General features: G+C 31.0%; 1 protein-coding gene across 4 annotated transcripts; it reads left to right on the forward strand.

The window, feature by feature from the left end:
- Positions 1–8,871: 8,871 nt before the first annotated feature.
- On the forward strand, positions 8,872–24,123 carry LOC119613003 (kinesin-like protein KIF20B). 4 transcript variants are annotated; one of them, XM_037968925.1, is made up of 3 exons: positions 8,872–8,981; positions 9,367–10,514; positions 23,614–24,123. In XM_037968925.1, exons 2-3 carry the CDS (start codon positions 9,540–9,542, stop codon positions 23,833–23,835), a joined length of 1,197 nt encoding a protein of 398 aa, XP_037824853.1. In that variant the 5' UTR covers positions 8,872–8,981; positions 9,367–9,539; the 3' UTR covers positions 23,836–24,123. The 4 variants fall into 4 exon arrangements, 3 of the variants coding, with proteins under 3 accessions (XP_037824853.1, XP_037824851.1, XP_037824854.1); XR_005232196.1 differs by lacking the exon at positions 23,614–24,123 and adding exons at positions 13,051–13,402; positions 13,476–13,903 and having other exon boundaries at positions 8,894–10,514; XM_037968923.1 differs by having other exon boundaries at positions 8,881–10,514.
- Positions 24,124–72,089: the final 47,966 nt, after the last annotated feature.

Here is a 72,089-nt window from a genome sequence, read left to right on the forward strand (position 1 = left end):
GAACAAAAAAAGACACAAAGTCTAAAAATGCTTAAAGACAAAAAATACGCAGAAGAAAATAAAGACTTTTTTCGTTTTTATGTTTTTAATAAACCTTTTAAATTTAATAAGAATCTTATGGCACTTTGGCTATAAAGAGTCTCTTAATGTAAGAAAATTGGCTAATAACACTCAGGACGCATTATACGGGCCATTTACATATAGACTAGACTATAGACTAGACTATAGACTAGACTATAGACTAGACTATAGACTAGACTATAGACTAGACTATAGACTAGACTATAGACTAGACTATAGACTAGACTAGACTAGACTATAGACTATAGACTAGACTATAGACTAGACTATAGACTAGACTATAGACTAGACTATAGACTAGACTATAGACTAGACTATAGACTAGACTATAGACTAGACTATAGACTAGACTATAGACTAGACTATAGACTAGACTATAGACTAGACTATAGACTAGACTATAGACTAGACTATAGACTAGACTATAGACTAGACTATAGACTAGACTATAGACTAGACTATAGACTAGACTATAGACTAGACTATAGACTAGACTATAGACTAGACTATAGACTAGACTATAGACTAGACTATAGACTAGACTATAGACTAGACTATAGACTAGACTATAGACTAGACTAGCACTATAGACTAGACTATAGACTAGACTATAGACTAGACTATAGACTAGACTATAGACTAGACTATAGACTAGACTATAGACTAGACTATAGACTAGACTATAGACTAGACTATAGACTAGACTATAGACTAGACTATAGACTAGACTATAGACTAGACTATAGACTAGACTATAGACTAGACTATAGACTAGACTATAGACTAGACTATAGACTAGACTATAGACTAGACTATAGACTAGACTATAGACTAGACTATAGACTAGACTATAGACTAGACTATAGACTAGACTATAGACTAGGACTATAGACTAGACTATAGACTAGACTATAGACTAGACTATAGACTAGACTATAGACTAGACTATAGACTAGACTATAGACTAGACTATAGACTAGACTATAGACTAGACTATAGACTAGACTATAGACTAGACTATAGACTAGACTATAGACTAGACTATAGACTAGACTATACTAGACTATAGACCGAGACTATCGGACTAGACTTAGACTAGACATAGACTAGACTATAGGACTAGACTATAGACTAGACTATAGCTAGACTATGACTAGACTATAGACGAGACTATAGACTAGACTATAGACTAGACCTATAGACTAGACTTGACAGACTATAAGACTAGACTATAGACTAGACTATAGACTAGACTATAAGACTCCCATGAGACTAGACTATAGACTAGACTATAGACTAGCCTATAGACTAGAACTATGACTAGACCTATAGATATACCTAAGACTGGACTATAGACTAGAACTAATATACTGAACATAGACTAGACTATCCACTAAGACTTAAGACAGACATAGACTGGACTATAGACTAGACTATAGACTATACTATAGACTAGACTATAGACTAGACTTATAGACTAACTATAGACTGGACTAATAGACTAGACTATAGACTAGACCTATAGACTAGACTATACACTAGACTATAGACTAGACTATAGACTGGACTATAGACTAGACAATAGACTAAACATATTTAATTAATTTTAAACTAAACTAACCGTTAAACGAATCACACATTTAAGTTCGATTTTTCACACCAACTTTTGTCTTCACCTCCTCCACCAGGAAAAAATAAGAATGTATTTTACAGTAAACTGCATAAAAATTTGTACATCATTAAATTACGTCGCAAAAAATCGTAAAAATTGCAAAAAGTGAGCGAAACGTATAAAAAATCATCAACAAATACCAAAGAGACAGCAAAAGAACAAAAAGACAAAAATCACTTTGTTCTCTGACGTCTATTGTATATAAATCTTAAAAAAAGGAAAAGAAAAAAATTAAGTGTTAATACTACTTAAAAATGGCATTGGGGAATATTAGAAACTCTATAGCAGAGCTATCTAGCCACGCCCCATTTAAGGGGTTGGCTTTAAAGGCAACTTCATACGTAGTTCAAACATTATATTAAGAAACCCGAATAATCCGATTATTTCTTAAAAGATTGGACTCACAAGTAAATAAAATGCTTAAATAGGAAAAGAAACAATTAATAAGTAGTCATTAGATTTTATAATTAATTTGTGATGCGTAGCCAACCCAATGTTTAACTTAATATATTTACCTTCCATTTTATTCAATCGCTGATGATGGGTTTTAATAAAACTGAAAGAAAGAAATAAATGAATGAATGAAAATGTGCAAATTGTTGATGCTTCATAATGTTTATTTTTGTGCTGGTGTAAAGAAAGAATTCATAAAGAAGTAAAGAAGCTGATGAACACAAATGTTAAGTGCAGCACAACTGCAGTAAAAACAGGAGAAAAAAAAACTGCTTAAAAATGTTTTATAAACTAAAAACATCTTATTTTCTCGTGTTTTTTGTTGCTCGTGCAACATTATTAAAAATTTAACCCATTGAGTACATATCAATATAAGGAATTTTTAGTTTTTCACATCGCATAGTCTAGTTTATAGTCTAGTTTATAGTCTAGTTTATAGTCTAGTTTATAGTCTAGTTTATAGTCTAGTTTATAGTCTAGTTTATAGTCTAGTTTATAGTCTAGTTTATAGTCTAGTTTATAGTCTAGTTTACAGTCTAGTTTATAGTCTAGTTTATAGTCTAGTTTATAGTCTAGTTTATAGTCTAGTTTATAGCCTAGTTTATAGTCTAGTTTATAGTCTAGTTTATAGTCTAGTTTATAGTCTAGTTTATGGCCTAGTTTATAGTCTAGTTTATAGCCTAGTTTATAGTCTAGTTAATAGTCTAGTTTATGGTCTAGTTTATAGCCTAGTTTATAGTCTAGTTAATAGTCTAGTTTATAGTCTAGTTTATAGTCTAGTTTATAGTCTAGTTTATAGTCTAGTTTATAGTCTAGTTTATAGTCTAGTTTATAGTCTAGTTTATAGTCTAGTCTATAGTCTAGTGTATAGTCTAGTTTATAGTCTAGTTTATAGTCTAGTCTATAGTATAGTCTATAGTCTAGTCTATAGTCTAGTTTATAGTCTAGTTTATAGTCTAGTCTATAGTCTAGTCTATAGTCTAGTCTATAGTCTAGTTTATAGTCTAGTCTATAGTCTAGTCTATAGTCTAGTCTATAGTCTAGTCTATAGTCTAGTCTATAGTCTAGTCTATAGTCTAGTCTATAGTCTAGTCTATAGTCTAGTCTATAGTCTAGTCTATAGTCTAGTCTATAGTCTAGTCTATAGTCTAGTCTATAGCCTAGTCTATAGTCTAGTCTATAGTCTAGTCTATAGTCTAGTCTATAGTCTAGTCTATAGTCTAGTCTATAGTCTAGTCTATAGTCTAGTCTATAGTCTAGTCTATAGTCTAGTCTATAGTCTAGTCTATAGTCTAGTCTATAGTCTAGTCTATAGTCTAGTCTATAGTCTAGTCTATAGTCTAGTCTATAGTCTAGTCTATAGTCTAGTCTATAGTCTAGTCTATAGTCTAGTCTATAGTCTAGTCTATAGTCTAGTTTATAGTCTAGTCTATAGTCTAGTCTATAGTCTAGTCTATAGTCTAGTCCATAGTCTAGTCTATAGTCTAGTCTATAGTCTAGTCTATAGTCTAGTCCATAGTCTAGTCTATAGTCTAGTCTATAGTCTAGTCTATAGTCTAGTCTATAGTCTAGTCTATAGTCTAGTCTATAGTCTAGTCTATAGTTTAGTCTATAGTCTAGTCTGGTCTATAGTGTAGTCTATAGTCTAGTCTATAGTCTAGTCTATAGTCTAGTCTGGTCTATAGTGTAGTCTATAGTCTAGTCTATAGTCTAGTCTATAGTCTAGTCTATAGTCTAGTCTATAGTCTAGTCTATAGTCTATAGTCTAGTCTATAGTCTAGTCTATAGTCTAGTCTATAGTCTAGTCTATAGTCTAGTCTATAGTCTAGTCTATAGTCTAGTCTATAGTCTAGTCTAGTCTAGTCTATAGTCTAGTCTATAGTCTAGTCTATAGTCTAGTCTATAGTCTAGTCTATAGTCTAGTCTATAGTCTAGTCTATAGTCTAGTCTATAGTCTAGTCTATAGTCTAGTCTATAGTCTAGTCTATAGTCTAGTCTATAGTCTAGTCTATAGTCTAGTCTATAGTCTAGTCTATAGTCTAGTCTATAGTCTAGTCTATAGTCTAGTCTATAGTCTAGTCTATAGTCTAGTCTATAGTCTAGTCTAGAGTCTAGTCTATAGTCTAGTCTATAGTCTAGTCTATAGTCTAGTCTAGTCTAGTCTATAGTCTAGTCTATAGTCTAATTCATATTATAGATTATAGTCTAGTCTTTAGATTAGTCTATAGTCTAATTCATATTATAGATTATAGTCTAGTCTTTAGATGAGTCTATTGTTTAGTCTATAGTCTGGTCAATCGTACATTTTCACACTAGTAATGATACTTGTGGAATTGCCTTGATTTCTTCAGAGGGTACCTTGTTGTATCCTTCTGGTTCTGGCGGGTTAAACGCATAAGTATATAAGAACATAAAAAATAGCTTTATTTTATTTACTTTGTTAAATACAGAGAAAAAATAATTTTATTGCAATTTTTTATTTAACTTTTGCCGTTAGTTTGTTAAATTTATAGAAAAGAGAATTACAATAAGATTCGTAATCGCACTTATTTCTTGACCAATGCGTCATATTTAAATAAAGAAAAAACATAGAGAAATATAAAATAAAGATTTTTCTAAAAAAAAATTTCGTAATTATTTACATCAGGTGAATTTAAAAAAATACACAAAATTGTTTATTTTATTTATTTCTTTATTTAATTGCCAAAAACGTGACTTTATTGCTTATTAAATTTTTACAGCTCTCATCTCAATTTTTATAAAAAATTGGTGCTCAATTTTTCTTTCTCGAATAGATTCGAAATTATTTTATACAATTTTCAAAATTTTCGAATAACTCTCTCACACTCACTATCTCTCAATGTCTTCATGTTTTATTAAATGGGAAGTGTGTGTATATTTTATGTTTTTTTTCAGGGAGGTCGGGAAGGTGTTTTATTAATTATTTGGAATTTTTTCAGGTTAATATTTTAATACTGAAAATAAAACTGAAAAAATAATATTGCTAGTATGGGTCTGTTTTTGTGGAATTGAAATTAAAAATAGACTTAGTTGTTATTAAATTTGTATTATTCTTAATGATAGACATGTTTAAAAATATCTACAAACGAATTTTCATTTAAATTTTACTTTATGCGTTACAAATGTGAATATAGAAGGAGTGAAAATGAAGATTTCCTTTCCTTCATTCCAAAATTCAATTTTTGAGTGAAAACATAAAAGTCCATTTTCTGGCTAAACTAGAGGCCCCAGGGCTAAAAGGATTGAAATCTGTGATCACTTTTATTTTCAACCAAAATTCGATTTTTTGAGTGAAAACATTAAAGTCCATTTTCTGGCTAAACTGGAGGCCCCAGGGCAAAAAGCATTAAAAACTGTGATTGCTTTAAGTTCCCACCAAAATTCGATTTTTTGAGTGAAAACATAAAAGTTCATTTTCTGGCTAAACTAGAGGACCCAGGGCAAAAAGCATTGAAATCTGTGATCACTTTTATTTCATTCCAAAATTAAATTTTTGAGTGAAAACATAAAAGTTAATTTTCTGGCTAAATTAGAGGCCCCAGAGCAAAAACCATTAAAATCTGTGATCACTTTTATTTTCAACTAAAATTCAACTTTTGAGTGAAAACATAAAAGTCCATTATTGTCTGGCTAAACTAGAGGCCCCAGGGCAAAAAGGATTAAAATCTGTGATCACTTCTATATCCCACCAAAATTAAATTTTTGAGTGAAAACATAAAAGTCCATTTTCTGGCTAAAGTAGAGGCCCCAGGTCAAAAAGCATTAAAAACTGTGGTCACTTTAATTTCCCACCAAAATTCGATTTTTTCAGTGAAATCATAAAAGTCCATTTTCTGGCTAAACTAGAGGCCCCAAGGCAAAAAGCATTAAAAACTATAGTTACATTAATTTCCCACCAAAATTCGATTTTTTGAGTGAAAACATAAAAGTTCATTTTCTGGCTAAACTAAAGGCCCCAGGGCAAAAAGCATTAAAATCTGTGATCAGTTTTAATTCCCATCAAAATTCAATTTTTTGAGTGAAAACATAAAAGTTCATTTTCTGGGTAAACTAGAGGCCCCAGGGCAAAAAGCATTAAAATCTGTGATCATTTTTATCCCCACCAAAATTCGATTTTTGAGTGAAAACATAAAAGTCCCTTTTCTGGGTAAATTAGAGGCCCCAGGGCAAAAAGCATTAAAATCTGTGATCACTTTTATTTCCCACAAAAATTCGATTTTTTGAGTGAAAACATAAAAGTCCATTTTCTGGCTAAACTAGCGGCCCCAAGGCAAAAAGCATTAAAATCTGTGATAACTTTTATTTCTTATCAAAATTCAACTTTTGAGTGAAAACATAAAAGTCCATTTTCTGGCTAAATTAGAGGCCACAGGGCAAAAAGCATTAAAATCTGTGATCACTTTTATTTTCCACCAAAATTCGGTTTTTTGAGTGAAAACATAAAAGTTCATTTTCTGGCTAAACTAAAGGCCCCAGGGCAAAAAGCATTAAAATCTGTGATCAGTTTTAATTCCCATCAAAATTCAATTTTTTGAGTGAAAACATAAAAGTTCATTTTCTGGGTAAACTAGAGGCCCCAGGGCAAAAAGCATTAAAATCTGTGATCATTTTTATCCCCACCAAAATTCGATTTTTGAGTGAAAACATAAAAGTCCCTTTTCTGGGTAAATTAGAGGCCCCAGGGCAAAAAGCATTAAAATCTGTGATCACTTTTATCAACACCAAAATTCGGTTTTTTGAGTGAAAACATAAAAGTCCATTTTCTGGCTAAACTAGAGGACCCAGGGCAAAAAGCATTAAAATCTGTGATCACTTTTATTTCCCACCAAATCTGTGATCACTTTTATTTTCAACCAAAATCCGATTTTTTGGGTGAAAACATAAAAGTCCATTTTCTGGCTAAACTAGAGGACCCAGGGCAAAAAGGATTGAAATCTGTGATCACTTTAATTTCCCACCAAAATTCGATTTTTTGAGTGAAAACATTTTCTGGGTAAACTGGAGGCCCCAGGGCAAAAAGCATTAAAATCTGTGATCACTTTTATTTCCCACCAAATCTGTGATCACTTTAATTTTCCACCAAAATTCGATTTTTTTAGTGAAAACATAAAAGTCCATTTTCTGGCTAAACTAGAGGCCCCAGGGCAAAAGGATTAAAATCTGTGATCACTTTAATTTCCCACCAAAATTGGATTTTTTGAGTGAAAACATTTTCTGGGTAAACTAGAGGCCCCAGGGCAAAAAGCATTAAAATCTGTGATCACTTTTATTTCCCACCAAAATTCAATATTTTAAGTGAAAACATAAAAGTCCATTGAGGCCCCAGGTCAGAAAGCATTTAAGTCTGTGATCACTTTTATTTCCCACCAAGATTCGATGTTTTGAGTGAAAACATAAAAGTCCATTTTCTGGCTAAACTAGAAGCCCCAGGGCAAAAAGGATTGAAATCTGTGATCACTTTTATTTCCCACCAAAATTTGATTTTTTGAGTGAAAACATAAAAGTCCATTTTCTGGCTAAACTAGAAGCCCGAGGTCAAAAAGCATTAAAATCTGTGATCACTTTTATTTCTGACCGAAATTCAACTTTTGAGTGAAAACATAAAAGTCCATTTTCTGGGTAAACTAGAAGCCCCAGGGCAAAAAGGATTGAAATGTGTGATCACTTTTATTTCTTATCAAAATTCAACTTTTGAGTGAAAACATAAAAGTCCAATTTCTGGCTAAACTAGAGGCCCCAGGGCAAAAGGCATTAAAATCTGTGATCACTTCTATTTCTCACAAAAATTCAATGTTTGAGTGAAAATATAAAAGTCCATTTTCTGTCTAAACTAGAAGCCCCAGGGCAAAAAGGAAATTAAACTTTTGAGTGAAAACATAAAATGTCCATTTTCTGTCTAAACTAGAGGCCCGAGGACTAAAAGGTTTGAAATCTTTGATCACTTTTATTTTCAACCAAAATTCGATTTTTTGAGTGAAAACATAAAAGTCCAATTTCTGGCTAAACTAGAGGCCCCAGGGCAAAAAGCATTAAAATCTGTAATCACTTTTATTTTCCACCTAAATTAAATTTTTTGAGTGAAAACATAAAAGTCCATTTTCTGACTAAACTAGAGGCCCCAGGGCAAAAAGCATTAAAATCTGTGATCACTTTTATTTCCCACCAAAATTCAACTTTTAAGTGAAAACATGAAAATCCATTTTCTGGCTAAACTAGAGGCCCCAGGGCAAAAAGCATTAACATTTTGGAAAATTTTAAAATTTAAAAAAATATTTATATATTTTGATTACTTAGTGAGAAAGTTAATAGATATCTGCAGGTATTTAGTATTTATTTGGTTTTTCAAATCATATGTTATAGAATCATGTTTTTTTTTATTGAAATTCCCATACACACACTTGGTATACAAAACAACGAAAAATACAATGTTTTTTTTTCAAAACTTTTTTTTCTAAATACAAAATTTCAGCTGATGCCAAGTATGAAAAAAAGTGTGTGTATTCGATTAACGAAAACATTTGTCTATATAGTATATACAAACCAGATAAAAGATAAAATGAAAAACCGAAAGAAAAATTTAAAGAAAACAACAAAAACAAATTTTGAAATAAAATTTTTCGAAAATACTATTTTTAAAAATAGACTTTACCGTCAGTTTTTCACGAGTAGTGCTGGCGATAAGATGGGAATTTGTTAAAGAGATATTATATTTTTTTTGGTTAAAAGTGATTTTTGTTAAAGAAAAAAAAACGAGGTAGAAATAAAAAACAAAGAGTTTTGAATAAAAAAATTTTATTAAAAAAAAAAAGATTTGAAAAATTTCAAAATTAAATAGAAAAGTGGAAAAATTGTATATTTAACCTTTAACTGGTGTTTTGGGTTAAAGCAAATTCAAATTCATTTATCTATACTAGAATTGTGTTGAAATTGAAAATTTTCAAGAAAAAAATCGTGACGGTGATGAGATAGAGGCGAAAATTTAAAAAAAATACAAAGATACAGAAATACAGATAATTAAAGCGAATAAACCCTAAAAGCGATTTTGAAACGCAATTTACCATAAGAAATCCTTTGTTGTTTTTTTTTTCTTTCTTGTGCATATATATCTACTATTTTGTTGTTGTTTTTATTTGTTTAAGCGAAAAGAAAATAAAAATTATTTAGAACAATTGTTGTTGTTTTCTCAATAATAATAAAATAAAAATATAAGAAAAAAAAGAAAATTTCAATTCAATTGTTCAATAAGACTTTGCCGAAAGGGGTAGTGAAAGAGTAAAATTTTTACATAAATAACAAAGTCATTGTGGATGCAATGGCCAGTAGTGAATCAAATACCTTTGAAGAAGAATCAATCCCTGAGACGATAACGACTACGACTACAGCAAATATGCCTATAGAATCAACACCAACACAAATTCACAACGAATTAGAAATGGAAACGGAAAAGGTAGAGAATTTAAACCAAGCTGCAGCCACAACAAGATCAGCCTCTTATAGGGGTGTACGTTTATCGGAATCCGACTTAAATGATGAACAAGAAAACGATCAAGATTCCTGGTGGTCTGAAGTGGAAAATAATGATCTGTTATTGGATCAAGTGCCCAATGTTACTTCGGTTTTTACCCCTTCACCGGAAGCTATACTGGAGAAAAGCATTTCATTGGCCGAAAGTGAAAGTCTTCTGAAGGGAGAGGAAAATTTTGAACGTTTGCATAGAATAGCGGATAAAATTAAAATGACATTGAGTGAACATGCCAAAAATAAAGAAATAGAAGAAAAAGCCGAAAGAGAACGTAAATTAAGTGAAACTAGTGATAAAGAACATAAAACCGGTTCTTTTGAAGAGGCTGGTAAAGAACAAACTTTAGAAGAATTCAAAGAAGAATTGCGCACTAAACGTTTGCTAAGACAAAACGCAGTACAAGATTTGCGTGATGAAATTGCCTCACTACGACGTCAATTGGATTTAGAGCGTGAGGTCAATAAACGTCTGCGACGTGGTGAACATATAGAAGAAAGTTCTCTAAACACTAACACTGATTCTGTGGACTTAGCTGGTGCCTGTGCTGCCACTTCTAGTCTCTCTGATGATGAAGATCCTTTAAGTCGCAGCCGTCATGCCAATATAGAATTGGCTAATGCTCAACTAGCCTTACAAATGGCCAATTCGGAGAATATTTCTTTGCGTGGTGAATTGGCAGTGGTGCAGAAACAAGTCATTACTTTGAAAGAGGTTATTGCTTGTTGCAAACAAATGTTGGCCGTTAAGGAGGAGCAATGCAATGAGGTAAGTTGTAAGGGTGACTATAGTGTAAACAATTTTAGTTAACATAAACAAATTTTTTCTGATCTTAAAAAAATTTATAAACAATCATAAACTATTCTTTGTTAGAGGAACATATATTTTCTTTGGTATTTTTGTATTAATCATTTAGATGGTGAAATTATTAAACAAAGAATATATAGGATATAGATTTTTTGAAGATGAGTTATATAGATATAGGAAATGTTTTTCTTAAAGAAATATTTACTTTCATCTGCATAAAATAAAATTTTTATTTTATAAAAGGTTTATAAAACAAAATTTATTTTATAAACTTGTTATACAATTTAACTTTTTTTATAGAAATTTAGTTTTTTAAAGGTTTTATTATTTTTTGAAAGGTTTATTAATCAAATTTTTTTTTATGAAAATTTTGTTTTATAAACCATTTATAATCATTTTATTTAAGTTTCGCAAATAGTCCTAGAATGTATGATTATAGCCTCATTATATTTTGATGTTGATATCAATCAGCCAAGGGGTGTAATGATTACACAAAGTAATGTATTACTTTGTCAATTACAATTACTTGTAATGTGTAATTGTGGAATAACAAATTACTACTACTTGTAATGTGTAATTGAACTATAACCAATTACAATTAGTTGCACAAAGTTATTCATTACATAGTCAATTACAATTACTTGTAATGGGTAATTGAGCATTAATCAATTACAATTACTTGTAATTGTAATTGAAGTTTTGCTTGTAATTAGGGTATCACTAATTACAAATAACATGTAATTATAGGGAAGAAAATTCACAATTGTAAGTAATTTATTTTCAATTACAATTATAAGTAATTGTAATTCGCAAAACTTCAATTACAACTAAAAGTAATTGCAATTGATAAAGCTTCAATTACAATTAGTTCAAATGTAATTTTAATTGATTTACATAATCACTACTCCCTAAGACTGATATAACTGATGTTTGATCGCAAATTGGAAATCAATTTTGTGAAATCGTTTGAGAAGTAGTTATCTAGTCTGTTAGACTATGGGCTCGATTGCCACCAGAGACACTGGTAAAGGAGCGCACAACATTCCCGGTTGAGGCCTAGGTATATTTTTTTCAGATTTGATGTAAAAAATTGATTATGACATCGGCACTCGTTCTATTAAATGGGTTTTGAATCAGTTCTTTAATCACTTCTAGTTCTAAATCACTCTAGGCAAACCTTGGAGAACATATTCACCTTTTGTAAATAAATTATTTATTGTCTCAGTTATCTATATATGCATATGAATGAATTATACTTTATACTAAACGGCCGGGCCTATTTTTCTGAATCACAGTGTCTTCCTATATGTCTGAAAGGAACTATATACTACTTTTTACTTCATGATTTCAAGAGGGCGTAGTGCCATGCCCACTTACAAAATAAGTATTAAAAATCGCTTATCTGAGAAACGGCAAGAGCTAGAGAATTGAATACATGGGAATGAATCCAGTGGGCGGGGCACCTCCCATATAAAGAAAATCTTAAATAAGTATATCTGAGTCCTCATTTTTTCCGAAGAAGTTTAGTATCAACTTAAATGTTTAGGACCAAAAATTGGAGGAAGTAGAAATTGGGGGCGTGGCACCTCGCATTTAAATTAAATATGAAACTGGGAATCTTAAAATTTAGCACAAAGACCTTTTACATCCATATCAATAATTATGAGAAAAATGGGCGGACTTTCATAAGGGGGTCTTGGTACCTCCCATACGGGGCACCTCCCATATAAAGAAAATCTTAAATTAGTATATCTGAGTCCTCTCTTCTTTCCGAGGAACTTTAGTACCAACATGAATGCAAGTTGGGGTCGTGGCACCTCGCATATGAATTAAATAGTAAAATTCGTTTAACTGGGAATCTTAAAATTTTGCACAAAGACCTTTTACATCCATATCAATAATTTTGAGAAAAATGGGCGGACTTTCATAAGGGGGTCTTGGTATCTCACATACGGATTGAATATAAAAATTGTTATATCTGAGACACTATTAAAGCAGAAATTTTAAAATTTTGCACGAAATACTTTGAAATCCAAGTGAGCATTTGGGTAATAAATGGGGTATTAGATTTTAGGGGCGTGGTACCGCCCATTTAAATTAGAAAATTCTTTTATCTATATAACTATTGGAGCTAGAATCTTCAAATTTTGTACGAAGAACTTCAACATACATTTGAACATTGGGAAGAAAAATGGACGGACTTTTATTAGGCGAGACTCCCATATGAATTAAGTACAAAAATTCGTGTATCCATGTGAACGTTTGAGTAATAAATTGGCGGAATTTCGATAGGGGCTTGGTACCTTCCATATGAAGTAAATACAAAAATTCGTTTATCTGGGAAACTGTTAGAGATTCTTCAAAAACTTAAGGGTGTTTTTCATTTATATTGACTTTAGGGTAGCAAAGCACACTGGGTATAGCTAGTAACTGTATAAAACTTACTCATATCATCTTTATTTTGAATTTTTTTTCGCCGCCATTAATCTACTAAAAGATTTTTCATGAAGGATATATGAATCGAGCTGAAAATGGGACTGCGAGATGCGATTTTTTATAATGTGGACCATACAGTTGAAGCAAAGAGTCGACTTTTTCTAATTCTTGCTATAATGTATATGAAAAGCCTACTTTCCGACTTTCAACAATTAAGGATTTACATATCTATATCCACCATAGATAATTTTGTTATTTATTACCACAATTTACTAATTCCGTAGATTTATTCAAAATTTTAGTAAATAACTTAACTAAGATATTTAAACCTAAACAAAAAATTTCCGTTGGCTTTCTGACAATATACAAACAAAATTTTCCATAGGTATAAAATAATTCGTCATAAATGTAATGTAAATATTCTCCCAAGAAAAACACAAACTTTTATTAATTGTATTTTTATATGTATTTTCATAATTCAAATAGATTTTTCGATAAAGGAAACTCGAAAAAGTCGATATCGTATGGAGAGATAACAAAAATAAAATTTCCAAAATAAAATATTTTGTCTATGAATTTCTCACTTTATTCGATGGCACATTTTGAAGGCATAACTACACAAACAAATTAAAATACACAGCCACAGGAAACAAATTGTAACGGTGAGGAAGGAAACGAAACAAGTGAAAATTCGTAGAACGTTGTAAATCGTTGACGTAAATTGTGAAATGGAATCAACGTAAATTTGATTACACGAAAATCGAATGTTGAAATATTGTACTATTGCAAAATATTTGTAAATCTAACAAGCTATCTAATTTTATAACTATTTTTATTATATATATAACTTTTTACTATTGTAAAGAATTTTTGTTAACATTTTTAATTATTAATAAATAAAATAAGAAAAGTATATTAATTTAAATTTGAATATAAACAAAATAATTTCTGATGTTTCTTCGAAGTTGCGCCATTAGGTTAACAATTTAATATGCGCATAACGTACAAATGCGCAATTAATGTTGGTAAACAAGGCAACTTTAAAATTTTGTCTAATTTATTTGACTAGATTGTAGACTAGACTATAGACTAGACTATAGACTAGACTATAGACTAGACTATAGACTAGACTATAGACTAGACTATACTACTATAGACTAGACTATAGACTAGACTATAGACTAGACTATAGACTAGACTATAGACTAGACTATAGACTAGACTATAGACTAGCTAGACTATAGACTAGACTATAGACTAGACTATAGACTAGACTATAGACTAGACTATAGACTAGACTATAGACTAGACTATGACTAGACTATAGACTAGACTATAGACTAGACTATAGACTAGACTATAGACTAGACTATAGACTAGACTATAGACTAGACTATAGACTAGACTATAGACTAGACTATAGACTAGACTATAGACTAGACTATAGACTAGACTATAGACTAGACTATAGACTAGACTATAGACTAGACTATAGACTAGACTATAGACTAGACTATAGACTAGACTATAGACTAGACTATAGACTAGACTATAGACTAGACTATAGACTAGACTATAGACTAGACTATAGACTAGACTATAGACTAGACTATAGACTAGACTATAGACTAGACTATAGACTAGACTATAGACTAGACTATAGACTAGACTATAGACTAGACTAGACTAGACTATAGACTAGACTATAGACTAGACTATAGACTAGACTATAGACTAGACTATAGACTAGACTATAGACTAGACTATAGACTAGACTATAGACTAGACTATAGACTAGACTATAGACTAGACTATAGACTAGACTATAGACTAGACTATAGACTAGACTATAGACTAGACTATAGACTAGACTATAGACTAGACTATAGCTAGACTATAGACTAGACTATAGACTAGACTATAGACTAGACTATAGACTAGACTATAGACTAGACTATAGACTAGACTATAGACTAGACTATAGACTAGACTATAGACTAGACTATAGACTAGACTATAGACTAGACTATAGACTAGACTATAGACTAGACTATAGAAGACGACTATAGACTAGACTATAGACTAGACTATAGACTAGACCATAGGCTAGACTATAGACTAGACCATAGACTAGACTATAGACTAGACTATAGACTAGACTATAGACTAGACCATAGACTAGACTATAGACTAGACTATAGACTAGACCATAGACTAGACATAGACTAGACTATAGACTAGACTATAGACTAGACCATAGACTAGACTATAGACTAGACTATAGACTAGACTATAGACTAGACTAGGCTAGACTATAGACTAGACTATTAGACTAGACTATAGACTAGACTATAGACTAGACTATAGACTAGACTATAGACTAGATTATAGACTAGACTATAGACTAGACTATAGACTAGACTATAGACTAGACTATAGACTAGACTATAGACTAGACTATAGACTAGACTATAGACTAGACTATAGACTAGACTAGACTAGACTATAGACTAGACTATAGACTAGACTATAGACTAGACTTAGACTAGACTATAGACTAGACTAAAGACTAGACTATAGACTAGACTATAGACTAGACTATAGACTAGACTAGACTATAGACTAGACTATAGACTAGACTATAGACTAGACTATAGACTAGACTAAAGACTAGACTATAGACTAGACTATAGACTAGACTATAGACTAGACTATAGACTAGACTATAGACTAGACTATAGACTAGACTATAGACTAGACTATAGACAAGACTATAGACTAGACTATAGAACTATAGACTAGACTATAGACTAGACTATAGACTAGACTATAGACTAGACTATAGACTAGACTATAGACTAGACTATAGACTAGACTATAGACTAGACTATAGACTAGATATAGACTAGACTATAGACTAGACTATAGACTAGACTATAGACTAGACTATAGACTAGACTATAGACTAGACTATAGACTAGACTATAGACTAGACTATAGACTAGACTATAGACTAGACTAGACTAGACTAGACTATAGACTATGTTGTCCAAATCGGTGAACTTTCTTCTAATTTTAAGACGGAATTAATCTATAGCTATATAATTAAAACTTTTTAAAGAATTATACTCTTTAAACAAGTAAGAAAGTATAGTCGGGCGTGGCCGACCTTATGATACCCTACACCAGTTATGAATATTAAATGTGATTTACATATTTTTCATAATAAAGCATTTATCTTGAATATTTAATTTATTGACGAAAAACTAATTTTCTAAAAGAGGCTTTATATAGGGGATAGGAGCAAAAGTAGCCCGATCCTGATAAAACGGGCTGGATCGATTTTTATTTATATAATATTTGTCTGTGCTAAATTTCATTGCAATAACAGTGTTAATAAATGAATTGCGGATATTCAAGTCACTTTCTGAGGGGGGCTTAGTATGGGGGCTGGGGTCAAATGAAGTCCAATCATTTCGAGATTTGGCAAGATCATTAAGGCTTGTAGTAAACTTACTTGTGCGAACTTTCATCGAGATACATTTATATTATACATAATTATGAGCTCAAAAACCTTTTTCGGGAGGTTCAGTTGTATGGGGACTAGGTAAAATAATGGACCGATTTCAACTATTTTCAATAGTCCTTGGATCAAAACAATCGTGTATTCCAAATTTCATCAAATTATCTTGAAAATTGCGACCTGTACTTTGATAACAACGTTTACATGGACACACGGACGGACATCGTTAAATCTACTCAGAAAGTGATTCTGAGTCGATCGGTATACTTTAAGGTGGGTATAGTACTAATATTTTAATGCGTTACAAACATCAGCACAAACGCATAATAACCTTCCCACTATAGTGGTGTAGGGTATATAAATGTATAAATGATGGCATGATGCATACGTAACTAAATACTTTAAAATACATATAATACTGTGGACCAACTAGCTTTAAATTTAAATAATTTCTAAAAACTATACTCTGAAAATTCTCTCTCTAAAAACTAAAAATAACGAATTTAAATTTTTGTGTGAAACAAAATAGATTTATGGATGTGTTTTTAATTATTCACCTACAAAAAATTCGCACACACTCACTTAAATAAGTGACTGACCTAATTGTCATATATAGACCTCATTACCGACACATTTTTAAATACAAAATGTTTTTGCAGCAATTACCAGTAATACTCAAAAGCAAAAAAACTATAATTTTCAAATAAAATAACCATAAATCCGTATAAATTTAAGGCATAAATATACAACAGATTTATGAAACAATTATTAAACAAATATGTATGTGTGTATTTTTTTAATAAATTTATTATGATATTGCATTTATTAAAAAATAACTAAAAATTGAGGCGAAAAAGGACTTCAACAAACCAAACAGTTTTCAGTTCAACCGCAAAAAGCAATAAGTAATTGAAGAAAAATTGTTGTGGTCAAAAATGTTGCAAAAAAGTAAAAATTTAAAAAAATATATTTTTGCGGGTATAAATTAAATATTTAAAACAAAATTGTGTCCCCATATTTACAACGCATGAACAAATATATTTATGTGATGTTATGGATATAACAATAAATTTTGTTGAAAGTGGGAATTTTTTTTTCAAAAGACATACATATATACATATGTATTTCTTTAACATTAATATATGCATATTTTTGTGAATAAAATTATGTAATTGCTTTTAAATATTATGACAATTTTTTTTTTTTTTTGCAACAAACTATTAATAAATTTTTTCAATAAAAATTAGTCAAGCATGACTAAAAATAGCATATATTGTCTTGAAAGAACTAATACTCATTTATCATGTTCATGAATGTCTGGTAAAGCCACACGTATGTATTGTGTATCTCGGATTAACATGACATTATGATGTAATAATAACAATTATGATGGAGGATGCACTTGTGCAATGAAATAATAAGAAATTTGTGTATGATAGTGTAATTTTTGACTTATTAAACTTTAAGCAGAATAAAAAATATTTTAATTTAAACATAGTCAAGAAATATAGACAACTGTCTAGACAAAAGTCTAGATATAGACTAGACTATAGACTAGGAACTATAGATAGGACTATAGACTTAGACTATAGACTAGATATAGACTAGACTATAGACTAGACTATGACTAGACTAAGACTAGACTATAGACTAGACTATAGACTAGACTATTAGCACTAGACTATAGACTAGACTATCGACTAGACTATAGGACTAGGACTATAGACTAGACTACGACTAGGGACTATAGACTAGACTATAGACTAGGACTATAGAATAGACTATCGCTAGAACTATAGACTAGACTTAGACTATAGACTATAGACTAGACTATAGACTAGACTATAGACTAGACTATAGACTAGACTATAGACTAGACTATAGACTAGACTATAGACTAGACTATAGACTAGACTATAGACTAGACTATAGACTAAGACTAGACTAGATATAGACTAGACTATGACTAGACTTAGACTAGACTATAGACTAGACTATAGACTAGACTATAGACTAGACTATAGACTAGACTATAGACTAGACTATAGACTAGACTATAGACTAGACTATAGACTAGATTATAGACTAGACTATAGACTAGACTATAGACTAGACTATAGACTCGACTATAGACTAGACTATAGACTAGACTATAGACTAGACTATAGACTAGACTATAGACTAGACTATAGACTAGACTATAGACTAGACTATAGACTAGACTATAGACTAGACTATAGACTAGACTATAGACTAGACTATAGACTAGACTATAGACTAGACTATAGACTAGACTATAGACTAGACTATAGACTAGACTATAGACTAGACTATAGACTAGACTATAGACTAGACTATAGACTAGACTATAGACTAGACTATAGACTAGACTATAGACTAGACTATAGACTAGACTATAGACTAGACTATAGACTAGACTATAGACTAGACTATAGACTAGACTATAGACTAGACTATAGACCAGACTATAGACTAGACTATAGACTAGACTATAGACTAGACTATGGACTAGACCACAGACTAGACTATAGACTAGACTATAGACTAGACTATAGACTAGACTATAGACTAGACTATAGACTAGACTATAGACTAGACTATAGACTAGACTATAGACTAGACTATAGACTAGACTATAGACTAGACTATAGACTAGACTATAGACTAGACTATAGACTAGACTATAGACTAGACTATAGACTAGAATAGACTAGACTATAGACTAGACTATAGACTAGACTATAGACTAGACTATGGACTAGACTATAGACTAGACTATAGACTAGACTATAGACTAGACTATAGACTAGACTATAGACTAGACTATAGACTAGACTATAGACTAGACTATAGACTAGACTATAGACTAGACTATAGACTAGACTATAGACAGACTATAGACTAGACTATAGACTAGACTATAGACTAGACTATAGACTAGACTATAGACTAGGACTATAGACTAGACTATACTGACTTAGACTAGACTATAGACTAGACTATAGACTAGACTATAGACTAGACTATAGACTAGACTATAGACTAGACTATAGACTAGACTATAGACTAGACTATAGACTAGACTTATAGACTAGACTATAGACTAGACTATAGACTAGACTATAGACTAGACTATAGACTAGACTATAGACTAGACTATAGACTAGACTATAGACTAGACTATAGACTAGGACTATAGACTAGACTATAGACTAGACTATAGGACTAGACTATAGACTAGACTATAGACTAGACTATAGACTAGACTATAGACTAGACTATAGACTAGACTATAGACTAGACTATAGACTAGACTATAGACTAGGACTATAGACTAGACTATAGACAGACTATAGACTAGGACTATAGACTATATGACTAGACTATAGACTAGACTTACTAGACTAGACGATAGACTAGACTAATAGACTAGACTTATACTAGTAGACAAGACTAACTATAGAACTAGACTATAGACTAGAACTAATATACTAGACTATATACTAACTATATAGACTCATACTATAGACTAGACTATAGACTAGACTATAGACCTAGGACTATAGACTAGACTATAGACAGACTATAGACTAGACTATAGACCTAGACTATAGACTAGACTACTAGACTATACTAGACTAGACTATAGACTATACTATAGACTAGCTATAGACTATACTAGATAGACTAGACTATAGACTAGACTATAGACTAGACTATAGACTAGACCTATAGTACTTAGACTATAGACTAGACTATAGACTAGACTATAGACTTAGACTATAGACTAGACTATAGACTAGACTATAGACTAGACTATAGACTAGACTATAGACTAGGACTATAGACCTAGACTATAGACTACTATGACTAGATAGACTATGACTATAGACTAGACTATAGACTAGACTATAGACCTTAGACTATAGACTAGACTACTAGACTAGACTATAGACTAGACTATAGACTAGACTATAGACTAGACTATAGACTAGACTAAGACTATAGACTAGACTATAGACTAGACTATAGACTAGACTATAGACTAGACTATAGACTAGACTATAGACTAGACTATAGACTAGACTATAGACTAGACTATAGACTAGACTATAGACTAGACTATAGACTAGACTATACTAGAGACTATAGACTAGACTATAGACTAGACTATAGACTAGACTATAGACTAGACTATAGACTAGACTATAGACTATACTATAGACTAGACTATAGACTAGACTATAGACTAGACTATAGACTAGACTATAGACTAGACTATAGACTAGACTATAGACTAGACTATAGACTAGACTATAGACTAGACTATAGACTAGACTATAGACTAGACTATAGACTAGACTATAGACTAGACTATAGACTAGACTATAGACTAGACTATAGACTAGACTATAGACTAGACTATAGACTAGACTATAGACTAGACTATAGACTAGACTATAGACTAGACTATAGACTAGACTATAGACTAGACTATAGACTAGACTATAGACTAGACTATAGACTAGACTATAGACTAGACTATAGACTAGACTATAGACTAGACTATAGACTAGACTATAGACTAGACTATAGACTAGACTATAGACTAGACTATAGACTAGACTATAGACTAGACTATAGACTAGACTATAAAATAGACTATAAACTAGACTATAGACTAGACTATAAAATAGACTATAAACTAGACTATAGACTAACTATAAACTAGACTATAAACTAGACTATAAACTAGACTATAAACTAGACTATAACTAGACCATAAACTAGACTATAAACTAGACTATATAACTAGACTATAAACTATAAACTAGACTAAACTCGACTAAACTAGACTATTAACTAGATTATAAACTACATTGTAAACTAATTTATACACTGGACTAAACTATGGACTTGACTGTGGACTAAACTAGAGACTATATTTATGTTAGACTGTAAACTACACTATATACTAGACCATAAACTAGACTTCAGACTACACTTTAGACTAGGCTACACTTAACTATAGACTATAAACTTGACTATAGTATATAGTGTGGACTATAAAATATACTATCGGCTAAGCTACGGACCAAAGTATAGACTGGACTATAAACTTTACTATTGATTAAGCTACAGAGCTAGAATCTCTAGAATATATTTTATACTAAGTAGACTGTAAATATAACATTATACTAGGCTTTTTTGGTTTTAATAAAACTATTAATATTTTAAAGTTGATTGAAAGTCTCTTTGTAGTTATATATTAACTCTAAGGAAAGCTTATGTCTAGTAATATTTAAGATTTAATTGTTTTTCGTTTGATAGTTATAGTTTAGTATAAATGAAAGAAGCTCTTTCTGTAGTTATCATTAAGCATTAAATTTTTCTGTTTCCAAGAGACATAGTTTTGAGCTTTATTCAAAGCTCTGTCGGTGGTTATATTTTAATATCTCTTCTGTATACATATGTATTTAGATTTTGTTTGTTTATCTTTATAAACTTCAATTAAAGCTCTTTCCGTAGTTCATTTTGCTGTCATACTTTAACTTTAAGTAAAGCTATTTATAAAGTACTACATATTTAAGTTTTTTTTTGAGCTTAAAGCTTTTTTTTATAAAAAGTTTTAAATTATATGGCTATAAGTGGAAAAATAGAACTTTTATGTCTCTCTCACACAGCTTAGGATTAAGTATTTTGGCAACTGCCAAAAAAGCACTTTTTCGACATTTCTTTAACGAATTAATTATAAATTTTAAAATTAGCATACAAACAAACATCGCTCATCGTATTCTTTATAATTTAAAAAGATTAAAAACAAATGTGTAAACGAAATAAAAAAAACTTGACAATGACACTGTTAAAGAAAAAAAAAACTGAGATAACGCCAAAAAGAACAAAATTCATATATTTTATGAAAATTGCAAATTGAAATGAAATTATTAAATAATTTTTGTTGTTGTATTCAAAGAACAAAAAAATGCATTATTATTCATTTGAAAAAGAACAGCTGTGTGCATATGTGTGGTGGGGTGCGCCAATTTTATGCACGTTTTTCATTTCACATCATAATTTGTTTTATTTTTTCTCAATATGCCCAATTAATTTCGATTTCCTAGTTGTACGTTATCTCGCTGTAAATTTTTATACCCACCATCAAAAAAGATGGGGGGTATATTGATTTTGTCATTCCGTTTGTAACACATAGAAATATTGGTCATAGACCCACAAAAGTATATATATTCTGGGTCCTCATTAAATTCTAAGACGATCTAGCCATGTCTGTCCGTCTGTCCGTCTGTCCGTCTGTCCGTCCGTCTGTCTGTCTGTCTGTCTGTCTGTCTGTCTGTCTGTCTGTCTGTTGAAAGCACGATAGAGTCCGAGTGGAAAGAGCTAGAGGGTTGAAATTTCGCATAAATATTTCTTATAGGTAAGGTTTGTTTGGTATTGAAAATGGGCAATATCGGTCCACGTTTTCGGATAGCCCCCATACAAGTGGCCCCTCGAAAAGCAGCTTTAACAGCCATAACTTGTTTAAAAATACGAATATAGCGATGAAATTCGACATAAGTAAGTTTCTTATGATCCAAAATCAATATGCGAAATTTTATCAGGATCGGTCCATAATTGACCCTACCCCCCATATAAGGTCCCCATCAGAAAATGACTGCAACGCTTATTAATGGTTTAAAAATACGAGTGTAGCGATGAAATTCGACACAAATAAATTTAATACGAACCAAATTCTATCTACCAAATTTTATGAGGATCGACCCATAATTGACCCTACCCCCCTATATATGGTCCCCTTTAGAAAATTACTTTAACGCTTATAACTGGCCTAAATATACGAGTATATAGATGAAATTCGACATAAGTAAGTTTCATTCGAGTCAAACGAGGTTTGATGGTGGGTATATAAGATTCGGCATAGCCGAATATAACACTCTTACTTGTTATTTTTATTTATTATCATTATTGTTATTATTATTTACATTTATTTTTAATATATATTTTTCATATTATTTACTTACTTTTAACTTTATTTCTTATTTACTTGCATTTGTTTTCCTGCAGTTAAAACAAAGACTTACTGAAATTGAAAAATCATTTGCTGAGCATGAAATGAAAATCATGTCTGATAATTTACGCCAGGAATATGAAAGACAATTGGTTAATATCCGTCAATTGAGGCAATTGTATGAGGAAAGACAACGTGTGGCAGCAGCGGAATATGAAAATTTACAACGTTTAATATCGATTAAACGGGATGAACTGGCACAGGAACAGGAAAAGTAAGTGAACACAGTTGCAAAATGAAATAAAATTTTACCGAAAATATGTTAAGGAATAAATATGAAATAAGGGAAATGAACTGCGGGTGATGTTTTTTAAAAAAAAGATTATGGAATTTTTGTTTAAAAAGTGGCCTATAGGGGAAGATTTTGTCTTAAATGTGGTGCTTTTTGGTAGAATTATATTTTCCTGTTAATTTTAACTTTGTATATGTATAAGTGTCATATTCGAGCTTTAATTGTGGTTCTTTAAACTTAAAAAAAAAGACTATTTTTGTAGTGATATTTAAAACTTTTTGGTAACCAAATTATTTAGCATTAATTAAAGCTTGTTGTGTAGTCTAAATTAAGTTTTAATCGAAGCTTTTTCTAAAGTTATATTTTACATTTAAAGGAAGTATTTAAGCCCTTTCTTAAAAATTCATTTCGGATTTGTTCTAGTCATACTTTACTTTACTTTAAAGCAAAGCTTTTTTCTAAAGTTATATTTTAGCTTTAATGGAAGTATTTAAACTTTAATAAAAGCTCTTTGTTAAAAAATTATTTCGGATTTTTGTAGTCATAATTTATACTAAACAAAAGCTTTTTCAGAAGTTATTTTTAAGCTTTAATCAAAGCTTTATCTGAATACAAATTTGAGTATTAGTGTCATTTTAGCTTTTAAAACTTTTCCAAAATTATATTTAAGATAAAAATCTACGCTTTAATCGACGCTGTTTAGTTTTAATCGAAGCTTTTTTGTTGCTACATTACAGCTTTTTTGAAAGTCATAATTAAGCTATTTCTGATGCCATAAGTTTACCTTCATTGAAGCTTTTTCTGTAGTTATATTTAAGGTCTAATTCAAGCTTCATCTAAAATTAAAGCTTTAGTCGAAGCTTTATTGGAAATCACATTTAAGCTTTGATTTAAGCTTTTTCTTTAGCTTTAATCGAAGCTTTTTCTGAAGACTTTTTTACGTATTATTGAAACTTTTTCTTAAGATATATTTTAGTTTGAGGCATTTTTGTCGACTCACTTCAGCTTTCAGAGAAGCTTTTTTGGATCTCACACTTAAACAAAGCTGTTTTTAAAGTTATATTTAAGCTTAAATATAAGCATAATATAAAGTCAAATTTGGTCTTTAGTCAAAACTATTCTGCAAGTAGAATTAAAGCTTTAATTTGAGTATTTTTGAAGTCACAATTTTTACCTCCATCGAAGCTTTCTCTGAAGTCATATTTTAGTTCTAATCTAAGAAAGATTTTTTTGAAGTCTTAAACTTTATTGTAGATTTATCAAAGCTTTTACTAAAGTCATGTTTTAGTTTTAGTCAAAGTTTTATTAGCAGTAATTTTGCAGCTTTATTAAAGCTGTTTATAAAGTAAGGAAAACACAATTAAGCTTTAATCAAAGTCATATTTTAACTTTAATCGTGGCAGCTTTTAATTCAGTTATATTTTTGTTGTCACATTTTAGCTTTCATTGAAGCTTTTTCGGAATTTATGCTTTAGTTTTAATCCAAACTTTTTTGAAGTTATATTTAAGCTTTGTTGGAAGTAGCATTTTAGCTTTAACTTAAGTATATCTGAAATCATGTTTTTTACTTTCTTCAAAGCTTTCTTGGAAAACATATTTTAGCTCTAAAAGAAAGACAGATTTTTTTGAAATCAAATTTTATTATGAGTCTAAACTTTATTGTAGCTGTTTCTAAAGTCAAGTTTTAGCTTTAGTGAAAGCTTTATTAAGAGTTATATTGCAGCTTTATTAAAGCTGTTTCTAAAGTAAATTTTTAGCTTTAGTCAAAGCTTTATATTAAGTTATATTGGAGCTTTAATTCAATCATTTTCTAATGTAAAGATTAAGCTTTAGTGGAAGCTTTATTAGAAGTTATATGACAGATTTAAGTTTTAAGTTTTTCTTAGCTTTAATTAAAGCTTTTTATGATGTCGTATTTCAGATTCAATCGAAGCTCGCTCTGAAATCACATTTTAGTTGTAGACGATGTTTTTTCTGCAGCTTTTTAAAGACATATTATAGAATTAATCAAAGCTTTTTCTAAAATCATATTTTAGCTTTTTGCCGAAGGCTTTTCTTCAGTATAATTTGAGTTTTAATTGAATCTCGGTCACATTAAAGTATTAATTGAGCTTTTAAATTCAGTAAAAGCCAAAACTAGGAACTTAAAAGTATTCTATACTCTTCCTCCAATAAAGTTTCTTTTGGGTCTCTTAGTTTGGTTTCCTTTATGGTTTTCTTTAACATTTTTTCATTTAAAATTAATATTTCAGTTTCATTGAGATTAGAAAATGCTCTAATTACAAAATGTCATGTTCTTCAAAAAGTAATTAAAAATTTTTCCTAAGATCTTTTTTTCAACTTTTCTATTTTTATAACAATATGTATACAAAAAATCATGCCTCACGCGACTTTAGCTACAAAAACTATAAAATATAATTTCTTTCAAAATTTTATAACAAAATTCCTTCCATATTCTCTTCTATTTTTTAAGCAGAAAATTGTTTTATTTTTTATGTTTTTCTTAAAAATAATGTATAAAATATTTTGATGTTTTTTTCTTTATTTTAAAAAAAAAAAATATGTTAAATTAAACATGCACATGCTGGGTGGTTTATTGTTTATGTAAATACCCGAAACATAGAATGGCCTAAACGATGTTTTGGTAAAAAATATACAACAAACAAGTTAGAGTGCTATATTCGGCTGAGCCGAATCTTAAATACCCTCCACCAGCAACTTTTGTATTAATTAATAAAATATTTGTAGAAATAAGTTTTCTCATGTCTTAAATAGAAAAATCCCAAGATTTAAACAGCTTAAATCTACTAGAATTCCAAGATTTATTGAACATTAGAAACGCCACTTTCTTTTAAATTTTTATAGCGCCCTAAGATATGCCTTAGCGATATTTAGTATTTTCATGTATGCATGTGTGTGAAAGATTTAAGGATTTTCAAAATACATACATATATATAATTTTGTTCTACACAAATTGATAATGCAAATAGTTAAATACGGTTAAAGCGCTTTTAGGGACAGGACCTAGTATGAGAGATATGACTAAATATAGACCGATCGTAAAAAATTCTTTAAGCAAAATTTCTGTACATAAAAACTATATTTCAGTAAAATTTTGTATCTATATCGTAATTTAGTAATAAGTAATGTGCGTTTTAGTCATTTTCTGAAGGGAACCTTGTATGGGACCCACCGCACCCATGTTATGAACCTATCGAGAAAAAATCTTGAAATATAATTTTTGTATACAAAACTATTATTTATGCCAAATGTTGTATCAATGGCTTTATTTGGTAATGAGAAATGTGCCTTTAGGAGATTTTCGTAAAAGGACCTTGTATGGGAGCTATGACCAATTATGTATATAAAGACAAAATTTCAAAATTTTGTATTTATATCATGAATATTGTGCATTTAAGCGATTTTCTGGAGGGGATCTAGTATGAGAGTTATGACCAAATATGGACCGATCGTAAAACAATTTTATAGTTTAATTTATGTATATAAGAGCAATATTTTTGCTAAATGTATGGATATCAAGATTTGGTAATGAGTTATGTGCGTTTAAGTCATTTTCGGGAAGGAACCTTGTATGGGAGCTATGACCAAGGATGAACCGATTGTGAAAAAATTTTGAAATGACATTAAGGGTTTTTGCATTGCAAAATAGTATTTATGAACAAAAATAGTATTTATTAATATCATTTTTTGGTAATGAGTTATGTGCCTTTAAGTGTTTTTCTGAAAGGGACCTTGTATGGGAGCTATGATCAATTATTGATCGATAGGAAAACAACTTCACAGTAATATTTCTCTGTATATGAGCAATATTTCTGCCAAACTTTATATGGATATCTTAATTTAGTAATTAGTTATACGCGTTTAAGTGATTTTCGGGAGGGGACCTTGTATGGGAGCTATGACCAGTTATGGACCGATCGGAAAAAAATTTTATCTGTAATATTTCTGTGCATATCAGTAATATTTGAACCAAATTTTATATGGGTATCTTAATTAAGTAATGAGTTATACGCGTTTAAGTGATTTTTGGGAGGGGACCTTATATGGGAGCTATGACCAATTATGGACCGATCGGAAAAAACTTTCACAGTAATATTTCTATGCATATGGGCAATACTTATACCAAATTTTGTATGGATATCTTAATTTAGTAATGAATTATGCGCGTTTAAGTGATTTTAGGGAGGGGACCTTGTATGGGAGCTATGACCAATTATGGACCGATCGAAAAAAAATGTCACAGTAATATTTCTGTGAATATGAGTAATACTTGTACCAAACTTTATATGGATATCTTAATTTAGTAATGAGTTATGCGCGTTTAAGTGATTTTCGGGAAGGGACCTTGTATGGGAGCTATGACCAATTATGGACCGATCGAAAAAAATAATATTTCTGTGAATATGAGTAATACTTGTGCCAAATTTTATATTGATATCTTAATTTAGTAATGAGTTATGCGCGTTTAAGTGATTTTCGGGAGGGGACCTTGTATGGGAGCTATGATCAATTATGGACCGATGGGAAAAAAAAATACCACAGTAATATTTCTATGCATATGGGCAATACTTATACCAAATTTTATATGGATATCTTCATTTAGTAATGAGTTATGCGCGTTTAAGTGATTTTTGGGAGGGGACCTTGTATGGGAGCTATGACCAATTATGGACCGATCGGAAAAAAATTTCACAGTAATATTTCTATGCATATAGGCAATACTTATACCAAATTTTATATGGATATCTTAATTCAGTAATGAGTTTTGTGCGTTTAAGTGATTTTCGGGAGGGGTCCTTGTATGGGAGCTATGACCAATTATGGACCGATCGAAAAAAAATTTCACAGTAAAATTTCTGTGCATACGAGTAATACTTGTACCAAATTTTATATGGATATCTTAATTTAGAAATGAGTTATGCGCGTTTAAGTGATTTTCGGGAGGGGACCTTGTATGGGAGCTGTGACCAATTTTGGACCGATCGGAAAAAAAATTTCACAGTAATATTTCTATGCATATGGGCAATACTTATACCAAATTTTATTTGGATATATTAATTTAGTAATGAGTTATGCGCGTTTAAGTGATTTTCGGGAGAGGACCTTGTATGGGAGCTATGTCCAATTATGGACCGATCCATAAAATTTTTCCTCTGAAAGAATTCTATTGATATAAGATTTTAATTTGTAAAATTTTGTGAAGATATCGGCATTGTGGCGGAAGTTATTAACAAAAAACCAATTTTCCGGGAATATGTACTTTTGTATGGGAGGTATATGAAATTGTGGACCGATTCTGGTAATTTTCAGCAAGGATCAAGATCTTGTGCAGAAACGAATGTATGGTGATTTCCATGGAATTATCTTGCATAGTTTTCGAGAAAACTACATCAGAATGTGTAAAAAATGCTTATTTTTTTCCGAGGTTGTTTTAAATTTTGATTCATAACTTTTCCCGGTGTGAACCGATTTTGCCCATTTGCAATACCAAACAACTTAGGAAAATGAAGAACATTTTGGGTGAATTTGGTTAAGCTCTATTGCTTCGTTTTATCGTGAGCGTGTTTTACACAGACAGACGGACAGACGGACAGACGGACATAGCTAAATCGACTCAGAATTTGATAAGGACCCAGAATATATATACTTTGTTGGGTCTTAGATGAATATTTCTTGGTGTTACACACGGAATGACAAAGTTATATATACCCTCTATCACCACTGATGGTGGTGGAGGGTATAAAAAGAAAAACATCAAATCAGTTTAGAATAAAATGGAATAGAATACAAAATGAATATCAAATATTGTAGACAAATACCAGAGAAAATTGTTTAAAATTAAAAATGAAAAAGAACATATATTTTTTTTTTGGATTCCAACAGTATGTCAAGCATAAAAGCGGGAAATCGTGGGCAGGAGGAGTTTATTTTTATGAAATATTTTTTTCATGTTTATTTTTTTTTTCGCGTAAATAAAATTTTTTCTCATGTTTTGTAAAGTACAAAACACACATGCGGAAATTTTTTTTTTGCTGTTTGTTTGTTTTTCGTAAAAAACTTTCACTTATTGCAGCCTGGTGTAAATTTTTGTTTTGTTATCGTTGGAAATTGTTGTGCGATTTTTTTTTCTTTGAATGTGGAAGTGGGGAAAGGGAAATATAAACATTAACAATACTAAGCAAACAAAACATGTGGTGTTTTCGAAACTAAAAGTTTTAATTTTTGTTATTTTTTTCTTGTTCACCCCATTGTTTTATATATTGTTTATGAGAATATAGGGGTTTCGGTACAAACATTATTAACAAATTTTTTATGCGGGAATAATCTATAGTCTAGCCTTTTTACCAGTCTATAGTCTAGTCTATATTATAATCTATACTCTATTTTATAGTAAAGTCTACAGTCTAGTCTATAGTCTAGTCTATAGTCTAGTCTATAGTCTAGTCTATAGTCTAGTCTATAGTCTAGTCTATAGTCTAGTTTATAGTTTAGTCTATAGTCTAGTCTATAGTCTAGTCTATAGTCTAGTCTATAGTCTAGTCTACAGTCTAGTCTATAGTCTAGTCTACAGTCTAGTCAATAGTCTTAGTGTAGTCTATAGTCTAGTCTATAGTCTAGTCTAGTCTAGTCTACAGTCTAGTCTACTAGTCTACAGTCTAGTCTACAGTCTAGTCTAGTCTACAGTCTAGTCTAGTCTACAGTCTAGTCTAGTCTACAGTCTAGTCTACAGTCTAGTCTACAGTCTAGTCTACAGTCTAGTCTACAGTCTAGTCTACAGTCTAGTCTACAGTCTAGTCTACAGTCTAGTCTACAGTCTAGTCTACAGTCTAGTCTACTACAGTCTAGTCTACAGTCTAGTCTACAGTCTAGTCTAGTCTATAGTCTAGTCCATAGTCTAGTCCATAGTCTATCTATAGTCTAGTCTATAGTCTAGTCTATAGTCTAGTCTATAGTCTAGTCTATAGTCTAGTCTATAGTCTAGTCTATAGTCTAGTCTATAGTCTAGTCTATAGTCTAGTCTATAGTCTAGTCTATAGTCTAGTCTATAGTCTAGTCTATAGTCTAGTCTATAGTCTAGTCTATAGTCTAGTCTATAGTCTAGTCTATAGTCTAGTCTATAGTCTAGTCTATAGTCTAGTCTATAGTCTAGTCTATAGTCTAGTCTATAGTCTAGTCTATAGTCTAGTCTATAGTCTAGTCTAGTCTAGTCTAGTCTAGTCTATAGTCTAGTCTATAGTCTAGTCTATAGTCTAGTCTATAGTCTAGTCTATAGTCTAGTCTATAGTCTAGTCTATAGTCTAGTCTATAGTCTAGTCTATAGTCTAGTCTATAGTCTAGTCTATAGTCTAGTCTATAGTCTAGTCTATAGTCTAGTCTATAGTCTAGTCTATAGTCTAGTCTATAGTCTAGTCTATAGTCTAGTCTATAGTCTAGTCTATAGTCTAGTCTATAGTCTAGTCTATAGTCTAGTCTATAGTCTAGTCTATAGTCTAGTCTATAGTCTAGTCTATAGTCTAGTCTATAGTCTAGTCTATAGTCTAGTCTATAGTCTAGTCTATAGTCTAGTCTATAGTCTAGTCTATAGTCTAGTCTATAGTCTAGTCTATAGTCTAGTCTATAGTCTAGTCTATAGTCTAGTCTATAGTCTAGTCTATAGTCTAGTCTATAGTCTAGTCTATAGTCTAGTCTATAGTCTAGTCTATAGTCTAGTCTATAGTCTAGTCTATAGTCTAGTCTATAGTCTAGTCTATAGTCTAGTCTATAGTCTAGTCTATAGTCTAGTCCTATAGTCTAGTCTATAGTCCTAGTCTATAGTCTAGTCTTAGTCTAGTCTATAGTCTAGTCTATAGTCTAGTCTATAGTCTAGTCTATAGTCTAGTCTATGTCTAGTCTATAGTCTAGTCTATAGTCTAGTCTATAGTCTAGTCTATAGTCTATTCTAAGTCTAGTCTATGTCTAGTCTATAGTCTAGTCTATAGTCTAGTCTATAGTCTAGTCTAAGTCCTAGTCTATAGTCTAGTCTATAGTCTAGTCTATAGTCTAGTCTATAGTCTAGGTCTATAGTACTAGTCTATATGCTAGTATATAGTCTATCTATAGTCTAGTCTATAGTCTAGTCTATAGTCTAGTCTATAGTCTAGTCTTATCTAGTCATAGTCTTCTATAGTCTAGTCTATAGTCTAGTCTATAGTCTAGTCTATAGTCGTAGTCTATAGTCTAGTCTATTGTCTAGTCTATAGTCTAGTCTATAGTCTAGTCTATAGTCTAGTCTATAGTCTAGTCTATAGTCTAGTCTATAATCTAGTCTGTAGTCTAGTTTGTAGTCAGGTTTACAATCTAGTCTATACTCTGTAGGATATTGTAGTCTATAGTCAGTGATGCCAGGAGATTTTTTTCAGAAATCCCTACGCTTATGAGAAAAAATCCCTTTTTTCCCTACACCCACTTTTTATTTTCCCTACATTTTTCCCTACACTACTTTTTTCCATTTTTTTCCAAGTTTATCTTAAAACAAGTTAGAGTGCTATATTCGGCTGAGCCGAATCTTAAATACCCTCCACCAGCAACTTTTGTATTAATACATTTCTAATTAATAAAATATTTATAGAAATAAGTTTTCTCATGTCTTAAATAGAAAAATCACAAGATTTAAACAGCTTAAATCTACTACAATTCCAAGATTTATTGAACATTAGAAACGCCATTTTCATTTAAATTTTTATAGCGCCCTAAGATATGCTTTAGCGATATCTCGTATTTGCATGTATGCATGTGTGTGAAAGATTTAAGGATTTTAAAAATACATACATATATATAATATTGTTCTACACAAATTGATAATGCAAATAGTTAAATACGGTTAAAGCGCTTTTAGGGGCAGGACCTAGTATGAGAGATATGACCAAATATAGACCGATCGTGAAAAATTTTTGAAATAGCATTAAGTGCTTTTTGCATTACAAAATAGTATTTATGAACAAAAATAGTATTTATTTATATCATTATTTGGTAATGAGTTATGTGCCTTTAAGTGTTTTTCTGAAAGGGACCTTGTATGGGAGCTACGATCAATTATGGATCGATAGGAAAACAATTTCACAGTAATATTTCTCTGTATATGAGCAATATTTCTGCCAAACTTTATATGGATATCTTAATTTAGTAATGAGTTATGTGCGTTTAAGTGATTTTCGGGAGGGGACCTTGTATGGGAGCTATGACCAGTTATGGACCGATCGGAAAAAAAATTATCTGTAATATTTCTGTGCATATGAGTAATATTTGTACCATATGGGTATCTTAATTTAGTAATGAGTTATGCGCGTTTAAGTGATTTTTGGGAGGGGACCTTGTATGGGAGCTATGACCAATTATGGACCGATCGAAAAAGTTTTCACAGTAATATTTCTGTGCATATGAGTAATACTTGTGCCAAATTTTATATTGATATCCTAATTTAGTAATGAGTTATGCGCGTTTAAGTGATTTTCGGGAGGGGACCTTGTATGGGAGCTATGACCAATTATGGACCGATCGGAAAAAAATTTCACAGTAACATTTCTATGCATATGGGCAATACTTATACCAAATTTTATAAGGATATCTTAATTTAGTAATGAGTTATGCGCGTTTAAGTGATTTTCGGGAGGGGACCTTGTATGGGAGCTATGATCAATTATGGACCGATTGGAAAAAAATTTCACAACAATATTTCTGTGCATATGAGTAATCTTTGTACCAAATTTTATATGGATATCTTAATTTAGTTATGAGTTAAGCGCGTTTAAGTGATTTTCGGCAGGGGACCTTGTATGGGAGCTATGACCAATTATGGACCGATCGGAAAAAAATTTCACAGTAATATTTCTATGCATATGGGCAATACTTGTACCAAATTTTATATGGATATCTTAATTAAGTACTGAGTTATGCGCGTTTAAGTGATTTTCGGGAGGGGACCTTGTATGGGAGCTATGACCAATTATGGACCGATCGGAAAAAAATTTCACAGGAATATTTCTATGCATATGGGCAATACTTATACCAAATTTTATATGGATATCTTAATTTAGTAATGAGTTATGCGCGTTTAAGTGATTTTCGGGAGGGGACCTTGTATGGGAGCTATGATCAATTATGGACCGATCGGAAAAAAATTTCACAACAATATTTCTGTGCATATGAGTAATATTTGTACCAAATTGTATACAGATATCTTAATTTAGTTATGAGTGAAGCGCGTTTAAGTGATTTTCGGGAGGGGACCTTGTATGGGAGCTATGACCAATTATGGACCGATCGGAAAAAAATTTCACAGCAATATATCTATGCATATGAACAATACTTGTACCAAATTTTATTTGGATATCTTAATTTAGTAATAAGTTATGCGCGTTTAAGTGATTTTCGGGAGGGGACCTTGTATGGGAGCTATGTCCAATTATGGACCGATCCATTAAATTTTCCTCTGAAAGAATTCTATTGACATAAGATTTTAACTTGTAAAATTTTGTGAAGATATCGACATTGTGGCGGAAGTTATTAACAAAAAACCCATTTTCCGGGAATATGTACTTTTGTATGGGAGGTATATCAAATTGTGGACCGATTCTGGCAATTTTCAGCAGGGATCAAGATCTTATGCAGAAACGAATGTATGGTGATTTCCATGGATTTACCTTGCATAGTTTTCGAGAAAACTACATCAGAATGTGTAAAAAATGCTTATTTTTTTCCGAGGTTGTTTTAAATTTTGATTCATAACTTTTCCCGGTGTGAACCGATTTTGCCCATTTGCAATACCAAACAACTTAGGAAAATGAAGAACATTTTGGGTGAATTTGGTTAAGCTCTATTGCTTCGTTTTATCGTGAGCGTGTTTTACACAGACAGACGGACAGACGGACAGACGGACAGACGGACAGACGGACAGACGGACAGACGGACAGACGGACAGACGGACATAGCTAAATCGACTCAGAATTTGATAAGGACCCAGAATATATATACTTTGTTGGGTCTCAGATGAATATTTCTTGGTGTTACACACGGAATGACAAAGTTATATATACCCTCTATCACCACTGATGGTGGTGGAGGGTATAAAAATACATAAATAACATAAAAAACTAAAATATTAGCTCTGTTTTATAATATACATTTATTAATTGAGAGATTTATGGCAGTATCACGATTCGATGTTAAAAATTTATTATATGTGCCCCCAACAAAAAAAATTAATAAAATTTAATATAATTATTTTAAATAAGGTTTACTTTTTGCGGTTTACTTTTATAAATTTTCAGAACATTAAATTATTTTTTTCAATCCTGAGTTACTGCATTAAGTCCCCGACTACTCTATCTATAAGGAGTCAGAATATATCGCCCTACAGGAATGGCATAATCCAAAAAAGTCGTTTCAAGAAAAATGGATATGAATATTTAATGACATTTAACTATTTTCTTTGATAACTTTTAAACAAATCAAGGGATTTTAAAAATCCAAATTCAGATAGTTGAGGTTAATATGTTTCTCATCTAAATTGAAATTAAATTTTTAGTTGTCTAATATTCACGAAAACGTGGGTTTTAGTTTTTACGTTTACAAAAAGTCGATTTCACATCGAAAATAATAGACATATTAGAAATTTGATAATCTATGAAAGATTTTCGTATGTCGCATGTTTTGTAGACCTCAGTTCAAGAATCCCGAATTTTGGATTATACCAGGCTTGTAGCGATATATAGGTACACATATTGTAGAAATTACAAGCGGAATTTTTACTAACGATACACTAATGGCAAATCTTTAGGTGAAAGATTAGCGATTAAATTAAAATTAATCCTCGAAAGATGTTTTTGAGTACTCAATTAGTTAATTTTGTTTGCAAGTTTAAGCGCCCAATGGAGGTGGTTTAATCTTAAGCACGAAATGTAAAAGTGTAAACAGCTGATGCAAACAAATTAATAAAATTTTTATAAAATATAAACATTAAAATGTTCTATTTATTGATTAGTATAAATTATGGACACTTCAAAATACATTTTTTTGTTTTTAATTTAAGTTTTTATTAATTTTCATATTAAATTTACAATTGTTTTCTTCTTTTTTATAAAATATGCATTGTTTTGATAACAAACAGTGACATTTTCTGTTGTTTTGTATGGCAACACTGCGAAGTTTAATCTTGTACTCAAAAACATCAAAGGGGATTAACATAAGATTAAATTTATTTTTAGATTAAATAATCTAATTATTAATTGGCATTTGATTACCATCTCAAAAACCCGCTCTTAAAAATTATTTCATTTTTAATTTTAAAGTTTAATACATGAAAGAGTATATTTTTAGTTGATAAAAACTATGAAATTGGAAAAATCCCTACAACTTGACAATAGTAAGAAATCTTTCCCTTTTTCCCTACACGTGAAATTTTTGAAAAAAATCCCTACAAAAAGGGAAAAATCCCTACACTTGGCATCACTGAGTCAAATACATATCTTCATGGTTTTTCAGATTTGAGCTGCATTTGAAAAATGGCAGCCGAATTTATATCAAGATAATTTTTTGATGGCATATGTACCTGATCATAGATTTTTATTGTTATCTCGATTAATAATAAATTTAAATTTTTTATTTTTGATATAAAACTCGATTTGTATGGAAAATATGAGTGATTACGGATCTTTATTGTTTTCTCAAATTGAAAGTTATTTAAAGTAATTTTTTAAAGAGTTATATAAATAGAAATTTTAAGGGTAGATATGAATGATTTTCTAGATTTAGGTGTTAAACGAAGGAACCACAGCCGATTTAAAATTGGAATTTAAGTGAAAATGTAATATGAATATATTATTTTCCCTATTTTAGAAGCGGTTTTTGTTCAGTAGTTTTTTTCTGCATACAAATGTGGCATCGTAGACATTCATTTAAGATCTAATAAAGATTCTGTTTTAAAATAGTTATTTTCTGAGAATATTCAGCAGATTTAATTAAATAATAATTCTCATATTATATATCATGATCTTTAGCATTATAAATGTAACAAAAAGTGGACGGAAAAATGTCATTGCATTTCATTAAGATCACAACAGGCCCGAAATTAGTCCTATAGTTGTATTTATTCGGATTTGGTGTATTAAACATTCTCTTCCTCAAACATTGTATGTTGCCAAATTTCTTGAAAATCGGTTCATGTTTTTTTTTTTTTATATTTAGCCTAGAAATTTGGTGTTGTAGTAGTTATTCAAAAAGTGAACATAAAAATGTGCGTATCATCCACTCAATATCATATAAAGTTTTTTATAGCCTCCACCATCATCAGTGGTGATAGATGGTATATATAACTTTGTAACACCAAGAAATATTCATCTGAAACCCAACAAAGTATATATATTCTTGATCATGAAATTCTGAGTCGATTTAGCTATGTCTGTCTGTCTGTCTGTTTGTCTGTGTAAAGCACGCTCACGTTAAAACGAAGCAATAAATATTCAAGAAACTCACCCAAAACATTCCTTATTATCCGGTCCAGTTTGGTATTGAAAATCAGTAAAACCGGTTTACGACGTAAAAAGTTATGATTAAAAATTTCAGACTATCTCGAAAAAAATAACGTTTTTTTCCCAATTCTTAAGTAGTTTTCTCAGAAACTACCAAAGATATTTCGATGAATTTTGTCAAACAACATTTTTTGGTGCCAGAGATCAAGTATGTTCAAACTCATAACAATTGATCCAATATTTCCTATAACCCCCATACAAAGGTGTATATTCCCGGATATAAGTTTATCGTTAATAACTCCCTCAAATATATCGGTATCAACACAAAATTATGTACATACAAATATAATATGAATAGAAATCACCAACGTTTCAGTCGGTCTACAATTGGTCATAGCTTCCATGTAAGGTCCACTTCCAAAAATCAGCTAAACACACGTGTTTCATTGACAAATAAAAATAAAGCTTTTGTGATAAAATTCCAGCTAAATATGTTTTATGTACATACGAATCATTCTACCAAATTTTTTTTCAGATCGGTCCATTATTGGTCATAGCTCCCATATAATGCTCCTTTCCGAAAATCATTTAAACTCACATATTTAATTGTCAAATAAATTTATCTTGATAAAATTCGACAAATATATGTTTTGCGTACATACAAATCATTCTACAAAATCTTTTACGGATCGGACCATTATTGGTCATAGCTCTCATATAAGGCCCACTTCCGAACGCATATGTTTCATTGATAAATAAAGCTATCGGTATAAAATTCAACTTGTATGTTTTGTATACGTATAAATCATTCTAACAAATTTTCCCCCGATCGGTCCATTATTGGTCATAGCTCCCATATAAGGCTCTCTTTCGAAAATCATTTAAACTCACATATTCATTGTTAAATAAAGCTATCTTGATAAAATTCGATACAAATATGTTTTGCGTACAATACATATGAATCACTCTACGAATTTTTTCTGGAGAGGCCTGTAATTGGTCGTAGCTCCTATGTGAAGTCAAGTTATCTAAAAATAAGATAGTTAAATGGTTTTTAATAAAAAGTAGCTTGCTGGTGGAGGGTATTTAAGATTCGGCATAGCCAAATATAGCACTCTAACTAACTTGTTAACTTCTGAGGTTAAACCTATTAAACGCCAAATTTTATGTAAATAAGTTTATTAGGTATGTAGTGAAAGAGTAAAAAAAGAGTTTCAAATATATTTGTTATTATATATTATAGGTTTCGAAGATGTAATGTGTCGTACTGTTCATACCACAACATTCATTATAATAGATTTCATGAAAATCAGATCAGTAGTTTTTTGTATGCCTGAACGTAAATTTGGTTTAATAATTGTTTTACAAAAAGTTGGTGTAAAAAGGGGCGTGGCGTCCGATCCTGAGTCTCCTAAGACCTATCGGTTCAGTAGTTTTCTGTAAGTCTCGAATGAAAATTTTGTATAACAATTATATAGAAAAAGTGAGCCTAAGAAGAATCGTGACGTCAAATCATTATTTTATATAGGCTCTTCTTCTACTTTAGAATATATAGTTCTTTCTAAGCTTATACCTCTCGGTATGCAAAATTTCAGGTTAATCGGTTTAGAAGTTTTTGGATATTGTGATTGTAAAATTGGTGTAATAATAGTTTTACAAAAAGTGGGCGTAAAAAGGGGCGTGGCATCCGATCAAGATCTTATATGGTTCCTTTTGGGGTTAGACCTATTAGCTGTACAAATTTCATGTAAATCGGTTCAGTAGTTTTGCCGTGAAAGCGTAACAAACAAACATTCTGTTTTATATATATATAGGATAAAACATAATTGTGCCAATTTTTAGAGAGATAATAGTATATTTGACGTAATTATGGCTTCGTCCCTGCACGCAAAGAAAAAACATGGTTGTACATTTTCATTGCGATCAAAATATTTGCCTAAATGTCTCATATGACTATTACAATAAAACCTTAATTTATATAACCATTTAACATATCATATTATAAAATTACATGATCCTCAATTATGAAATTTATTTTATTTTTCTACCAAACATTTGAAATTATTCCTATAGAAATTAATTTATTTTTAAAATTTGTAAACATATTTTAATTAAAATTTACTCTTTTAAAGAGTAAACAGTGTGTGTGTTCTCAAATTAATTTAATATTAAAAATAAAAATTAAATAAAAACAAAATATATGTTATTAAAGGTAAGTATAAATGTGAATTTAGAATAGCAATTGCGTTTCCTATTCCTTTCATTTGTTTAGTTAAATATACTTAAAAGGGCACCTTTTCTTATTTGATGAAAGAAAATTAGATGTATATTTGAGTTTAATTGACATTTTTACTGTGACGTCATTGTTAAAACAAAAAAAGTTGAAGTTCAAACATGTATTGCTTACTGTTTCTATGTATTTTCAATATTAAACTTTCAATATTTATACGAATCGTTTAATTTTTGAAGGTACAACATCATTGTTGAATATGCCATTTTTCTCTCTAAAACGCCACAGAGCGTCATTTTATAATAAGAACTTGAATATTAAAGAAGTGTAAGAAACAAGTAATTGAAATTAAAATAAAAAAACTAATTGAATTAAAATAAAATACATTTTCTTATAAAACTATGTGAGTGTAAAATATAAAAAGTGATTATTTAATTCATAAAGTATAAGAAATTTTCTATTTTTACATATTTTATAATTTTTCTTTTTAATTGTTGTAAACATATCTTTTTTGTGAAATGTCACAAAATTATTTTTTTTAATATCCATAGTCAACGAGTAATTCTAATTTGGATGTATTTTTCGTGTCCACAGAACAAAAGAATCGTATACCAGACTCTACACCGTTTGATTACCTTTAATCAGTTTTTAGCAGAAGTACCACTTATAGGAATAGGTATATCGACATTACAAATGTTAGCAGATCTTCCATCAATATATGTAAGTAATAATGTACGTATAAATTACGTAATTAAAATCATATTGATTTTTCTAGGATATTCTTCAATTTATACTGGCTGATGGAAAATTGTAATTTTGATTTATTGTTATTTTAATTAAAATTATTTTTTGTTGGTAATAAAATGATTCCCTTAAATATTTGATGTTATTAATGGGGATAATATAATGGTAAATTAAAGAACAAATTATGGTATTGTAGGAATCATATTATAATTGTTATAGGAAAAATAATATGTTAACTTATGACAACCTACAAGAATCATATTATGATCTCCAAAGGGAAGTATTTTATATGGTTGTCCTAATTATAATTCCAAACATTAATGATAGTTTCAGTTTATGGTAGCCCTAACCATATTTCTTCTTTGCGTGTGTGCAAAAAAAAACATGTTTGGTCCAAATTTCATCAAATTATCTTGAAAATTGCGGCCTGTACCTTGCGCAAAAGGCTTACATGGACAGCCAGCCGGATAATCGACTCAAAAAGTGATTCTGAATCGATCGGTATACTTTAAGGTGGGTGTAGGACCAATATTTTTGTGTGTTACAAACATTAGCACAAACGTATAATACCCTCCCCACTATAGTGGTGTAGGTATAAAAATGTATATGGGGGTGCACGCCCGCTATTGCTGGTCCACCCACCTTTGTTTCAGTTATTTACATTGTTGTTTTTCAAACAAAATTTAAAGATTCTAGTTTATATAGTCTCCTAGATAATCAAATTTGTATCAGAGATGACACTCCCATAAATATTAGTATACCAAACATAGGTATTCCTACAAGGTTTCATGATTCCAGCTATTATATTTTGCAAATTTCAATATAATCTCTGTGTGGGAAGTGCCACGCCTACTATAATTAAAAAGCCTATTTTTGACATAGAAATAAATACATGCAAAGTTTCAAGAATATAGATATTGTAGGTTACCAGAAATTTGAGATTAATTATTTACCTTATATTTAAGGGGCGTGGCAATTTTCTTAGGCAGCCCATTTTTGTCTCAAATATTCATTTGAATGTAAAATTCGCTACTGCAAAATTTGAGGACTGTTACTATGCTACATTCTCAGATATTCCATTTTTATTGGGCGTGGCATCTCACCCACTTGAAATTTCAAATAAGTATCCGGAATAACATGACTTCCAAGATACTTGGATCTAACTTCGACGAATGCCTGATAGTGGCATAGAGAATGCTTCAGAGTTTCACTGTCCTCTCCACATGCTCTACATTCGTCTGAATCCGCACTTTCAATTTTGAATAGATGTGCTCGTAACTCTGTGCGTCCACTCGGAATACGTACAATCATACTAACCTCGGACTTGCTTATTTTGAGGAGATTTCTCGTATTTCTCACAACAGGGTCACTCGATAGGATCTTTGTGGTTCTACCCAACGTTTCATTATTCTCTCATCCATATTTATACCCTACACCACTTTAGTGGGGAGGGTATATTGGGTTTGTGCTGATGTTTGTAACGCACAATAATATTGGTCCTATACCCACCTTAAAGTATACCAATCGGCTCAGACTCATTTTCTGAGTCGATTTAGCTATGTCCGTCCGTCTCTCCGTCCGTCCATGTAAACCTTGTAATCAAACTACAGGTCGCAATTTTGAAGATAATTCAATGAAATTTGGCACATGATCTTTTATGGTACCGTAGATGAAGCCTGTTGAAAATGGTTTACATCGGTCCATTATTTCACCTAGCCCCCATACAACTGAACCCGCCGAATAGGGCTTTTAAGTTCATAATTACACTATCGGACAAAATAAAGTGTAAAAGAGTATGATCACTAATTTTCTCTTAAAATCAAGTGTAAAAGAGAAAGTAGATAATTGTTTTTTGATATCCCGTTATAGATAATTATATTATTTATATTTTACAAGCAAAATTATTTAGGTCAGTCTTTCTTTTTATGTGCATAGGACAAAATATTAAAGGCAAGTAAAATATAAGTGCGACAAAATAAAGTGTAATTTTTTTTTGGTGCAAAATTTTTTAACTTTTTTCCAAAAATTTTTTAAAAATAAAAAGGTAAGTTAATTTATGATATCTCTTTTTTCAAAATACATTAAAGTTTTTTTATATTAGAAACTGATCAAATGGTTAAAATTAACATTTAATTAATCAATTTTACCAGACGGCCAAAATGAAGCCTTTGTCCACAGAAATTAAAGATTCTAGCGAAAAAAAATCCTTTTATATCAGCTAGAATGGTTAAAGAAGAATTAAAATTAAATATTTCACGCCGTACGATTCAAAGGAGACTCAACCAAACTCGCTTAAGAAATTTCTATTCAAAGAAAAAGCCCCTGTTGCGTGCTGCTAATATAAGAAAGAGACTAGAATTTGCAAAAAAGTACGTAAATATGCCCGAATCGTTTTGGAATCGAATTATTTGGTCAGATGAATCTAAGTTTGAATTAAAAAATACAAAACGTCGACAACGTGTATGGTGCGAGCCTTCCCAAAGACTGAAGTCGAAAAATATTACCCACACGGTTAAACATGGTGGTGGAAGTCTTATGGTATGGGGCTGTTTCTCAGCCGGGGGAGCGGGTAGACTTGTAAAAATCGATTCAAAAATGACTGGGGAGCATTACGTAGGCATTTTGAAAGATAATTTAAGGAGTAGTGCAGAAGATATGGGCTTGGGGGAGTTCATCTTTCAACAAGATAATGACCCCAAGCATACGAGCAAGGTGGCAAAAAACTTTTTTTAAAGAAAATAATATCGAGCAATTGGAATGGCCTGCTCAGAGCCCCGACCTGAATCCAATAGAACATTTGTGGACTGTTCTAGATGACAAAATTCCGTTAGAATCCCGGAAAAACATGGAATGCGATTCCAAATAATGTCTTAAACAATTTGGCTCTAAGTATGCCAAAACGTCTTAAGGAGGTAATACTTAATAAAGGAGGAGCAACAAAATATTAAATTTTTTTTATATGTCATATATAAAATAATATAACTTAAAATTTACACTTTATTCTGTCCAACAAAATAATGATGTTAGTTTAATTTTTTAAGTCAAATAGAAAAATGTGAAGTAAAATAATTTTTTTTATTATTATTTTTATAGTATTTTGTACTACCTAAATGAATTAAAAGTTAATTTTTATATAACATAATCATTTCACAAGTTTTTTAATGAAAAAATACTGCATAGGCACTTTTGCACTTTATTTTGTCCGATAGTGTATGTTTAATATACTCATATCTCGACAAAAAGCTGCAAAAACCAAGTTGTATACAAGACTTGATGACCCTCACGAATTCCATAATAGTAGGTTCTCATATGACCCTAGCCCCTATGAAAAGCCCCCATCAAAATTTCACTTAAATGTCCACAATTTTATTCAACAATAAACGCCTTAAGTATGTATACATATCTAAGGCAAGGTACAATTCAATTTAAATGCTTTATTATGGCAACTAAATCACATTATACTTTTGTCAAAGATGTAGTGTATTATATGGTCGGCCTCGCCCGACTATAATTTCTTACTTGTTTTAATTCAGTTTTGTTGCCGCGAACGGTTTTGCGTTTGTCAGGTTAACTACCTCGAGCTCCCTTCCCTTTAAAGCTATTACATTCGCCCTTTCGTCAAATCTGGCAACAGTGCATATAATGGCTATTTATAACAACATAACATACAATGGTTATATAACATAACATATAATGGTTATAAATATTTGTAAATAACACAATATGCTTTCATTTTTATCATTATTTAGTTGTTGTAAAAATAATTATATTCCAGTAAATCATACTCAAATGTTTACAGTAACTAAAATATTGTTAAAATCTAGTTAAAATGACTATTACATGTTTTTGAAAACAATATATTGTTACAGTAAATATCGTGTAGTTATATTAACCATGTCGAACCATGTTTTTTCTGTGCGTGTATATGAAAAAACATTTTACTTCTTTCTATTAACATATTTGATTTAAATCTAAAAATTTTTCAATAAAGATTTTTGCAGATTCTAGCAAAAAATTAGTTTGATAATTTATTTTAAATTTAACAAAATTGTTTGTTTTGGTAAAAAAATTTTTTGAAATTGTAGTGAATTTTTAATAATTTTTTAGATAATAGCATTTAAAAACAAGTAAGAAATTATAGTCGGGCGTGGCCGACCATATGATACCCTACACCAGTTATGAATATTAAATGTGATTTATTTTTCATAATAAAGCATTTACCTTCAATATTCCCTTGTTCCGATACATTTAAGCAATTAATGGATGAAAAACTCATTTTCTGAAAGAGGCTTTATATGGGGGCTAGGGGCAAATATGGACCAAGCCCGATAAAATTTTGTGAATATATTTATATTGACATAATATTTTATTGTGCTGAATTTCATCGCGATATTTGTGTTTATAAGCTGATTTGGGACATTCAAGTAATTTTCTGAAGGGGACTTTGTATGGGAGCTAGGGTCAAATGTGGCCCGATCTTTATGAAATTTGGTAGGGTCATCAAAACTTCTATAAAACTTAGTTGTGCCGTATTTTATCGATATATCTGTATATTTAACATAATTATGAGCTCAGAAGCCCTTTTCGGGGGGTTCTGTTGTATGGGGGCTAGGTGAAATAATGGACCGATTTTAACCATTTTCTATAGGCTTCGTCCTTAGGTCAAATAAAACGTGCGTGCCAAATTTCATCCAATTATCTTGAAAATTGCGACCTGTACCTTGCGCAAAAGGTTTACATGGACAGCCAGCCAGCCAGACGGACGGACGGACATAGCTTAATCGACTCAGAAAACGATTCTAAGCCGATTGGTATACTTTAAGGTGGGTCTAGGACGAATATTTTTGTATGTTACAAACATCAGCACAAATCCAATATACCCTCCCCACTAAAGTGGTGTAGGGTATAAAAAATTAGAGTGCTATATTCGACTGAGCCGAATCTTAAATACCCTCCACCAGCTACTTTTATATTAATACTTTTTTAATTGATCAAATATTTGTAGAAATAAATTTTTTCATGTCTTAAATAGGAAAACCCCAAGATTTAAATAGCTTAAATCTGTTACAATTCCAAAATTTATTGAATATTACATTTTCTTTGATGTTTTTATAGCGCTCTAAAATATGCTTTAACGATATTTAATAATGTGCATGTATGCATGTGTGTGAAAGATTTAAGGATTTTCAAAATACATATGTATGTATATATAATTTTGTTCTACACATATTGATAATGCAACTAGTTAAATACGGTTAAAGTGCTTTTAGGGGCAGGACCTAGTATGGGAGATATGACCAATTATAGACCGAACGTAAAAAATTCTTTGAGCTAAATTTCTGTACATAAAAGCTATATTTCAGTGATATTTTGTATCTATATCGTAATTTAGTAATAAGTAATGTGTGTTCAAGTGATTTTCTGAAGGGAACCTTGCATAGGACCGATCGCACCCATGTTATGGACCGATCGTGAAAAAATCTTGAAATAGAATTTTTGTATACCAAACTAATATTTGTGCCAAATTTTGTATCAACAGATTTATTTGGTAATGAGTAATGGGCGTTTAAGAGATTTTTGTAAAAGGACCTTGTATGGGAGCTATGACAAATTACGTATAAAAATTCTGTATCTATATCATTATTTGGTAATGAATATTGTGCATTTAAGTGATTTTCTGGAGGGGATCTAGTATGAGAGCTATGACCAAATATGGACCGATCGTAAAACAATTTTATAATGTAGTTTATGTATATAAGAGCAATATTTGTGCTTAATATATGGATATCAATATTTTGTAATGAGATATGTGCGTTTAAGTGATTTTCGGGAGGGAAGCTTGCATGGGAGCAAGGATATGATGACCGATCGGAAAAAAAATTCACAGTAATATTTCTGTATGTGAGAGCAATACTTGTACCAAACTTTATATGGATATTTTAATTTAGTTATGAGTTATGTGCGTTTAAGTGATTTTCGGGAGGGGACCTTGTATGGATGCTATGACCAATTATGGACCGATCGGAAAAAACTTTCACGGTAATATTTCTGTGTATATGAGCAATACTTGTTCCAAATTTTATATGGATATCTTAATTTAGTAATGAGTTATGCTCGTTTAAGTGATTTTCGGGAAGGGTCCTTGTATGGGAGCTATGACCAATTATGGACCGATCGGAAAAACATTTCATGGTAATATTTCTGTATGTGAGAACAATACTTGTACCAAACTGTATATGGATATCTTAATTTAGTAATGAGTTATGTGGGGACCTTGTATGGGAGCTATGACCAATTATGGACCCATCCAGAAAATTTTTTCTTTCAATGAATTCTATTGACATAAGATTTTAAGTTTTAAAATTTTGTGAAGATATCAGCATTCTGACGGAAGTTATTAACAAAAAACTCATTTTCCAGGAATATGTACTTTTGTATGGGACCTATTCTGGCAACTTTCAACAGGAATCAAGATCTTACGTTTTCGAGAAAATTACATCAGAATGTACAAAAATGCTTATTTTTTTGGAGTTGTTTTAAATTTTGATTCATAACTTTTCTCGATGTGAATTGATTTTGCTCATTTTCAATACCAAACTGTACCGGATAATAATAAATATTTTGCGTGAATTTGGTTAAATTGAAATTTAATGAAATTTAAGAAAAAGTCCTAAAAAATATGAACTTTGAACCTCGATAAAATCTAAACCGTAACGAATTTAAAATTTTTGGGGAACTTTAAATTTTATATTCATAGGAAGAATGTGTGTACCAAATTTCATTGAAATCGGAAAGGGTCATGTTCAAAACCCAACTTTTGTGTTCGAAATTTTTTGAAATTACCCTTTTAACATTATATTTACAATATCTATATATATAAAAATGAATGTGTGTTTATTTGTTTGTGGGTCTGTTTGTTTAAAGTCTATAGACGGCTAAACGGCTGGACCGATTTTCTTCAATTTTAAACAGTACCTTCCTGTATATCTGGAAGGAACTATAGGCTACTTTTCATTTTAAAATTTCAATTAGGCGAGGCACAGTGGTATAGGAAAAAAAAGAGGGAAATAATTCGGTAACTTCTAAACGGTTAATCCGATTTTAATGAAATTGCACAAAGAGGAGGTGTTGTCGAGTTTAGGTTTTGAATTTGGACCTTATAGGCCAACCAGGGGCCCGGCGGGGGGTCCTCAAATTAGGACACCTAGGCTATGTTAAATTTTTAAAACGATCCTATTTCTTCATTTGAGTTCCGATTTGAAAAAAAATTTCATATATAGAATCTCCTCATCGAGCACTATCAAAAATGTCGTAGCAGTAAATTATCTCTTATAGTTTAGGAGATATTCGCATTTGAAAATTAAAAGTTTAAAATTTTTACCGTCCTTACTTTATTTTTTTGATAATAGCGGGTCCAAATATTCCCGATTTTCGCCATTTTTTCTTTGTATTCGCTTAACAACAAGTTTTATATCAAGCAGTGAAAGAATTATGTAAAAATCATGACTGAGTCCAAAGTTATAGGCATTTTAATTTAAAAAATTAAAAAAAAGCGATTTTTTTGCCATTTTTTTGGGAAAAAAGTATCTTTTCTTTTTAAGTTATCTAAAAAGTTTCTAAGAAGATGTATATAGAATTTATACTTTTTGGAAAGCTGACTTTACATAAAATACGATAAATGAAACAAAACCTAAAAATGTTTGATATCGAGGGGACCAGGTCCATCCAAAAAAACCCTATTTTTTATGGAAAATTCAATTTTGAGCAAAAATTCTCAAATCGCATAGTCGATATCAAATTATAGTGACCTGTTTTATATGACCCAATATGTTCTTAATCATTTTGTAACGGGTTTCGATAACCCCGCCCCTGGTATGGATATAATAGGCAAAAAACCAAAAATCCCATTTTTGGGATTTTTTAAAACTTTTTTGGGAATTCCGGGATTTCTAATAAGAAAATTCAAAATTTTTATTTAATTTTGGATTTTGAGTAAAAAAATCTACCTAACTGTAAAATTTCATCAAAAAATATTCATAATAATTTTTATTGCAATTTGAAAAATTTGTATCTTCGCAAAAACTGAATAAAAACATTTTTAATTTTTTTTTTTAAAAAAGTATTCCGCGAATTTTTTAATTTTCAAAAATTATATACAGTTTTGAAAAATAGACAAAATTACCTTTCCATTGATATATAACATGCCTACCTTATGTTTTTTAAGTGACAAATTAATTAGGGAAAACTCAACATCTTTTAGAAAATTTACCTATCACTATTGTTTTCATCCATAAGGTTAACTCTTAAATTTGTTACATATATTAAAAAATGTTCAGGTATCATTTTTTAAACTGTAATGATTTTTACCCCTATTTTTACCCTAATAGGTATCTTATTAAAGTGACATATTGAGGAAAAATTCATTACATAAGGAAACGTTAGACATATTAGGTAGAATATCATAACCCTTTAAAAAATAATTTAATTTAATTTAAGTACCTGTAATTAATATATAAGACAGGTTTATATCTGTTTGTAATTATTTGTAATTTTCTAACCATGGCGATCGTACTAAAAAAATGATTTGTGCTCCATTTTATTTGAACACTCTTCAGGTCCTTTTCAAGATAAAGTCAACTTCTTATTGAAATATATTGAAACTGCACATAAAAATAAAGTGGATAAAACTGATATATGTAAAATTGAAAATTGTATAAAATCAGTTGATATAAAACTGAAAGAGTGCTCGGTATTCCATCGCTAAATTTCGATCGAAAATTTCTGATTGGCTGGATGAATGTGTAGAAGTTACTATTTGCGTATCAACTGTTGGTGCTCCCTGTAAGCAGTATGAGGATTTGAGCTCAAAATCAAAGAGGAAAAGGTTATCAACTTCACTAGAAACCTTATCTAACGAAGAAGTTTCGGACACTTTTAAAGCAATGTTAAGAAAAGATAAACAGCCCCAGGAAAAACTTACATTGAAAAGTAATGAGTTAAAAAGCTAATAAAACCTCTTTTCACTACTTCTTCATTAGCATTTTAAGTCATTATTTTAACACGGTGATGTCATTGGAGGCAAGTACTTCTACGCTCGCTTACAAATAGGGAGTTAAAGAAGTACTTGCAATTTCTCTTACAAAACAGTTGTTGAGTAAGTTGTTTTGTTTTTTAATAATAAATAGAGCCAGCTAGAATACGAACCAGGGACTTCGGTTTGTTAGTCAAATGTTCTACACACTGCACCACTGCTTAGATATTTTATTGCGCGTCAAATAATGGTTTTCACATACAAAACTAATTTTGTTTTATTTTTTGTAAAACACAATTCTTAAAACGCAATTAAATAAAATGTGCAAACAAAATGACAAAGCCGAAAATAAAGTACTTCTATATCAGATTATAAGAAAGTCATTACTAGAGTACTTCTAAGTAATGCAGATGGTAAGTAGTAGTCATTGAAAAGTAAGTGGTTATGGAAGTACAACCCATTACCGAGTTTTTGCTGGGGCCTTTGGATGCCATAAAAATTGCAAATATTCTTCCAACCGCATCACCAAGACGACTGAAAAGAATTGTAAAGAGTATACCCACACCATCATCTGATACAACGTTCACTGAGGAAGAAGCTATTGCTCTTATGTTGCAGCTGGGATTAAGTCGTGATAACTACATAACGTTAAGAAAGGCGCTATCTGAAAAAGGAGTGGATGTTTTACCATCGTATGACAAAATAAATGAAAAGAAGAAAAGCATTATACCATCTCCTATTGAAATAACTGATCGGAAGGCTGTTATTGGACTCGGCGCTCTACTCGAAAATACTGCTTTAAGGATTGCTTCTGACTTTTCTTCAGACCAACTAAAAAAAATAAATTCTTGTGATCTTCAACTCATTTGTAAGTGGGGATGTGATGGATTATCAGCACTCTCGGAATATAAACAAATCAACACAAGTGAATCATCTTCCGAGTATAAAAGTGTATTTATGGCATCTCTAGTTCCATTAAGAATTCGAAAGTATGCTGACAGCGATTCTCCATCAACCAATGGGAAAGTTGGAAATGCCATAACAGGAACATCATCTACTTGGTACTGCTACATATGTGGTGATAAAAAATCAGAATTTTCGAATATTTCCAAGCAAAGGTCAATAAATGAGGAAACATTACAATTTGGAATATCCCCCTACATGCTCGCATACGATTTCTGGAACATTTTCTGCATTTAGCATGTGATTTAAAGTACAGAAGCATACCGGAAAATGCAAACAAAAGTGCAAATAACAATAAGGAGTTAATGGAAATGAGAGCCAGTGAGAAAGAAGAATTCAAGAGGAATTTAAAAGCGGATGGGATTAAATATTGATAAACCACTCACAGGATATGGAAGCACAAACGATGGTAATACCGCTAGACGTTTTTTCAAACATTTTGAAACTACTTCCGAAATAACCGGAATTAATATGGATTTACTGCAAAAGGTCAATATTATTCTAATGGCGATAAATAGCAAGCATAAAGTGAACGCAACAAAATTTGGAGAGTATTCTACAAAAGTTTCTAAATTACTTTTGGAATTATATCCCTGGAAAGAAATGACACCTACAGTTCACAAGATATTATGTCATGGAAAGGTCATCATAGAACATAATATTCTGCCTTTAGGAGAGCTTACAGAAGAACCCCAAGAATCGAGGAATAGAGACTTTAAGCATATTCATCAGTTTAGCTCAAGGAAGTGTTCTAGGCAGTCTCAAAATGAAGATATTTTTAATAATCTGATTCTATCTTCTGATCCTGTTTTATCTACTAAAAGGAAACGTTGGATTTGCTACAAAACGTTAGCATTTGAAAATATTCATGAATTTAAAGATTTACTTTATCTTTTAGACATGGACTACTGTGATACCGATTATTTTACAAAATTATATTAATTTATAAAAAAATAAATAAAGACTATTTTTATATAAAATAAATACTTGTTGATTTTTTTAGAGATAAAGAATAAAAGATTAATCGTGAAAAGTGGCTGTAAAAATTCATAAAAATTTAGGTAGTAAAACATGCTTAACAAATGTTTGGATGAAAATAGTAGTACTAGGTAAATTCTCTAAAAGATGTTGAGTTTTCCCTAATTAATTTGTGACTTAAAAAACATTAGGTAGGCATGTTAAATATCAATGAAAAAATTCGCGCAATACTTTAAAAAAAAAATTAAAAATGTTTTTTATTCAGTTTTTGCGAAGATACAAATTTTTCAAATTGCAATAAAAATTTTATTTATGAATATTTTTTGATGAAATTTTACAGTTAGGTAGATTTTTTTACTCAAAATCCAAAATTAAATAAAAATTTTGAATTTTCTTATTAGAAATCCCGGAATTCCTAAAAAAGTTTTAAAAAATCCAAAAATGGGATTTTTTGCCTATTATATCCATACCAGGGGCGGGGTTATCGAAACCCGTTACAAAATGATTAAGAACATATTGGGTCATATAAAACAGGTCACTATAATTTGATATCGACTATGCGATTTGAGAATTTTTGCTCAAAATTGAATTTTCCATAAAAAATAGGGTTTTTTTTTGGATGGACCTGGTCCCCTCGGTATCAAACATTTTTAGGTTTTGTTTCATTTATCGTATTTTATGTAAAGTCAGCTTTCCAAAAAGTATAAATTCTATATACATCTTCTTAGAAACTTTTTAGATAACTTAAAAAGAAAAAGATACTTTTTTCCAAAAAAATGGCAAAAAATCGTTTTTTTAATTTTTTAAATTAAAATGCCTATAACTTTGGACTCAGTCATGATTTTTACATAATTCTTTCACTGATTGATATAAAACTTGTTGTTAAGCGAATAAAAAAAAATGGCGAAAATCGGGAATATTTGGACCCGCTATTATCAAAAAATAAAGTAAGGACGGTAAAAATTTTAAAATTTTAATTTTCAAATGCGAATATCTCCTAAACTATAAGAGATAATTTACTGCTACTGCTAAATCGGAACTCAAATGAAGAAATAGGATCGTTTTAAAAATTTAACATAGCCGAGGTGTCCTAATTTGAGGACCCCCCGCCGGGCCCCTGGTTGGCCTATAATGTCCAAATTCAAAACCTAAACTCGACAACACCTCCTCTTTGTGCATACCAAATCATTAAAATCGGATTAACCGTTTAGAAGTTACCGAATTATTTCCCTCTTTTTTTTCCTATACCACTGTGTGATGATGGGGATTGGGAAAATTAGGGGTCTCATGTAAATCAACTTTTAGTAAAATAAACCGCTTAATTTCCATAAAAATTTAACCATTTTTTGAACTCTTTGACGAACACAAGAATTAATGACGTTATTATATATAGGGCCATTTCAAAAATTTTCGAACGAATTTTGTACTCTACTCTTTCCGATTTTGATGAAACTTGGTACAGGATTTCTTTGTTATAAATACGAAGTTTAAAGTTCTTCAAAATTTCCAAATTCATTACGGTTTAGATTTATTGAGGTTCAAATTTCAAATTTTTTAAGATTTTTTCAAAAGTATTAAATTTGACATCATATATTTTCTAAACTATTTATCCGATTTTAGTCGTTTTAGACCCCAATGAAAAAGTATTTCATTTAGTTTGACCATTTTTTATTTAAAATATTATAGTTTTAACATAAGGATAATGATATCGATAAACGTTCTTCTGTCAAGGATATCTCGAAAAAGGTATCTTCCATTTTCTTTATTCCTACACCCAAAAAAGCTTATAGTGTTCTTAATAAAATATAAAAGTTTCAGAAAGGACTATGAGGGGTTCTCAAGTAAATTAACTTTTAGTAAAATAATCCCCATTATTTCATACAAATTTCAAAATTTATAATTTTTTTTCTTCATAAACACAATAAAAGTCTGAAAAATTTCAAAGAAAAAACAAGTAGGAAAGTGGCCGACTATATGATACCCTACACCATGGGTATATTTTGAAAGTTATTTATTTTAAATAAAGAAACTTTTATGTTGAATTTTACCTTAATTCCGATGTATTTTAGCAATTTATTGATGAAAAACTAAATTTCTAAAAGAGGCTTTATATGGGAGTTAGGTTCAAATATAGGCCGATCCTAAACAAATTGGGAAGAGGGATGTAATTTTATATAAAGGTTAGTTATGCTGAATTTCATCGCAATACTAATGGTCATAAGTTAATTTTTGGACGTTTAAATTATTTTTTAAAGTGGAGTTTGTATGGGGGCTAGGGTCAAACGACGGCCGATTGAAGTAGTTATGAGTTAAAAACCCTAAATCGGAAGGTTAGGTTGTATGGGGGCTAGGTTAATAGGCATTGTCCCTGTGGCAAAAAACTCCTATGGTCCTAATTTTATCAAAATATCTTGAGAAGGTCTACATTTTATTAAGAAAAACTTATAAAATTTGTTTATAAATTTGTATGGAATTGTAATTTTACTAAAAGTTGATTTTCTTGAGATTCCCTCATTGTCCAACTCTAATTTTATACCCTCCACCACCATCAGCGGTGATAGAGGGTATATATAAGTTTGTCATTCCGTGTGTATTCATCTGAGACCCAACAATGTATATATATTCTGGGTCCTTATGAAATTCTGAGTAGATTTAGCTATGTCCGTCTGTCTGGTTAAAACACGCTCACGTAAAAACTAAGCAAATGAAATCAACCAAATTCACTGAGAATATTCATTGTTTTCCTAAGCAGTTTGGTGTTGAAAATGAGCAAAATAGGTTCAAAACGTAAAAAGTTATGAGTAAAAATTTCAGACTACCTAAAAACAAGTAAGAGTACTATATTCGGCTGTGCCGAATCTTATATACCCTTCACCATGATGTGTTAAAAAACAGTCAGTACGAATTTTATTACAAAAAAATCAAAAAATACCAATTGTATCCCATTTTATACGTTCTAACTTAATCCGTGCTCTTCATGCTTAATTTCATATTTCTAGGTTCAATATTATAGAAATTTCAAAATGTACCTTTTGTAAAACGAAAAAGTACCAAAAAGTCCCCTTTTATAGGTTCTTACCTAGTCAAAGCCCTACATGCTAAATTCCATGTTTCTAGGTTCAATATTATAGAAAATTCAAAAAGTACCTTTTGTAGAACGAAAAGTACCAAAAAGGCCCCTTTTATGTGTTCTGGCCTAATCCGGGCTCTACATACTTAATTTCATGTTTCTTGGTTCAATATTATAGAAAATTCAAAAAGTACCTTTTGTAGAATGAAAAAGTACCAAAAAGTCCCCTTTAATAGGTTCTTACCTAGTCAAGGCCCCTACATGCTAAATTTCATGTTTCTAGGTACAATATTATAGAAAATTCAAAAAGTACCCTTTGGAGAACGATAAAGTACCAAAAAGTCCACTTTTATGTGTTCTGGCCTAATCCGGGCTCTACATACTTAATTTCATGTTTCTAGGTTCAATATTATAGAAAATTCAAAAAGTACCTTTTGTAGAACGAAAAAGTACCAAAAAGTCCCCTTTTTTGTGCTCTGGCCTAATACGGGCTCTACATATTTAATACCATGTTTCTAGGTTCAATATTATAGAAAATTCAAAGAGTACCTTTTGTATAACGAAAAAGTACCAAAAAAATCCCTTTTTATAGGTTCTTACTTAGTCAAGGTCCAACATGCTAAATTTCATGTTTCTAGGTTCAATATTATAGAAAATTCAAAAAGTACCTTTTGTAGAACAAAAAAGTACCAAAAAGGCCCCTTTTATGTGTTCTGGCCTAATCCGGGCTCTACATACTTAATTTCATGTTTCTAGGTTCAATATTATAGAAAATTCAAAGAGTACCTTTTGTATAACGAAAAAGTACCAAAAAATCCCTTTTTATAGGTTCTTACTTAGTCAAGGTCCAACATGCTAAATTTCATGTTTCTAGGTTCAATATTATAGAAAATTCAAAAAGTACCTTTTGTAGAACAAAAAAGTACCAAAAAGGCCCCTTTTATGTGTTCTGGCCTAATCCGGGCTCTACATACTTAATTTCATGTTTCTAGGTTCAATATTATAGAAAATTCAAAAAGTACCTTTTGTAGAATAAAAAAAGTACCAAAAAGTCCCCTTTAATAGGTTCTTACCTAGTCAAGGCCCTACATGCTAAATTTCATGTTTCTAGGTACAATATTATAGAAAATTCAAAAAGTACCCTTTGGAGAACGAAAAAGTACTAAAAAGTCCACTTTTATGTGTTCTGGCCTAATCCGGGCTCTACATACTTAATTTCATGTTTCTAGGTTCAATATTATAGAAAATTCAAAAAGTACCTTTTGTAGAACGAAAAAGTACCAAAAAGTCCCCTTTTTTGTGCTCTGGCCTAATCCGGGCTCTACATATTTAATACCATGTTTCTAGGTTCAATATTATAGAAAATTCAAAGAGTACCTTTTGTATAACGAAAAAGTACCAAAAAGTGCCCTTTAATGTGTTCTCGCCTAATCCAGGCTCTACATATTTAATTTCATGTTTCTAGCCAATAACAACGTAACGTGATGTTCATTCTTTGCTTTGTGTTTATAAACAAGATTTACAATAACAAATAACAAAAAAATTTACCGTTTGATACTGTGTTTTGTTTTTGTTTTTGTTTGTTTATTGTTTTGTATAAGCATGCACGAAAAAATTAAATTTTTGATGAAATTTTTAGAGGTGGTCTCGGATTTTTACTCATATCTTCGTTATTTATGGGCCGATTGGGCTGACCGTATTTCCGATAGAATTATTGAAAATTCGGATCTCGCAGATATCTGGGGTCTTCTGAAAACTGATTTCAACATACACACAGACAGACAGACGGACGGCTAAATCGACTCCGCTATCTATAAGGATCCAGAATATATATACTTTATAGGGTCGGAAAATTATATTATAGAAATTACAAACGGAATGACAAACTTATATATACCCTTCTCACGATTAAATTAATTTTTTTTCCCTAATTCTTGAGTAGTTTTCTCAGAAACTACCAAAGATAATTCGACAAATTTTGTCACAGATTATTTTTTCCATCTATAGATTAATTATGTTTAAAATTGCAACAATCGATCCAAAATTTCCCATAGCCCCCATACAAAGGTACATATTCCCGGAAATTAATTTATCGTTAATAACTTCCTCAAATATATCGGTATCAACACAAAATTTTGTACATATTGACACTATATGAACAGGATCAAAAATACGGACTTAGATCTGTAACGGTCCACAATTGGTCATAGTTCCAATATAAGGTCCACTTTCGAAAATCACTTAAATGAACATATTTTATTGATAAATAAAGCTATCGGGATAAAATTCGACATGAATATGTTTTGTATATACATAAATCATTCTAAGGAATCTTTTTCCGGATCGGTCCATAATTGGTCATAGCTCCCATATAAAGCCCACTTCCGAAAATCACTTAAACGAGCTTTCAAGATTTTTTCACGATCGGTCCATAACATGGGTGCGGTCGGTCCCATGCAAATGTCCCTTCAGAAAATCACTTGAACACACATTGTTTATTACTAAATTACAATATAGATACAAAACTTGACTGAAATATAGCTTTTATGTACAGAAATTTAGCTTAAAGAATATTTTACGATCGGTCTATAACATTACAAACCCCATTTTCTTTTATATTTTTATAACGCCATTAGATATGCTTTAACGGTATTTAATAATGTGCATATATGCATGTGTGTGAAAGATTTAAGGATTTTCAAAATACATATATATTGTATGGGAGCTATGACCAATTATGGACCGATCGGAAAAAACTTTCACAGTAATATTTCTGTGCATATGAGCAATACTTATTCCAAATTTTATATGGATATCTTAATTTAGTAATGAGTTATGCGCGTTTCAGTGATTTTCGGGAGGGTACCTTGTATGGGAGCTATGTCCAATTATGGACCGATCCAGAAATTTTTTCCCGCAAAGAATTCAGTTGACATAAGATTTTAATTTGTAAAATTTTGTGAAGATATCAGGATTCTGACGGAAGTTATTAACAATAAACTAATTTTCCGGGAATATGTACTTTTGTATGGGAGGTATATTAAATTATGGACCGATGCTGGCAACTTTCAGCAGGAATCAAGATCTTGTGTAGAAACGAATGTATGATGACTTTCATGAAATTATCTTGCATAGTTTTCGAGAAAATTACTTTAGAATGTGTCAAAAAATGCTTATTTTTTTCGGAGTTGTTTTAAATTTTGATTCATAACTTTTCCCGATGTGAACCAATTTTGCTAATTTTCAATACCAAACTGTACCGGATAATAGTGAATATTTTGGGTGAATTTGGTTAAATAATATTGCTTCGTTTTAACGTGAGCGTGTTTTACACAGACAGACAGACGGACGGACGGACATAGCTAAATCGACTCAGAATTTCATAAGGACCCAGAATATATATACTTTGTTGGGTTTCAGATGAATATTTCTTGGTGTTACACACGCAATGACAAACTTATATATACCCTCTATCACCACTGATGGTGGTGGAGGGTGTAAAAATTATTTTATCTAGATAACTTTATTTAACAATTAAATATGTGCGTTTAAGTGATTTTCGGAAGTGGGACTTATATGGGGTCCAATAATGGACCAATCCGGGAAAAAAGTGGTCGAATGATTTATATGCACACAAAATATATTCAGGTCTAATTTTTTACTTATAATTTAAGAATTTAATGAAATATATGCGTTTAAGTGATTTTCGGAAGTGGACTTTATATGGGAGTTATGACCAATTATGAGCCTATCCGGAAAAAAATTCGTAGAGTGACTCGTATAAAGACAAATCATATTTGTGTCGAATTTTATCTAGATAGCTTTATTTCACAATGTGCTTTTAAGTGATTTTCGGAAGTGGGCTTTATATGGGAGCTATGACCAATATTGGACCGATCCGTAAAACATTTTGTGGAATGCTTTGAATGTACACAAACCATATTCAAGACGAATTTTATCACGATAGATTTAGTTGACAATGAAATATGTGTTTTTAAGTGATTTTCGGAAGTGGGCCTTATATTGGAGCTATGACGAATAATGGACCGATCCGTAAAAAAATTTGTAGTATGATTTGTATGTACACAACACATACTTTTGTCGAATTGTATCCCGATAGCTTTATTATTCAATGAAATATATGCATTTAAGTGATTTTCGGAAGTGGGCCTGTAATGTACAAGTGGACAAACATTTCTACTTTTAAAGCATTGCTTAAAGTCAAGAGTAAACTGAACTTTGATGGAAGAAAATGTGCACAAGTTTTTCTAAAAGTAAAAGACTTTCAAAGATATGTAGCTAAGACGATTGGGAGTTATTAATCTGCTAGCTAACAGTCTGCTTAGGGTGGGTTCTTGTCTGCTAATACCTATATATCGCACATAAACTTACTTGTACTTGTATACACAATAATTTAAAACTCCCTTGCCTCTGTTATAGGGGGAAACAAACTAAAACTTCAACTAATTAATCAAACCAAGCTAAATCAAACTTAAAAGAGATAATACAGAACTAAATCAGAATTATTTAAATAAAAAAATGAATCAGAATCAAAACCAAAAATATACTTATAATCATTAACAACTTAATATTGTACAAAACAAACCTAATAAAAATCAAAGAAAAAAAATCTGAAACTACTCAAAAGAAGAAAAAATTATTCAAACTAAATAGCCATTTCTACAGTCACATCAAAATGCAGTTTGTAGGGCACCCAAGATGAATTTCGGGGCCAAAGCCTCTTAACCCTCCCTGCCTAATGTTTCAGCGGCGCTTATTTTGCTGAAACCCACAAATGTTTTCACCCTACTTCATTTTACATCCGTAAGAAAAAATTTAAATTTACAATTCCATTATAAAATTCAAAAATTTATTCATTTCAAAATATTCATTTTGCAAGGTTTTAATAATCCTAATCACAAGATAATATACTGTCCTTAAACTATTATAATTTAAATTATCAACTTAATTATTTAAGTATTAAGCTCACTGAATTTGATTGGTATTACTTCCCATTTTAAGTAAATAACAAAAGTTCAAAATTCATAACAAAATAGAAAAATATTAATAAAAAGAAGCAAAAACAATAAGCAAAAGCTTGATAACTATTCAAGAGACCACTGTTTCTCTTTATGATCTCTACATTAACGTTGTTGTTGCTTCTGTTACTGATTGGTAAGAAAAAATATGCAAACAAGATAATGAAAACAAATTTGTTTGATCACTCACCAAACTTATTGATTACGATGTTAAATGTTGCGTATGATGTCTCGGAGGCCTCTTCGAACATTCGGCATACACTAAACGAAGTTATTAGGGAAGTTAAAGTTGTTGTTGCATATTTTCTAAACAATGTAAATGTATAGATTATTAAAACTAATACTAATGGAAATATTTAACAATACAGACCTTACTTATACATGTTTAGAATTAGGTTATAATCGTACTTTAATATTAAAATTTCTGATAGGTAAAGAGATAGATTTTAAAATAGTTTTATGTTAGTTTTAGGATATATTCATAAGTATTGTAAATTATCATTACTAAATTAGATATTTCAAGTGATTATTATAGAAATTGACACGTTATGTAAATATAAACATAAGTCTTCTATAGAAATCATTTCTATGATACATACATTGTTATTGTTGTAATTTGATTAGTTTTTAAGTTAAGTTAGAGCTAAATTGAGAAAATTAAGGTAGGGACCTATTTATAGACATACCGAAACATTACGGACGAATTTTTGGACAATACGGACTTATTGAATTTTTGAAAATTGTTGATATTTATATAAGGATACAATTATTATCTTATTACTTATTAAGATTCTTACTTATTAAGATTCATTGTTAGTTGCAGGTGATACTTATGATTTTAATTGCATGTTGTACGATGATCAATTTCGATATTCGGACTGCACTAATTCATCGATGTTTGAGGTTAGATTGGTTTGAGGTCAGAATTAAAAGCTTGTAGGTTGGGAATGAAATTTTTTTTGGGAAGAATTTGATTTGATGATAAGCTCGGTTGCAAATAATGAGTTTTTTCGTATTCCTCTTATTGCTAATCAGGTTGTTTACGAACAATTAGTCATTCCCGTGACGTCACAAACTGGATTGAATATTGGATGTTGTAATAAGCTTGACTTAATCTTCTTACTACTTTGTATTTGCTTTTTACTAATTCGTCGAGACTTCTTTAAGCACAGTGGGAATCAAAATTAGGAGCACGATTTGGAAACAATTTCTGCCGATTATTATCCACAGATTTTCTGGGAATCTTGTGTTGATTTTAAAAATTAGCTTCACCAAACACAACCAATTGTAGAAGTATATTCCCAGAATTTGGATGATGGAATTTGATGTTGGCAAATTATTGGTTCCAAAGTGAGGTTATGGAAATCGCACAATAACTGTGAACAAAAATGGCTACCACGTGATTTGGAATAATGGAGAATTTCCTATATGGATTTTTGTATTATAATATTGTCTTCGAATAAAATTCATTAAAATTTTACCTTTATCCAGAAATTAGTTCTTTATTGTTAAATTATGGAAAAATAGCACTTAAAGCAAATTATGATTCACGTTAATATTTTTCACTCACTTTATTAATTTAAATTTTTTTAATTTATTTTTTTAATACTTTACTGTAATGATGTTTCCAGTACAAAATCTCAAAGTAAAAAGAACGTTTTAACGTGTGAGTGGAAAAAACCAAGCTTTTGATTGTATGAGTAGTTACTATTGATCGAGTACTAATAATCGATTAGTCATTATTCGAGTAACTTTATTTTGCAGTGTTGCCCTTAATGTCTGTCTGTCCAACGTTTACACCATACAATATCAAAGTGTCACCAATGTAAATAATGTATGAATGCAAAAAATATAAATGTAGTAAAAATATATACACAACTTATTATAATATAAAAATATATTTAATATAAAAATATTTAGACATAACAATTTTAATAGCATCTAGTTAAATATTTTATAAATGCAAGTAAATGAGGGTAAATTTCAATTGAATTTTGCTTAAAAAAAACTAAGCAAATGTTACTTTTCCAGAAAAATACTTTTTTCGAAGAAAATTTTTTATATTTCAAATTACGACAAAATCGTACAATACAAACCGCATAATACTTGCATCTCATGCGTAAGTATTAGGAGGAAGAAACGATTTTTATGGCCTTAAATCCTTGGCATGAAAAGTACCGATTATTTTACCGTTTAAGTCTTCCAAAACATAATAGTTTTGTCCAACTTTTTCACGGACTTTCGCTTTTAAGTAAAGTGGTGAAAGTTTTGAGTTAAACTTTTTCTCAAAGTTGCTTTGCGCAAAATTTTTGCGAAAAACACATTGTCCTACTGAGTAAGATATTGGGCGAGTTCGAAGGTTGTATTGTTGTTTGTTTATATGGTAAGCATCTGAAATTCGCTTCTGTAGATCTTGACGTAATAAAGCTAAACTGTCATCTTTGGACAACGGATTTGGTGTTTCATTAAGCAAATGTATATTCTTTAACAATTTATAGGAGGAACCGTGCGTTAACATATCTTGCCCAAAGACTGCGTGATAGGGCGAAGTGCGAATTGAGCTATGAACCGAATTTCTTAATGAGCAACTTATTGAACTGAGGTTTTCATCCCATACAGTCTGGTCTTTTTTCAAATAAGCGCGAATTCCGGCAATCAGCGACCGATTTACCCTTTCGGATGCGTTAGCTTGCGGTGAATATAAAGCCGTGTAAATATGATTAATTCCTAGTTTAGTGAAAAACGCGTTCAATTCATTGGATTTAAATTGTGAGCCATTGTCACTCACAATGTGCTCAGGAACACCATAAACGTGAAAAATCTGTTCCAGGAGGAAGATTTGAATGTTAGCAGATGTAAATTTCCGCATTGGACAAAGCCAATGGAATTTTGTGAGATGGTCAAGTACAATCAACAGGCCAATGTTTCCACGCTTACTTCTCGGGTAAGGTCCTAGCAAGTCTATGTATAGACGTTGGAATGGTCGTGTTGATATGGCTTGCTTTCCCATCTCTGGCTTTGTCACAAAATTCGGTGCCTTTGTGGTCTTACATACCTCGCATTCCCTAATATAATCGCGAACATCTTTGACAATACCCGCCCAAAAGAAATTCCGACGTATTATGTCTAACGTTTTCGACATTCCACCATGCGACGCAATTGGTGAATCGTGAGCTCTATTAATTACACTTTCACGTAGTTTTGAAGGAACCCAAAGTTTCCAAGCGTTCTGTTGTTCTTGTTCGTCGCCTGTGTAGTGGTCCGTTCGAATGTAGACATATTTGTCAACAATTCTTAAATCTGGGTATTTTGTTTGGTTCTCAGTGATTTTAGCTTTCAGTTCCTCATAATCCTGATCTGCAAAATGCTCGGAATTGAGGTCAATTTCCGGTTCAGCTAGGTCGACAGCAGAAACTTCATCACAGTGTAACCGAGAGAGAGAGTCTGGCACAATGTGATCCTTTCCTTTTCTGTGGCTGATCGTGAATTTATATCCTTGGAGTTTAAATACCCATCTGGCAAGTCTTCCTGTCAACTCGGTTTGCTTCATGAGCCACACTAAGCTTGAGTGGTCAGTAATTACCTCAAATTCCTGCATTTCAATGTAACATCTGAATCGGTGGATGGCTTCAATTGCGGCAAGACACTCTCTTTCAGTTACACTGTAATTACGCTGGGCTGTGTTCAGCTTTTTAGACATGAATGCTATAGGTTTTTCATTTCCGTTGTCGTCTAGCTGAACTAAAACTGCCCCAATACCAAAATTGCTTGCATCGCAATGGATATAAAACTTTTTGTTAAAATCAGGATTCGAGAGAACTGGAGCTGTAGTAAGTAGAGTTTTTATTTTTTCAAAAGCTTTCTGTGCCTCTTCCGTCCAATTAAACTTGCGTTTTGTCGATAAAACTTCCGTTATCGGAAAAACTACTGAGGAAAAGTTCGAAATAAAACGTCGATACCATCCAGCAAGGCCAAGAAATCCTCGGACTTGCTTGATGGTTTTAGGAAAAGGCCATGAAAGTATCGACTCAATTTTGTCCGGGTCCGTTTTAATTCCGCCATTTCCAATGACGTAGCCGAGGTATTTCGTTTCGGTAACACAAAAACGTGACTTCGCAATGTTCAAAGTTAGATTAGCTTTCCGAAATTGATCAGCGATACGCACTAAGACAGACAGATGTGTGGGGAAATCTTCAGACACTATTACCAGGTCATCTAAGTAACCAAAAACACAGTGCTTAAGTTCAGATGGTATTAACGAGTCCATTAAGCGGCACATCGTTTGAGGGGCGTTGCAAAGCCCAAATGGCATCACCCTAAATTGATAGAGGGGCCTACCAGGGATTGTAAACGCGGTTAGAGCTTTGGCTTGATCGGCTAGGCCGATCTGCCAATATGCATCTTTCAGGTCTAGTTTTGAAATTAGGTTAGCTTTTGGTAATCGTGCAAATATGCCCTCAATACTTGGGAGCGGATAGGCATCCTTTTTGGTCACTTGATTGACCTTCCTGGCATCAAGACACAGGCGAACTTTGTGCGGTTTGACCACTAGACGCATGGGAGAACTCCATGGCGAAGACGACTCTTCAATAACTCCTAATGCCAGCATTCTATCGATTTCTTTGTACATAAGTCTCTCCACTGCTGGGGAGACTGGATAGAATCTCTGCTTTATAGGTGTGGCATTGCCAACATCTATATTGTGTTCGATTAAACAAGTTTTTCCCAAGCCATCTTTTCCAAAATTAGGGAATAAAGCAATGATAGCTTCTAGTTGAGTGTTTTGGCATTCGGTTAATGGAAATTTGTGGTCATCTGAAAGAGAATCAGGCTTTTCTAAATCAGCAGACATGACTTCGGAAGATTGTTTCATATCGGACAAATCGGATGAATTGTTTATAATTGCAGATTCAAATAAATCGGGAGCTAATGAAAATAGTCTCCAAAAATCTAAGCCTAAGATCAAGTTTTGTGATAAAGAAGGTACAATCCACAATTTCATCATACGCACTTGTTTTCTAAATTCAATGTCAACTTCAAGATATCCTAAAACTTTCTGTCGATTTCCATCTGCCGTCTTTACGTGAGAGTTTACTTTTCTAAATTGATCAAATTTTGAGAAATTTTCTTGGGCAAGTTTACTGCCGATGCAGCTTATATTTGCGCCGGTGTCCAGAAGACCGAGTTGTGAAAAATTTAAGAATTTAATATTCGCATAAAATCTTCTATCAAAACTATTGTTGACAATAGTAGACACCATACATTTTGATGTAAGTTTTTTCAATTTAAAAAATTTTCGCATTCGAAGCGTAGAGCGTTTGGGTTTGATTTTCGGACGGACAGATAACGCGGACACAGAAAAAATTGAGTTACGTTTCAAGATATAATTTTGCCATCTTTCATGATATGGTCTTATCGGATACAAAATTTTATCATCATATGAATGAGGAAGATTAATTGGTTTTAAAATATGAACATTTTGTAACAAATTTTCGTTTTTATTCGGATAATTTGTAAATTCAGGGAAATTGGACAAATTTGAGGGGTTTGTTACGTCTGGGTTTTTTGTCAAAGCAGGAGTAGTTTGTCAAATTTGAGTTATTTTCAAAATTTACGGAAATGGTGAGGGCTGTAGATGAGCTGGCAAGTTTTTTGGACTAGACACTTTTCTTAATGAGCATTTTGGACACTGTGGCTTATACGTGCTTTTAGCACCACATCCATAGCAGAAGATTGTTCTGGTACTAAGGCAGTCTTGCCAATGATGGCCTAACTCATCACAGTTCCAACATTTAGGAAGATTTTGTTTTTGCTCAATAGCATCAACATCATTGCCACCATTAGACGTGTTTGCCAAATCTGAAGTTTCAGGAAAATCTAGTTCCGCTACATTCCGTCTTGGGAAATTAGTAGGGAACATTTTGTTATGCGCATTTTTTCTAAAAAACTCATCACTCATTAGATTTTCGCGCATTTGCACCAACTTCCGCAAATGTGCAATTGAATAAATGGGAACATATAAAAGTTCATGGCGAATGTCTGGTCGCAAATTTTTCGTTAAAATCTCAATTAGCTCATTTTCGGGTATTGGTTTATCTAATCGATCTAAAATTGAGGAAATTGCATCGAAAAATGAGTCAAATGATTCACCGTTTCTCATTTTACGGTTTCTTAGTTCTTCTCTAAGGTCAAAATTGGACTTAAAGTCTTTATATTGATACTTTATTGCGGCGCAAAATTCGTCCCACTGTATGTTATTCACTTGTTTGTGGTAACGCCAGTACCATTCGCGGGCTTTCCCCGACAACAAAATATGTAAGTTCTTACAGATGATTGAAAAATCATTACTAAAATTATCTGCCGTTAGAGAACGGATTCGATACAAAAATTCTTCGACGTTTAAACCGTTCGCCGAACCATCGAACTTCAAATTCCAATTCTGGATCACTAAGGTAACTTTGTCTGATCGAATATTATAGGTATCATTAAAATGAGAAGGTGAGGGTATAGGGTTTCTGATGTTATTTTCCGGTGAAGGAGCTAAACGAGTTGGTTGTACATTAGTATGAACAGAATTTTGCGGTTGAGCATTATTAGAATTTCCTGAATTATTCGGAAATACATTTAAATTTTGTAAAATGCGAACTACACTCGTTTCTATAATTTGAGTGAGTTGCGAAGAATCAATATTAAGAGAATTTTGGGCATTAGACATATTCCGTGTAGGAGTAAACGATTGACTATCTTCAACATATTCAGGTTGAGGATTATTTTGGGGAAAATCTAACGAAGAATTCGCATTTTCATTAAATAGATTTTTAGTGACATTGCTAGTATGATACCTTTTAGCCATTGCTCCTCGACCTTTTCCACGAACATTAGCGTTACTTTTAGAGCCAGGATTTTGACGAGAGTTATCGTGAATGTGAAATTTTTTAAGATCTGCTAGTTCACATGCCTTGTGACATTCGGGACATTCCATAGATTGGGAGAGATGTCTCTCAATGCATTCTTTATGAAATACATGATTGCAATTCATAATTATGAGACATTCATGTGTTTCCAACATTAATTCCCTACATACGATGCACTGGGCATCAGAAAAACCAGAAGCAGAGTTTTGTGGAGGTGGGGGAGTACGTTCCAAAGACATGTTGCTATAATATTAATAAGTAATGAAAATCGAAAATAACCAAAGAAAGCTTTTACCTATATATTGGTAAAAGAGCTAAAAAGATCTAATTGAAGATAGAAAGCAATTTCAGAATAATTACAGACTGTAGTTTTCCTACTTCTTGTTTATTGAAGAATTATAAGTTTATATTTTTTAAGAAATTTTTATATAAGAAAATAAATTCCAGAAGGAAAAGTCTTAAGCAGTTTTTAATTCAATATTCTTTAAGTATCAGATACAAAACAAAATGTGGTATTTCTGGAAAACTGTATTTTTTTGGAAGACAGTATTTTTCAAAAACAAATTATACAAATTGGTACAATAAAATGTAGGTTTAATGTCAAATTCAGGTACTTATTTTCTTACGCATTGGATGTAAAAATTAATAGGATGAATGAAAATCAATAAGAGCACATTTAGATGTGAGTAATATATAGTTTTTTAACAAAATTTGATGTGAGCGATATCTGACAAACCAGTATGCAAACATTTTTAGCTTTTAAACAAACTAGGTGGATATAAAAATGCTGCTAGCGATATTTATATACATTCCTGGTCTAATTTGGATACTGATGTTTAGTCTAGAACAAATCATTAAAAACAAACTTGTTAAGGAAACCATAACAAAAATTAAAATTAATAAATAGATTACATCTCTTTATGAAAAGAAATCTTTAGGGAACTATCGGTCGTCTTACTCGAACTTGTATAACGTCAAATAAACGAATATCCAGAAAATTATAAAGGTTTATTTCATGAATAAATTTCATTAATTTGTTAATTTTAACTTCTGCTAGGAGAAATGATATTTTAGAATGAAAAAAGCTAGATATAGGACCCATTAAGTGAATACTCTGGGGCCCCACGTTGGGCGCCAATTATGTAATGTACAAGTGGACAAACATTTCTACTTTTAAAGCATTGCTTAAAGTCAAGAGTAAACTGAACTTTGATGGAAGAAAATGTGCACAAGTTTTTCTAAAAGTAAAAGACGTTCAAAGATATGTAGCTAAGACGATTGGGAGTTATTAATCTGCTAGCTAACAGTCTGCTTAGGGTGGGTTCTTGTCTGCTAATACCTATATATCGCACATAAACTTACTTGTACTTGTATACACAATAATTTAAAACTCCCTTGCCTCTGTTATAGGGGGAAACAAACTAAAACTTCAACTAATTAATCAAACCAAGCTAAATCAAACTTAAAAGAGATAATACAGAACTAAATCAGAATTATTTAAATAAAAAAATGAATCAGAATCAAAACCAAAAATATACTTATAATCATTAACAACTTAATATTGTACAAAACAAACCTAATAAAAATCAAAGAAAAAAAATCTGAAACTACTCAAAAGAAGAAAAAATTATTCAAACTAAATAGCCATTTCTACAGTCACATCAAAATGCAGTTTGTAGGGCACCCAAGATGAATTTTGGGGCCAAAGCCTCTTAACCCTCCCTGCCTAATGTTTCAGCGGCGCTTATTTTGCTGAAACCCACAAATGTTTTCACCCTACTTCATTTTACATCCGTAAGAAAAAATTTAAATTTACAATTCCATTATAAAATTCAAAAATTTATTCATTTCAAAATATTCATTTTGCAAGGTTTTAATAATCCTAATCACAAGATAATATACTGTCCTTAAACTATTATAATTTAAATTATCAACTTAATTATTTAAGTATTAAGCTCACTGAATTTGATTGGTATTACTTCCCATTTTAAGTAAATAACAAAAGTTCAAAATTCATAACAAAATAGAAAAATATTAATAAAAAGAAGCAAAAACAATAAGCAAAAGCTTGATAACTATTCAAGAGACCACTGTTTCTCTTTATGATCTCTACATTAACGTTGTTGTTGCTTCTGTTACTGATTGGTAAGAAAAAATATGCAAACAAGATAATGAAAACAAATTTGTTTGATCACTCACCAAACTTATTGATTACGATGTTAAATGTTGCGTATGATGTCTCGGAGGCCTCTTCGAACATTCGGCATACACTAAACGAAGTTATTAGGGAAGTTAAAGTTGTTGTTGCATATTTTCTAAACAATGTAAATGTATAGATTATTAAAACTAATACTAATGGAAATATTTAACAATACAGACCTTACTTATACATGTTTAGAATTAGGTTATAATCGTACTTTAATATTAAAATTTCTGATAGGTAAAGAGATAGATTTTAAAATAGTTTTATGTTAGTTTTAGGATATATTCATAAGTATTGTAAATTATCATTACTAAATTAGATATTTCAAGTGATTATTATAGAAATTGACACGTTATGTAAATATAAACATAAGTCTTCTATAGAAATCATTTCTATGATACATACATTGTTATTGTTGTAATTTGATTAGTTTTTAAGTTAAGTTAGAGCTAAATTGAGAAAATTAAGGTAGGGACCTATTTATAGACATACCGAAACATTACGGACGAATTTTTGGACAATACGGACTTATTGAATTTTGAAAATTGTTGATATTTATATAAGGATACAATTATTATCTTATTACTTATTAAGATTCTTACTTATTAAGATTCATTGTTAGTTGCAGGTGATACTTATGATTTTAATTGCATGTTGTACGATGATCAATTTCGATATTCGGACTGCACTAATTCATCGATGTTTGAGGTTAGATTGGTTTGAGGTCAGAATTAAAAGCTTGTAGGTTGGGAATGAAATTTTTTTGGGAAGAATTTGATTTGATGATAAGCTCGGTTGCAAATAATGAGTTTTTTCGTATTCCTCTTATTGCTAATCAGGTTGTTTACGAACAATTGGTCATTCCCGTGACGTCACAAACTGGATTGAATATTGGATGTTGTAATAAGCTTGACTTAATCTTCTTACTACTTTGTATTTGCTTTTTACTAATTCGTCGAGACTTCTTTAAGCACAGTGGGAATCAAAATTAGGAGCACGATTTGGAAACAATTTCTGCCGATTATTATCCACAGATTTTCTGGGAATCTTGTGTTGATTTTAAAAATTAGCTTCACCAAACACAACCAATTGTAGAAGTATATTCCCAGAATTTGGATGATGGAATTTGATGTTGGCAAATTATTGGTTCCAAAGTGAGGTTATGGAAATCGCACAATAACTGTGAACAAAAATGGCTACCACGTGATTTGGAATAATGGAGAATTTCCTATATGGATTTTTGTATTATAATATTGTCTTCGAATAAAATTCATTAAAATTTTACCTTTATCCAGAAATTAGTTCTTTATTGTTAAATTATGGAAAAATAGCACTTAAAGCAAATTATGATTCACGTTAATATTTTTCACTCACTTTATTAATTTAAATTTTTTTTAATTTATTTTTTTAATACTTTACTGTAATGATGTTTCCAGTACAAAATCTCAAAGTAAAAAGAACGTTTTAACGTGTGAGTGGAAAAAACCAAGCTTTTGATTGTATGAGTAGTTACTATTGATCGAGTACTAATAATCGATTAGTCATTATTCGAGTAACTTTATTTTGCAGTGTTGCCCTTAATGTCTGTCTGTCCAACGTTTACACCATACAATATCAAAGTGTCACCAATGTAAATAATGTATGAATGCAAAAAATATAAATGTAGTAAAAATATATACACAACTTATTATAATATAAAAATATATTTAATATAAAAATATTTAGACATAACAATTTTAATAGCATCTAGTTAAATATTTTATAAATGCAAGTAAATGAGGGTAAATTTCAATTGAATTTTGCTTAAAAAAAAACTAAGCAAATGTTACTTTTCCGGAAAAATACTTTTTTCGAAGAAATTTTTTTATATTTCAAATTACGACAAAATCGTACAATACAAAAAGGAAAACCAACATATGGATGTTGTACATATTGCAACTATTCTTCCTAATGCATCACCAAAATGACTTAAGCGAATTGTGGAAAGTATACCAACTCCAACATCATAATCAAATTTTACTGAAGAGGAAGCAATAGCGCTTATGTTGGAACTGGGTCTCAGTCGAAATAAGTACCAAATATTAAGGAAAGCTCTGCATGAAAAGGACACAATATATTACCATCATACAAGGCGATCCAGGAAAAAAAAACAAACTATCCTACTAAATCAACAAAAAATAATGAAGAATTGAAAGAACTGAGAGCTGCGGAAAAAAGCAGAATCCAAGAAGAATTTAAAGTTCAGATGGGATTAAACATCGACAAACCACTTTCAAGTTGCGGTAGTACAAATGACGGTAATACGTCGAGAAGGTTTTTTCGTGATTTTGAAATTACTTCAAAAATAACTGGAATCGACAAGGAGTTGCTTCGAAGAGTTAAAACTATTTTAATGGCACTGAATAGTAAACATAAAATTAATGAAAATCGATTTGGGGAATACACATCTGAAATTTCTAAATTACTTGTATCTCTGTATCCATGGAGGGAACTAACACCAACAGTACACAAAGTATTGTGTCATGGTCAAATAATAATTGAATCGAATATTCTTCCACTTGGAGAGTTAACAGAAGAAGCCCAGGAAGCGAGGAATCGAGATTTTAAGCATGTTCAACTATTCAGCTCAAGAAAATGCTCCAGGCAATCACAGAATGAAGATATTTTTAATAGTTTACTTCTATCTTCTGATCCTGTTCTTTCAACTATGCGAAAAAGATGGATTTGTTATGAAACTCTATCATCTCAAAACAAGGAAGATTTAAAGGACTTATATTACCTTCTGGATATGTATACCGATATGACAGATTATTTTATAGAAAATAAGTAGTGTTAGGAATTAACTATATAAGTAGGTTGTAAGAATTAATTGTATTATGTTTAAGATAAACAGTTCAAATAAAAAAGCTATTATACTAACTGATGATATTGTATTAAATTGTGTTTTATATTTCGGTGGGCGGGAAAGGTAATTTGTGTGGGGTGATTTAGGTGTTGTTGTGCGTGGCTTATAATAAAATTATAATTTTTTTTATTTTATATACAATATTATAATAAAATAATTAACTAAATAATTTTTAAAAATTGTCCAAATATTTTATTCAACACCAAATGTATGTTCTGTCATACTTAATACTAAAATATGAAAAAGATGAAATTAAAGGACACAGGTTTAAATGAACATATTTTTGAATGTAATTGAGATATTGGCTTGAAATTTTTTGTAAAGGGTCGAGAATTTCCATATCTAACTAAAAAATAATATTAAGGGATAAATATGGACTAAATTGTTGTAGCTATCTGCGATCCTATTAAAATTTTGATATAAATCATAGTTTTAGAAATTAAACAAATATGTAATATATGACAAAATCTTTATTTATGAACAAAACTCAATGAAATTTTCAACGCTTGTTAAATTTGTCATTTCAAATAAGAAAATGCCAAAAAAAAATTGAAAAGGTCAAAGGGCATCCCGCAATTACCAAAAATAGGAATGAAAATCCCAAAAATGGGATTTTTTACTTTTTTGCCCATAGGGT

The sequence above is a fragment of the Lucilia sericata genome, unplaced genomic scaffold (assembly GCF_015586225.1).
Source record: "Lucilia sericata isolate MDLA Ls3-8-SP2 unplaced genomic scaffold, ASM1558622v1 Contig001907F_arrow, whole genome shotgun sequence".
In the NCBI taxonomy this organism is placed as follows: Eukaryota; Metazoa; Arthropoda; class Insecta; order Diptera; family Calliphoridae; genus Lucilia; species Lucilia sericata.

Excerpts from the sequence above, each read along its gene's own strand:
- LOC119613003 (XM_037968925.1), top strand. The coding sequence starts at position 9,540 with ATGGCCAGTAGTGAATCAAATACCTTTGAAGAAGAATCAATCCCTGAG. Across the intron at positions 10,515-23,613 it reads AGGAGGAGCAATGCAATGAG|TTAAAACAAAGACTTACTGA; the intron begins GTAAGTTGTAAG and ends GTTTTCCTGCAG.